Source organism: Rana temporaria, chromosome 2 (genome assembly GCF_905171775.1).
Source record: "Rana temporaria chromosome 2, aRanTem1.1, whole genome shotgun sequence".
NCBI classification, from domain to species: Eukaryota; Metazoa; Chordata; class Amphibia; order Anura; family Ranidae; genus Rana; species Rana temporaria.
Genome location: NC_053490.1, coordinates 79,728,665 through 79,800,753, shown reverse-complemented (window position 1 = coordinate 79,800,753; position 72,089 = coordinate 79,728,665).

The following is a 72,089-nucleotide window of genomic DNA, read 5'->3' as shown; positions in this document are numbered from 1 at the left end:
TTGTGAGATACTGTATATACAATATATGAAAAATTTTGTATATCCATCGCGCTGGATATCGCCGCTGTGAGGCTGTGCTTCTCGCACTTAGGATGAGCGGCAGAGCTCGGCGCTGGCTCCCACGACGGGGGTCGTGGGGCGGCCAATGTCGCACTGCCTGACCACGATTATGTACAATATCATGGTCAGGTACTGTAGAACGGGATTTTATGTTTTGAACTTTCATATGAATTTTGCAACACTTGTTTTATGTTTGTTTGTGGTTGAGTATTGTTTAGTGAATTGACTTATAGCGCTGTACTTGTGAGATTTCTGATTTGTCACTGTTCTTATATATTGACAGATTGCTATAGGTATATTTAGTATAGCTGCTAAGGTGTTCTTATATATTTTCTTTATATTTTCAGTGTGGTTTACATATATTCATAGGGCAGAGGGGCTATTGATTGTTTTGTTTAGAAAAAAAACATTAAGTTTGGACAGCATTGTCTCCAGCATGTTTTCATAAGCATTATGTACTTGAATCGTGGCAGAAAAATTTGTATATATAACAAAACTTTGAAATCGCATACTACACTGTACTAGGTAACCTTCAATTTATGATCTATCAATCTATGATCTATGGTAAATAGCAAAGTACAGGAAGTCAAGGCAAAGTTTTATTATAATGCTCTGAATTTGAGAAAGGCAAAATGTAGGGTATCACTATAAACACGTCATCACTATTCTTTGCACTGTCCTTTGAAGAAGGCTGCGTTTTTATTGCGTTTCCGAGATGCAATCCAGATACTATGATAAATCTTCTGAATCAAAGAATAAATAACAACATTTTGTCTGAAACTGACATAAGAGGAAGGTTAAGACAGCACTATTTAACTAACAGATGATATGTAGCCTGCTTCTTCCTGCCATTTCATTCCACATTTCTTGGCATTTTTTATTGGCTTGCATGAAGGAACACATCACCCTCACACCCACCTAGAAATTGTGTGTAAGAGTGCCAGAGGCGCCACCAGTCTCTTATTCTTAGAAAGTGTATAGGGAACTGTGTCTTTCTTTCTGTTGCTTGTTCTACAGGCAGTGGCATAGCTGTTTGCTTTAACCCCCAGGCAACTTTCCTCCCTAGCACTTGGAATTGTGTACTTGTGGCCAGCAGCCCGGGTTGTAAACATAACAGTAACCGCCTTTATTATAATACCACTAAAATTAGCCTCCTTGAAGTGGATGTCAAAAGCACACTTTATTTAAATTGTTGTTAGAATACAACCATTGTTGGGTTTGTGCTGCAATTCAGAGCTCCATTTTAGTGAGAGACTGACCATCAATGTAAACTGCTTTTAATACACGTGCCATGTAGACCACCAGTGTTTGAAGTGTATGTTCATGCAAAACTTATCATTTTGGGTCTAGAGTAAGGAAGGAAGAGAACCCCTGTTGAGTTTGTAGTACGATCCAGGACTGCCTGCCAAGGGTATAATGACTTTACCAGACACTTCCTGCTTGAAACATGTGATGGTAAGGGGAATTCTTTCCAACTCCAAAAGCAGTAAAAAAACAAAAGGGGTTTTAATTCTTCCCATACTATTCCCAAAGATTTACACTTTCATCCCTTAAAGTGTTGCTAAACCCAGGAAACCCTGCATTCACTGGGCCAGATTCAGAAAGATCAGCGGATCTTTCTGCTGGCGTAACGTATATCATTTTCGTTACGCCGCCGCAAGTTTTTCAGGCAAGTGCTGTATTCACAAAGCACTTGCCTGTAAAGTTGAGCCGGCGTAGCGTAAATAACCCGGCGGAATTCAAATTCCGCGGGTAGGGGGCGTGTAACATTTAAATCAAGCACGTCCCAGCGCCGAACGAACTATGCATGCGCCGGCCGCGACTGAATCCCAGTGTGCATGCTCCAAATCACGTCACTCTTTGTCAATGAAAGCGACGTGAGCGTAACTTACGCCCAGCTCAATTGTTAATCGACTTACGCAAACGACGTAAAAAAAAAAATTGGCGTGGGAACGACGGCCATACCTAACATTAGCTACGCCTCATATAGCAGGGGTAACTATACGCCGAAAAAAGCCGAACGTAAACAACGTAAAAAAATGCGCCGGTGGAACGTACGTTTCTGAATCGCCGTATCTACCTAATTTGCATATTCCTTGCGGAAATATACGGAAGCGCCACCTAGCGGCCAGCCTGAAATTGCAGCCTAAGATACGACGGTGTAAGACACTTACACCTGGCATATCTATGCGTAACTGATTCTCTGATTCTCCGTCGTATCTCATATCTGAATCCGGGGCCACTATATCTAGTCCAGGGGCGGATCCAGGGGGGGCAATGGGGCAATTGCACCCCCCAAGAAAATATTACTGACTCTGGGGCTGAGCTCTCTCCGGGTAACCATAGCCAAGGTCGGAACAACTCACAGCTATTCTCAGCATGAATGACTACTCAGAAACCTCGGACTGCACTCTCCGCCCCCCTGTACCTCACCCAGCAGTTTTCAGCCTCTCTCCTGCAGGCTGCTGCTTGAGTGGGAGGGATGGGGGATGTGCCTTTTTTTCCCAGGTCACACTCGTCTGGAAGAGAGAGCTGTGTGATCAACTGCAGTGCTGAGCAGAGGGAGCAGAGGGAGCCAAGTGAACGTTCCTGGAGGTGAGCTCTGCTGCTAGCACTACATTGTGGATTTGATTACAGGCACCTCTATGCTGAGTCTGCTGAGTTACTGCAGCTTAGCATAGAGGTGCTGTTAGCTGGCAAATGTGATCTTATTCATCTTCTATTCATGTAGATTTGTGAGCAATTTAACTAATTAAAGTATTATGACTGCCCCCTGGTGTATGCCCTCCTGACCCCCCCCCCCAGTGTAAGCTCTCCTGATCCCCCCAGTGTAAGCTCTCCTGATCCCCCCCAGTGTAAGCTCTCCTGCCCCCCCCAAGTGTAAGCTCTCCTGATCCCCCCCAGTGTAAGCTCTCCTGATCCCCCTCAGTGTAAGCTCTCCTGATCCCCCCTAGTGTAAGCTCTTCTGACCCCCCCCCCCCAGTGTAAGCTCTCCTGATCCCCCCAGTGTAAGTTCTCCTGTTCCCCCCAGTGTAATCTCTCCTGATCCCCCCCAATGTAAGCTCTCCTGATCCCCCCCAGTGTAAGCTCAACTGATCCCCCCCCAGTGTAAGCTCTCCTGATCCCCCCAGGTGTAAGCTCTCCTGCTCCCCCCCAGTGTATGCCCTCTTGATCCCTACCCCAGTGTAGGCTCTCCTGACCCCCCCAGTGTATGCCCTCCTGATCCCCCACCCCAGTGTAGGCTCTCCTGATCCCCCCGGTGAATGCCCTCCTGAGTCCCACGATCGTCTCACGGAGACAAAGAACGTGGAAATGCTGATGTAAACAAGCATTTCCCCGCCCTGCCTAGTGACAGGACACTGATCACAGTTCCCTGTAATCCGGAACAGTGATCAGTGTCGTGTCACACGTAGCCTATCCCCCCGACAATTAGAACGCATCCCTAGGACACACTTAACCCCTTCACTGCCAATCCAATTTTTACAGTAATCAGTGCATTTTTATAGCACTGAACGCTGTATAAATGACAATGGTCCCAAAATGGCATCAAAAGTGTCCGATGTGTCCGCCATAATGTCGCAGTCATGATAAAAATTGCTGATCGCTGCTATTACTAGTAAAACATTATTAATAAAAATGCCATAAAACTATCCCCTATTTTGCAGATGCTATAACTTTTACACAAACCAATCAATAAACGCTTATTACGATTTTCTCTACCAAAAATATGTAGAAGAATACACATCGGCCTAAACTGAGGGAAAAAAAACGTTTTTTATATATATTTTTGGGGAATATTTATTATAGCAAAAAGTTAAAAACATTGGCCCGGATTCACAGAGAGCGGGCGCACATTACGCCGCCGTAGCGCAAATAATATATGCTACGCCGATGCAGCACAGAGAGGCAAGCATGGAATTTAGGAAGCCAGTGCTCCCAACGCTGCATCGGCATGGCGTAGGTTTCAAAGGCGCAGGCCGGCGTAGGTGGAAGTGGGCTTGACCCATGCAAACCCATGCAAATGAGGTGTGACCCCATGCAAATGATGGTCCGAGCGCCAGACAAGTACGTTTACCGAACTGCGCATGCGCCGTGACGTGGACGCATCCCCCTGCGCATGCTCACAACCACGTTGGAACAACTGCCAAAGATACACCGGAGCAATGCATACGCCATGAACGTAACCTACACCCAGCCAGACACACGTCCAACGTAAAATACGCCGGCTTGGCCGGCTTGTGTTCCCTGGTGCAGACTTTTGCATGTCTGCTGCTGAGTTACACCTCCTTTATGGGGCTTAACTTTACGCCGGATGTACAACTTACGCGCACCTCTCGTAGCCTGCGTCGGGCACACGCATCTTCGTGCATCGCCGTAGTTCCCTCATTTACATATTTGAATGACTAATCAATGGGAGCGGCACCATGCTCCCAGCCTAAATGTGCGCCCACTCTACGCCGGCGTAAGCAACATACGTCGGCGGGGTGTATCCTGGTTTTAGGCACATCTCTGTTTGTGGGTCCAGCGCACAGATACGACGGCGCACATTTGCACTTACGTCAGCGTAACTTGCTATACGTCGGCGTAAGTGCTTTGTGAATCCGTGCCATTGAATTTTTTTCAAAATGTATGCTCTTTTTTTGTTTATAGTGCAAAAAAATAAAAACCGTGAACAAATACCACCTAAAGAAAGCTCTATTTGTGGGGAAAAAAGGATGTTGATTTAATTGCCAGTTAAATCGACGCAGTGCCGAATCGCAAAAAGTGCTCTGGTCTTTGGGCAGCCAAATGCTCCGGGGCTGAAGGGGTTATACTATCTAAAACTTTAAGAGAAAAAAATGTTTTAGATGTATTCTTTATGTTGGGTTTTGTCACAGTCATTCTTGCTCTCTGACACCATTCTTCAAACTCTAAAACAATGTATGAAAAGTGACAGCACACATAGAATGTAATATTAAAAGCTATTAAATGTTTTCATCATGTACTGTCACTTCATGCTCTATACTTTTATTTAATACTATTGTTGAGAAGGAAATCCTGTCAAAGTATTCTTCTTGCAAGTCCAAACATGGTACCTGGAATATTCAACATCTGGACAGCCTATAAACTCATTTTAGAGAAGACTAATTAGACTAAGGTGGTTATTTAAGAAAGGAAAATCCACTTTGCACTACAAGTGCAAACTACAAGTGCAAAGTGCACTTGAAAGTGCAGTCGCTGTAGATCAGGATATGCAAGGAAAATAAAAAACAGCATTTTAGCTTGCACATGATTGGAGGATAAAACCAGCAGAGCTTCCCCTCATTTCAAATCTACCCCTCAGATTTACAGCGACTGCACTTCCAAGTGCACTTTCAATGCAATTTCAAGTGCACTTTGCACTTGTAGTTTGCACTTGTAGTGCAAAGTGGATTTGCCTCTCATAAATAACCCCCTAAGTGTTTAATTAGCTTCCCTCTAAAATAGTCTAAGATCATAGGCGTGTGCACAGGGTGTGCCAGATGTGCCTGGGCACACCCTAATCATCCTGTGCTGGGCAGATTCCCTCTGCTGCTTGGTTGCGAGAAAGAGACTGGGAAATCTCTGTTTCCAGTCCCTTTCTTTGTTTCAAAAGTGAGACATCAGGGGCCTGTTTAGACCCCTGATATTCCACCAAAGCCCCAAATGGGGCACCTAAAAAAATAGTAAAAAACAATAATAAAAATTATTGTATAAACATATTATAAAAATGAATGCAATTGTAAAAATTTAATAATAAAAAATCTAAAAAAATTAACTACTGGCATCAACCTCTGCCCTACTGACATTGTCCACTGCTCTACCGACGCTGTCCATTGCCCTATATATTTATACACACACACACATGTGTTTGAGCTTTGGGGTGCTCACCCTAATGCAATAGGCTGCGCACACCTATGTCTAAGATTTACTAGGAAATTCAATTCTGCAGGTGCTACAACCTGTAAAAAATAAAATCACAAAGACAAAATTGTCTAACAAATGATGTAGATATAAACAGGAAGTATTTACTAAGAAAAAAATGTAATTCACGCAGTTTTCCACTAAAACTTAGCCAAGCCTCTCATGAGAGCTTTTTATTTCCTCCACACTGTCAGATCAGAGCATCTCCTTCCAAACATTCCTGTATGTGACAGCATTGGCTTTTCCCACTGGCTTCCACATTGGGACGATGATCATCCAAATACAGTCCTGATCAAAAGTTTAGGACCACTTGAAAAATGGCAAAACATCATATTTTCCATTGTTGGATCTTAACAAGGTTCCAAGTAGAGCTTCGACATGCAACAAGAAGAAATTGAAGAGAGTGAGATAAAACATTTTTTGAGCATTCAATTAATTGAAAATAACGAATAAACTGAAACTGGCTGTTTTTCAGCTGATCAAATGTTTAGGACCACATGCCTTTAAAAGGCCAAATCTGTGCAAAGATGTGGATTCATTGTCATTTTCTGTCAGGTAGTCACACGTTGTGATGGCAAAGGCAAAAAAACTCTCCCTTTTTGAACGTGGTCGGGTTGCTGAACTGCATAAGCAGGGTCTCTCATCAAGATACTGGATGATCCTCAACCCAAATTAACCTCCCTGGCGGTATGATTATTTCAGAAAAAACATGATGAAAGCGGTACCATTATTTGCAAGGAAATTTGGCGTTTTATACTGTAGGCCTGTAATTCTTAGGAATAACTCACTTAAATCTGACCAAACAAGATTCTAATAGGCATCCCGGGTATGGCATTTTTTTAAAAACAAAATTATAAATTATAATATAATAAATAATTATAAATAATTATATCAAATAATAATATAATTCTAATAAAAATTATTCAATAATGTAATCAACTCAAAATCACTGAAATTTGCTCAGTTGCAGAATTGTCGCTGTCATTACTTTTATTTTTTTTATGACGAATTTCCCCACAAATCGCTATCGCACAATTCTGCAAGTGATTATAATTTATTATCGCTGTTTTCTAGCTGCTCTAAAACCATTTTTGACATAAAGGGACACTTTTGGTTGCTATGGACAATCTACAGTTTGCAGGGAGATAGAACAGTTTTTATTATATAAAAGAACATGTAGGACACTGGGCAGACCACTAGGGACAAGGGGGTGTGTATTTTTTACATACAGTACTGTAATCTATAAGATTACAGTATACTGTACGTATAGTGTTTGTTTACTTTTTTGAATTTGGCGCCGATCTCCGCTCCCGTGCGTCATAACATTGCAGGGAACGGAGATCGACGGCACAGGAGGACACTGTGTGAATCGAGCGAGGTCCCGCTCGCTCACACAGCGCGGTGGCATCGCTGGATCCAGGAGAAGGTAAGCCAGCGCGCGCTGCAGGCTCTGCACAGCTTCCCCCGAGCGTTACTCGGGGTTACCGATTTTAGAAAAAAAAATCAACCCCGAGTCACGCTCGGGGATACCGCCAGGAGGGTTAAGGCCCTTACTGGTGCTGACTGCAGCCCCATAACCATCAGACGGCATCTGAGACTGAAGGGCTTCAAAAACAAAAATCGTCTTCAAAAACCTTGTCTCCTTGCACGCCACAGAACTACTCGTTTGGACTTTGCAAGAGAGCACCAAACATGGGACATTCAAAGGTGGAAGAAAGTTATATTCTCTGATGAGAAAAAATGTAACCTTGATGGTCCTGATGGTTTCCAACGTTACTGGCATGACAAGCAGATCCCACCTGAGATGTTTTCTACACGCCACAGTGGAGGGGGCGCCATAATGGTCTGGGGTGCTTTTTCCGTCAGTGGAACAATGGAGCTTCAGGAAGTGCAGGGGCGTCAAACGGCTGCTGGCTATGTCCAGATGTTGCAAAGAGCATTCCTCATGACTGAGGGCCCTCGTCTGTGTGGTAACGACTTGGTTTTTCAACAGGACAACGCTACAGTACACAATGCCCGCAGGACAAAGGACTTCTTCCAGGAGAATAACATCACTCTTTTGGCCCATCCTGCGTGTTCCCCTGATCTAAATCCAATTGAGAACCTTTGGGGATGGATGGCAAGGGAAGTTTACAAAAATGGACAACAGTTCCACACAGTAGATGGCCTTCGTGTGGCTGTCTTCACCACTCACCTCATGGAAACGCTTGCATCAAGCATGCCGAAACAAATTTTTGAAGTGATCAACAATAACGGCGGAGCTACTCATTACTGAGTTCATGTTTGGAAGTTGGATTTCTGTTTTGGGGGGTTTAGTTTTTTTTGGAGGTGTGGTCCTAAACTTTTGATCAGCTGAAAAACAGCCTGTTTCAGTTTATTCGTTATTTTCAATTAATTGAATGCTCAAAAAATGTTTTGTCTCACTCTCATTTCTTCTTGTTGCATGTTGAAGCTCTACTTGGAACCTTGTTAAGATCCAACAATGTAAAATATGATTTTTTACCACTTTTCAAGTGGTCTTAAACTTTTGATCAGGACTGTATGATATAATGATTATCAGCTATAGTGTTTTATATGACCAAGCCCTTACTAGGTAAAACATTATAGCTGTTTTTCATTTAATGAAAATCTGTGTTTAAAATCTATGTTATATAAAGCACAACTCCTGGTTTGATGCAAATCTATCTACTCCTAGAACCCCCCCCCCCCCTCCCCGCTGCATTAAAAAAAAAATCTAAATACATATAATGTGTCTATATTAATAATAATTATAATAATAATAATAATAATAATAATAATAATAATAATAATAATAATAATATATTTTAATATATGTCTATATTTAAAACTTAACTTTTTAGTTTTAGATAGGCTAGGCTGAGGTTATAGAAATGCTATCCACTGCTCCATTGTTGGGTTTCTTGATGACCTGTCACCTGTGCCATTTCTTGAACCTCCTGACTTGTAGCGGAGAGATGAGGGTAGCGATAGCCTCCTGTCAGGAGCAGTGACAAAGGAGCAAAGGAATGGCTTGCTAGGTGCTGTGTGTTTCAAAGAGCCCCAGCCAGGAGTACGCATTCAAACGTATCTTCTTAGCAGCCTGATAGCAGTATGAGGACCAACAAGGAAACAAAAAAAGGCAAAGAAAAGGCAACTTTTTTAAGGAAGCATACTATGTGCACCTCGACTTCCTTTAATGAAATAATAAAACAAAAAACAGGTTTAGTATCACTTTCAAGCCTTTTCCATTGTTTCTGCATTTTGTGTGCCATTGTGGAAATTTCCTGTCCCATAGACTAAGCTAATCTGCTAAATGAGAGGAAATCACCTCTTGCAAAGTTGTCACCAGAACAACTTCCCATTGGAAAGTTCACCTTGTGCTCCAGTGACTGTAAAAAATTAGAATTCCCATTGCTGTATGTCAAGATGACATTGGTCACCAACATGAATAAAGTGGGTAAATCTCTTGAGCAGGGACAGTTTAAGCCTTCCACACTTTTTCTTATGCAAAAAAAAAAAGGTTTTGCTATAGATACACATTAAAGTGCGTGAGCACTTTCATGTAGTGGCTGCTGCATATATTTGTGGTTAGTTGTGGTTTTGCGCATTGGTTCCCCCCCTTTTATACATTAAATGCTAATGTCTTAAAGCGGAGTTCCACCCAAAAGTGGAACTTCCACTTAAACCACTTCTCGCCCCCTTAGGCCCCATGCACACAAGACGCTGGTAAACGCGTGTTCAGAGGCATTTGGACAGCTTTTTAAACTGCCCCTGAACACATTCAATGTTATCCTATGTGTCCATGCACACAGTCACGTTTTTCTGCGTTTTTCGTCAGTTGCGTTTATGCTCGTTTTTTCAGAAGCAAACAAATGGGTTCAGACGCGTTTCAGATGCAAAACACCGCTAAACGCTTAGGCCCCGTACTCACGACCAAACATGTCTGCTGAAACTGGTCCGCAGACCAGTTTCAGCAGACATGTTTGGCCGTGTGTTGGCCCGAGCGGACCATTTTGGGACGGATCGGACAGGTTTCCAGCGGACAACTGTTTCCCGGACTTGTTTTAAAACAGTCCGCTGGAAACCTGTCCGCCCGGACATGTACGGTCGTCTGTACAGACCTACCGTACATGTCCTGCCGCCCGCATCCCTCGCATGCGTCGAATGACTTCGACGCATGCGTGGAAGCATTTTTAAGGCGGCCCGCCCACGTCGCCGCGTCATTGTCGCGGCGACACCGCGTCATCGACGCGGCGACACCGCGGACACGCCCCGCGTAATGTTTACGCGCGGGCTTCTGTTCGATGGTGTGTATAGCCATCGAACAGAAGTCCCCGGGCAGTCCCCGGCCAGACATGTCCGATGGAAACGGTCTGCAGACCGTTTTCATCGGACATGTCCTGCCGTGAGTACAAGGCCTTATAGGCGTTTTTAAAGGTGACCTATTTTTTTACATTAGAAATCTCAAAAATAATGGCAAATTATGAAAAACCATTAAACCATTAAAAAACATTAAAAAAATGTAATTGCTTGCATTGCACTGTGGACAATCCACAACTTGTGGCAGGTGACGTGGCCAGGTGACGTGGCCAGTGGACAATCCACAACTTGTGGCAGGTGACATGGCCAGGTGACGTGGCAAGTGGACAATTCACAACTTGTGGTAGGTGCTGTGGCCAGGTGATGTGGCAGGTGATGTGGCCAGTGGACAATCCACAACTTGTGGGGGGTGACATGGCCAGGTGACGTGGCAGGTGACGTGGCCAGGTCATGTGGCAAGTGACGTGGCCAGGTGACATGGCAAGTGGACAATCCACAACTTGTGGCAGGTGACGTGGCCAGGTGACATGGCAGGTGACGTGGCCAGTGAACAATCCACAACTTGTGGCAGGTGGCGTGGCCAGGTGATGAGGCAGATGACGTGGCAAGTGGACAATTCACAACTTGTGGCAGGTGACGTGGCAAGTGGACAATCCGCAGCTTGGGGCAGGTGATGTGGCAAGTGACACGCTAAATACAAGTACACTGCTGCTCTCTCAGCTGCTACTCACTCTGGTCTCACAAAATGGCTGAAATGGTTAAATAATACTGTTTTTTGAGCTTAGGGAGGGTCATATGATGTTTCTTAACTAAATGCTTATAAACGCAAACGCGGTAAAACGCAGCCAAATTCCCGGCAAAACGGGTGTTTTAAACGCCGTTTTTTGCGTTTGAAAACGTGTGTTTAGATGAGTTTGCATCTGCGTCTTGTGTGCATGGGGTCTTACATGCCACATTTGGCATGTCATTTTTTTTGGGGGGCAGTCGGGGCTTCGTTAGGAGTGGGACTTCCTGTCCCACTTCCTCCTTCTGCCCAGGTATTGCTTAGGCTATTCGTCATATCGCCTTAGGCCATCCCTGTAGGCCATCGCCTGGGACACGTAATAGGTCCCAGGCGATCGCCTGTCCACTCCTAGAGCGCAGCGCGGCTTGCGCAGTGAGTGCCTGGCCGTGAAGCCGAAAGCTGTCACGGTCGGGTGCCCACAGTTAGAATGGAGGCGCCGGTGCAGAAGGGGGGAGAGGAGCGACGCTCCTGGCGGGCGCGACGCTGGACAGTGGAGCAGGTAAGTGTCTGTTTATTAAAAGCCAGCAGCTACATTCTTTTTTTGGTCCTCTTTTCCCATTGGTTTTAAATGAGTCCTTCCTTAATGTGTTAGCATTCTTGAAGACACGCCTCCGGGGGGAGTTACTTGACATTTTAAAGGAGGTGGAACACAGACAGTCTAGGCCTTCCAAACTTTTTCCAAAACAAAAAAAAAGTTTTTGCTATAGCTACACAATAAATTCTAATACCTTTGAGTAGGTGACGTCCTGTCTTTGGTCCTCTTTTCCCATTGGTATTGGGTGGGTCCTTAAAGCTTTAGCATTCTCCTATGAGACTAGGGAGTTACTTGAAGTTTTGGGCTCAAAGGAAGAAGGTTGAATGATATTGGGTGCAATTTAATCCAGACAGCCCTGGACAGAGGACAAGTTGCAAAAGCTGCATTTTTATGCAAAAAAGTATTGGCTATTGCTTTTCTTTAACCCCTTCCTGACCAGCCGCAGCAGAAATACTGAGGCAGGTTGGCTCCCCTGGGCAAACCATCGTAACTATACGTCGGTTTCCCTTTTAACCACTAGGAGGCATGCGTGTGCATGCGTGTCCACCCGCAGCACGACGCCGGAGCCAATGCGTGTGCCCGGCAGTCGCGATGACCGCCGGGCACCCGCAATCACTCCACACAGGGACAGAACGGAGATCTGACATGTAAACAGACAGATCTCCATGCTGTCAGGGGTGAGGAGAGCGATCTCTTGTTCATAAGTATGAACAACGATCGCTCTCCTTACCCAGGCAGTCCTATCCCCCCACACTAAGGCCCCTTTCAGACTGGGGCGGGAGCCGCGGTGGCGGTATAACGCGCTAAAAATAGCGGCGCTATACCGCCGGGATTGCCGCGGGAATCAGCCGCTAGCGATGCGGTATTAACCCCCGCTAGCGGCCGATAAAGGGTTAATACCGCCCGCCCTCGGGCTTTCACATTGAGTCTGCAGTGAAGGGGTTTTTCAGGCGGGATAGCAGCGCTATTTTTAGCGATGTACCGCCTGAAAAACTCCTCAAATGTGAAAGGGGCCTTAGAATCACTCCCTAGGTAACACAGTTAACCACTTGATCGCCCTCTGCTGTTAACCCCTTCCCTGCCAGTGACATTTACCCCTTCCCGATCAGTGCTCTGATTGCTGTATAAATGCCAATATTCCCAAAAAAATTTGTCAAAAGTGTCCGATCTGTCCACCATAATGTTGCAGTCCTGATAAAAAAAATCGCTGATCATCGCCATTACTAGTAAAAAAATAATACAAAAAATTCCATAAATCTTTCCCCTAACTTTTGCGCAAACCAATCACTATACGCTTATTGCTATTTTTATTACCAAAAATATGTAGAAGAATACATATCAGCGAAAAATTGCTTTTTTTAAACAAAATTGGGGATATTTATTATAACAAAAAGTACAAAATATATTTTTTTTCAAAATTGTCGCTCTTTTTTTGTTTATAGTGCAAACAACTTTTTACCGCAGAGGTGATCAAATACCACCAAAAGATAGCTCTATTTGTGGAAAAAAAGGACAATTTTGTTTGGGTACAACGTCCCACGACCCTGCAATTGTCAGTTATATATCAGACAGGAGGCTCATATCTTATGCATTATCTTCCTTTAATAATGCGCACAGCAGAAATACAACTTTCAGTGAATTTCAATAATAAAAGAACTTTTTATAAACAAACTACAAGTCCCAGCAGTCCTCTGGGTATGCCGACCAATCACACGGCAGACCAGGTAGTATATAAGGGACTGTCTCTTTAAACACCTCCTCTTTCTTTCTGCTCACAGCATGAAATCAGATGAGTATTTTATTCTCAGATATATTTGTCTTGTGATTTGAGAAAGATTCTTTTCATATTGTTATGGGACTTCGTTTGGGATTTATTCCCATTATAGTTCCCAGTGTATTATTATTTGTATTATTTGTATAATATTCTTTTTTGCAGATTATAACATGTCTTATTTTATAGTCTGATGGTACCAGGTAATGTTACATGATTTGGTACCTGTAGCTGCCGCTTTAGCGACAGCGTTTTTTTGCCTACAGGATTCGGTTTCTCTGAGGTGGATTCGATTGTCAGGCGGCGCCATTTTACAGACCTTGGCGCCTTCCTGTCACTTGCTCAGTCACCGCGCGCTCTCCCTCAGAGCGTCCCGTCTCTGAGGGGGCGTCGCGAAGCATTCCCGCGCTCCTCCAAGCAACACGTCACACGCTGCGGGGGGCGGGCTCGGCGAACCTCGGCGCCGTCCTATCACATCGCAGGAAGCGTAATCTCGCGAGATTACGCTCTCCTGAGCGGGGACACGCCTACCGTTCGCCGCTGCTCCAGTGTGGAGAAGCGGCTGTACGGGTAGGACGTCCCTGAGGGCCTTAAGCATTATCAATTATATTCTATAGATAGGGACCAGATCAAGCGGGCATATATTTATATATACATATACTTTGGGAAACTCCAAGTGTCACGGTATTCAGTGATCAGGAGGTAGAATATCTTCCCACCTGCTTATCCCTTTGGCCCTAAATTTATATTAGCTCTGTTAACAGATTGTACTCTCAGTTAGAATTAACATGGCTGATGAAGAGCATAATGAATCCCCTGTCACCCCTAATGGAGGTGACCATTCTCTTCATAGCCCAATGTTCCTGACTGCTGCCCAGATCCAGGAACTTATTAATCAATCAGTACAAGTAGCCATGGCTTCAGCCCCTATGACACACTGGGCTACCCCGGTCATGCCTGGTCCCCCAGGCTGTGGTGAACCGCCCACAAAAAAGGGCAAGGCGACTCACAAGCGCAAACACGTTCCCACATGCGACTCCCCGGCAGGGGAAGTAAATAATGTGCCCCAGGCAGCACCCAACCCGGTCTGCCGACCCACTACCCTCCCAGACTCTCACCGACCCCTGAGCCTCGGGGAGCAGCAAACGCAGGGGCAAAGGTCCGCAAGACGGTCCAAACCTGATTCCTTTGTGGACACGTCTGATTCGTCCGCGGAATCTGAGGCGGCAGACGCCTACGAGTCTGATGGTGATGTTGATGATATTAATTATGAGGGTAGTGGGCATATGGCGCCCACTGACAACGCCACCCCTGTAACCCAGGGCGAAACAATTCTAGACGCTAGGGGAGAACCCTTCTTCGACCCAGAAGGGATTTCTCACCCACGCTCTGGAGAATGGGCCCCTCTTCCGGAGGTTGCCCAATATATCCAATACTGGGCCCGCAGGTCCGTGGATAAAAACAACCGCAACAAATTGAGAGCGGAGTGTCCTCGCCCATGCATCCCAAAAAAGGCGGTTTGCACCCCCGAGGTGGACCCGGTACTGCTCAGGTACCTTACTAAGCAGGGCAAATATTCTAAAAAAGGTATCGAACGATCCTTTCGCTCCATCCAGGATCGCATCCTCGACCTGTTTGGTCCTGTCACCAAAATTTTGAACATTGCTGAGCAAGCTTCCTCCTCGGATAATCCGGTGGACTTGGAGCAACTCAGAGGTTGGGCACAAAGAACGGTTTGCCTGTTAGGCAGCGCAAATACCATTTGCTCCACGGAGCGTCGCCGATCCATTTTAATGAGATTGGATCCTCAACTATCCCACCTCGCAGACTCAGAACCTGGCCCGTCAGCCGAAGGGATGCTCTTTGGAGATTCCCTGATCAAAGATATTAATAAAATGGTCGGACTATACACAAGTCTAGACAAGGCCCAATCTTCACTGAAGAAATCAGGGACCGCAAAATTTTTTCCTAGGGCCGGCAGAAACAGGGGCCGTTCTGCCGGTCGCTACTCCGCAAACAGGCAATACTATAGAGCTCCCGCTCAGTACAGCCAGGCTCCACAGTCATATCCGATCCCGGTGGCTCAACCAGCACCATTCTTTCCGCCACGCGGACGTCCCTGGAGGGGACGCGGAGGGAGAGGCTACCCCCGCTCAAGACCTGCTACCGGTGAGTGCCATACACCAGTATTCTTTTCACACCCTCCTAGGGGGAAGATTGAGACATTTTATCCACGCCTGGTCTGCGATTTCGGCAGACCCCTGGATACTCAACACGGTTACGGGATATCAGATAGAACTGTATTCCCTACCAGAACTGAATGTGATACCTCACCCCATCCGGTTCTCAAACCAAAACTCGATACTTATAGACCAAGAGCTCCTAGCTCTTCATTCCAAACAGGCCGTCATAGAGGTGGACCCTCTCTCCCCAGGGTTTCTCAGCAACCTCTTTCTGGTCAGGAAAAAGGATGGCGGATTCCGCCCTGTTATAAATTTTAAAAATCCTCAACCAACACGTCGTTTATCGACACTTCAAAATGGAAGGGATTCATCATCTGAGGGACCTCCTGCGTCCCGGGGACTGGTTGGTAAAGGTGGACTTGAAGGACGCCTACCTCACAGTCCCCATTCATCCTTCCTCCCAACACCTTCTACGCTTCGCCTGGAGGGACAAGGTATGGCAATTCACCTGCCTTCCCTTCGGCCTATCCTCCGCCCCATGGTGCTTCACCAAATTGCTGAAACCAGTGGTGGCGGCCCTACGGAGCAGAGGTGTACGATTAATTATCTACCTGGACGACCTACTCATTATGGCTCGGTCGATTCACCTGGCAAACATACATGCCTCCTGGACGGTCAGTTTACTCCAGGAACTAGGCTTTGTCATAAACCGCGAAAAGTCCATCCTGACCCCATCTCAAGAGATGGAATTTTTGGGATTCTTAGTGGACACCAATCACGCTGTCCTTCGCTTGCCCAAGACCAAACTGGCCACTATCCGCAAAGAGATTCGTTCCGTATTGTACAAACGACGAGTGTCCCTACGCGGATTAGCACGAATAGTAGGACTCTTATCTGCCTCTGTACAGGCCATCTTTCCGGCACCCCTTCATTATCGAGCCCTGCAGAGGCTCAAAGCGCTTCACCTACGCCAGGGCCTTCGTTACTCAGACGAGATACCACTGGATGCGGAGGCGGTAGTAGAGTTACGCTGGTGGTTAAAACACGCCATCGATTGGAATGGGAAAACCATTTTCAGTTCCAATCCGGATTACATTATAGAATCGGATGCGAGCCGACACGGCTGGGGTGCTCGCTGCGGACCTTCCACCACAGGAGGGACCTGGTCCGCAGAGGAGTCTATACTACACATCAATGCGTTGGAACTCACGGCGGCCTTTTTCGCCCTCAGGAGTCTCCTGCCGAACGTATCCAATTGCTGTGTCTTACTACGCATGGACAACGTGACCGCAGTCCAATATGTCAACCGCCTAGGCGGCTCCAGATCCAGAACCCTGGCAATTCTAGCAAAGGAGTTTTGGCACTTCTGTCTGGAACGCAACATCGTTCCCCTAGCAGAATACATCCCAGGCACCTCGAATTTGGTGGCGGACTGGAATTCTCGGTATCTCACCGATTCCAGCGACTGGCGACTGGACCGTTTGGTATTCCTATCCCTGCTTCGACTGTGGGGTCCCTTTTCCATGGACCTCTTTGCCTCACGCCTCAACCGGCAACTCCCGCATTTTTTCAGCTGGAGACCGGACCCCGAGGCCCAAGCGATAGACGCCCTTCGCCAGATTTGGCCACAAGGGACGCATTATGCGTTTCCTCCCTTCTCTATGATCCTCAGGGTTCTCCTACATGTGGCAAACCTGGGAGCCTCAGTCGTGTTGATCACTCCCTGGTGGCCAGCACAACCGTGGTTCCCCCTGCTCCTGGGAATGACTGTCGATCTCCCCAGGCTGGTTCCCCCGGGTTCCACATCTCCTGTCCAACCCAACAGGGGAACCCCATCCCCTGCTAGTGGGTCACGATCTTCATCTCCTCGCTTGGTTGGTCTCGGGGTCCCAGACTCGAGTAGCAACCTTTCACGAACGGCTAGGGACCTCCTCGCCCTGGCCTGGGCCCCCGGGACTAGATCGGCGTACCGATCAGCCTGGGGAACCTGGGTACGTTGGTGTGATCAACGGCAAATTGATCCCGTTCACGCACCTGTAACAGTGGTAGTTAACTATCTGGCGGATTCATATGAATCCGGGAGATCGTATAGCTCCATCAACGTATATCGATCAGCCATTTCGGCGTACCATTGCCCGGTAGACTCCCTTCCGGTTGGTAAACATCCTTTGGTGTGCCGCCTCTTACGAGGTATTAGGTTCCAACGTCCACCACATCCCAGATATCAGAACACTTGGGACGTGGCATTAGTGTTGAACATGTTTTCTACATGGGAGGACAATGACGCTCTCTCGCTAAAACTACTATCCTTTAAACTTACTGTTCTTTTATGTCTAATCTCCATCAAGCGAGTATCTGATGTCAAAGCCCTAGACATTTCTAGGCGCCAATTTTCACCCCGGGGCGTTCAGTTCTCGGTTGTACGTCGTACAAAAACAAGAATACAATCGGTCTTCTATCCGTCTTTTCCATCACACCCACGCTTATGTGTGGTTCGCTGTTTACAGGCTTATGAGTTACAAACAGCGGCGTTACGATCCCCGTCGTTGTCACAACTTCTCATCTCCTACGTACGCCCACATCTTCCGGTGTCATCGGCCACGCTGGCCCGGTGGGTGAGATTCACCATGGACATGGCCGGGATTGACGTCTCTCTGTTCGGTGCCCATTCTTCAAGGGGTGCCATGGCTACCAAGGTAATCACCTCGGGTGGCTCACTTTCGGATCTTCTGATGGCGGCAGACTGGTCTTCTGAGACCACCTTTCGCCAATTTTACTTTAAGACCGGAGGACCACGTATCTATGACAGTTCTGTGATGATGTTATTATTATTATCTTGACTAGTCAAGTTTAACACTGTATGTATATCCATGTATGACTTTGAACTTGCATAAGATATGAGCCTCCTGTCTGATATATAAATTGAGATTTTCCTAGCTTGTGACGGAAAATATTAGTTATATGAAGACAGGAGGCGAGTATCTTCCCACCCGACCCAACCCTATCACGGTTTTATCTCATGTTTTTCCAGGCTACTGATGAACGAAATACACGAGCCATGGGCTGAGAAGTTCCGGAGTGTTCTCCGTGGTTGTCCCCGTTGGGACGTTTACCTGTTCGACTCGCCGGATCCGATTCCTGACGGACGGAAGACTAGTTGCGGTGGAAGTTTTGTTCGGTTTCAAGTCCTTACTGATTTCGCTCCAAGAAAGAGGAGGTGTTTAAAGAGACAGTCCCTTATATACTACCTGGTCTGCCGTGTGATTGGTCGGCATACCCAGAGGACTGCTGGGACTTGTAGTTTGTTTATAAAAAGTTCTTTTATTATTGAAATTCACTGAAAGTTGTATTTCTGCTGTGCGCATTATTAAAGGAAGATAATGCATAAGATACTCGCCTCCTGTCTTCATATAACTAATATTTTCCGTCACAAGCTAGGAAAATCTCAATTTAAAGCGACGCAGTGCTGTGTCACAAAAAATGGCCTGGTCATTGAGCAGCCAAATCTTCCGAGGCTGAAGTGGTTAAATGTATATTTACTGTTTCCATACCATATTCTTCACAGTCAGCCTTGTGATTATCACAGATTTTCCACACCGTACAGTAAGACGGATGATGTGCAGCAATTTAGCTTCTTATGTCACCTCTCCACATCCAATCTTCTCATTGGAAAGTAAATTAGCACCATCACCCCCTTTCAATGATCAATAAGTTCAACACCTTAGCAAGCAGCAATGCTAAACTGGGAAGGCAAAAATTACAAATCCTTTGATAGGTAAAACAGAAATACATCTGTAAAAATATTTCAAATGTGTTTTATTATAAATTTTAAAGTGATCAGATCCAATTAGCTCTTCACCTTCCTTTCATTACATGTTTCTCCAGCTAGGAATTTGTTTAGGGATGTGGTTAGAGACCCCATTGTTTTTTTTATTAAAGTGGTGTTAAAGGTTCTGCTTAAAAAAAAAAATTGTTATACTTACCTGCTCATGCCCCTCTTCTCGGGCCCCCCTGAAAACACTATTGGCTCCTCCCCCTTGACAACTGCTCGCAATAGCAAGCCACTTGTTATAAAGGGGACTGGTGCATGCTCGCTCCAGAGCCCTGTTCTATGAGTTCATAAGACACAGAGCCGCTGCTCTGCCAATGGCTCCCACTGCTGTCTCAGCCAATGAGGAGAGGGAGTTCCAGGACAGAAACTCTTGTGCACATTGCTGGATCGAGACGGGGCCCAGGTAAGTATTGGGGGAGCTGTGGATGGGGAGCAGTACAGCACAGCCTTTATGACCACTTTAAGGTTAGAGGTGGTAATAAGGTCTGTCACGAGTATTAATAATAAAATAAACTGCTAGTGTGGAAGGTCAGGATTTGTACACTCTAAAGCACTGAAATCACAAGCAGAGGGGTAGATCCACAGAGCAAGTACGCCGGCGTATCGACTGATACGCCGGCATACTTTCAAATTTCCCACATCGTATCTTTAGTTTGAATCCTCAAACCAAGATACGACGGCATCTGGGTTCGATCCGACAGGCGTACGGCTTTGTACGCCTTCGGATCTAAGATGCAATACTTCGGCGTCTGCTGAGTGGTGTTCTCGTCGTTTTCCGCGTGGGGTATGCAAATTATCTATTTCCGACGATCCACGAACGTACGCGCGGCCGACGCATTCTCTTACGTCGTCTGTAGTCGGCTTTTTCCGGCGTATAGTTAAAGCTGGTATTTTGTGGCGTATGGATAGACTTGCCATGTTAAGTATGGGCGTCGTTCCCACGTCAATATTTTTTTTTTTTTTTTTTTTTTGCATAAGTCGTCCGTGAATCGGGATGGACGTAACTCACGTCTAAGTTAAAAAAATGACGTTCTAGCGACGTAATTTAGCGCAATGCACGGCGGGAAATTTCGGGACGACGCATGCGCAGTTCATTTAAATGAAACCCGCCCCCTAATCGCCGATTTGAATTCCGCCGCCAGAAATACACTACGCCGCCGTAACTTATGGCGCGAAATCGTTGAGGATTCAAATTTCCGCCAGGTAAGGTACGGCGGCGTAGCATATCTCTGATACGCTGAGCGGATGTAATTCTCTCTGGATCTGGCCCAGAGTTTTCAAGCCTGTCCAGTTCTCCACTGTGGACTATATCAACATCTCCCTCACATGTTATGGAGTCTAGAACCAGGGAACCCAGGCAAGGCAGGCAACACCGTAAGTTTGGAGCACACTGGATTTCTGGCAGATCACCAGGTATTTTTCAGTACTTTACTTTTTAAACTGACAAAACATGAGGAAGTGTGTGTGTGTGTGTGTGTGTGTGTGTGTGTTAACCATTGCTTTTGGGAATAACTGTAGTCCAGAGTGTTGTCACTAGAAAAGAAACAGAAGTCTTCCATTGAGGACTTGTCTTTGGAGATATTTCCTCTGATCTTTAAAACAGGAAATAAAGAATTTGGAAAGAAAAAATGTGTTTTTTTAAATTTGGACATAATTAAAATATGGTCAACTAATGAGAGCTCTCTTGTTTATGGGAAGGAGAAGTGCTGAAAGTGGAGAGAGTTATGAGAGTAGCGTAACGAAAAGCCAGAAATTCTCACCTATAGTAATACCGAGCATGCACTTTGTAGCATCTGCTTTTATGATAGATTTTTATTTTAGAAGATTAAAATTGTTCACCAATGTGTTTTAAAGTCAGTCTAATCTATTGAACATAATACCACTGTATTCTACAATACCAGGGTCCAACATTTTTTTAAATATGAGTAAAGCAAGAATTATGACATAAATTGTGTGGTATGCAAAGGTAAAATTGTATTGAGTCTATACTTTTAGGTACAATTATGGTAGGTAAAAAATATTTTGAGGTTACTCTAAAAATGCACTGGATTCAAATATTTACCTTGTGGTTGCCATAAAATGCAATATAGCATTTATTACCTGAATAGACAACAGGAAATTCAAAGAGCAAAATATTGCAAGACATTAGATGATTGGGCACATTTATTTTTACAAACACATAATAAAAGAAATATCACATTTTTAACCTTGGAAAGTCTTTAGATTGTGTTAAGAGTTAGTATTTATTTTGACATTTCTGTGAATGAAGGCCATTTGTTTCCTGAACCAAAATAGTATTACTAAAAAGGGACTTTATAATGGCTCAATTGATTTTTTTATGTGCGCAATTCAGCATATAATCATAAGTGACATTCATACAGACTACCTATTTTACTGGCTGTAACTGTTATACAATTTCAAAACTGCTAACTTTGCCAAATATTTTTTTTAATGTAAGTAGCTCTATGGGGCCAGTTTTTTCCAGTGTGTTACAGTAACGCATAAGAAAAAAAACATGTTTTACCATATAGTACAGCTTTGTGAACCTTCCTTATATTATGGAGCACTGTATTAAAAAACAAGTGCATGTCTTTTGCAGGTTAATGCACAGATAATGCATATTAAATATGTGTTCATTACTACAAAGCACTGATGTGAGCAGGCCCTAACAGCTACAGCTATACAATAAGGCATGCAAGTACATACCTTCCTGGACATCTTTTTCTGCCAGGAGAGTATTTAACTCTTAGGTAAATTCTTTCATGGTCATTATTTGTCTACAATACTAGAAGAGCTTTAGCACCTAGACTCATCTGCTACTGATCACCTGTATGTTTATTTTTTGGGTCGTATGAAGTGCCCTGCCCTAGTTAGGCAAAATTTTGTTTTTGGCTCTGCTGTACTCAATGGAAAAGTGATCTTTTTTTTTGTCTGGTCACATTTTACAAAAGCTTAGTGGTTGATTACTCCTGCCTGTCTCTGGAAGAAGCTTCCAGAGAATAGAGTAGGGTTGTCAGCCACTGAAGCTACAAATATATATCTGCTTTCAGTCAATCCCTGGGAGGGGCACCCAGAAAGTGGCTTAGGGAGAACATACATATTTGGGAGGTTTGCCGAGGGTGTTCTTGTCCTGGGGCTGCTGCCCCTATGATGCAGCCTGTGTACTGGAGTTGCTGTTTGGGCCTCAACATGTGCTTGGCTGAGGGCCTGAAGGAGATCTGTTTGAGAAACATTTGTTGGCGGGTGTCACCTGTGGAGACAAGCCTGGAGAAGGAATTTTTCTTCCTTACTTGAGAGTGTTGCATGAAGGCTATTTGGTAGTCAGCTGTCAAACAGATGACTGCCATCTGAGTTTGGTCATCTGAGTTTCCATTATTTCTTATGGGGAAACTCGTTTTGATATACAAGTGCTTTGGATTACAAGCATGTTTCCGGAACGAAATTATGCTCGCAATCCAAGGTTTTACTGTACATGTGAATTTTGGAGGTTTCCTTGTAATCTGGCACTTTACAATAAATTGCTAATTGTGCACAAACCTGGATGTGCAAAAACAGCGCTAGCTAGTAACATATAAGGTGAAAATAAACAATGTGAACTACATTGGTGCTAGTGCAAACAAAACTAATGTAGATACAAATTAAATGATGTGAACCAAAAAAGGAATTTAGGTATAGGTATAGTTGAACAGTCCTTGAAACAACATACGTGAGCATATGACCAAAATGTGTCCAAATGTGACAAAGTCCCAAAAAACGCTTTCAAGTACTCCAATGAAAAGAAAATCTTTCTACATAGATCATATGGTGACAATTAAGTGTGGATGTATATTTAACATATATTGTAGATCCCCCTGCCTTATGACAAGAGGGATCATAAAGTGCTTGTGGGGTCCCCCTGACCTCCTCGGGTCTTTTAGGCAAATCCTCCAGTACCCCCCTCCTCAAGGTAGAGCGTAACTTCAAGAAGGGATGTCACCAGCGGTAAAAGAAGGAAAAACAGTGGACGTATTCCTCACAGTGTAAAACCATATAGGTAGTTTTACTAAAAGCCTCCATGGGCTGCAGGATAAAACAGGTAAAAACGGGCTAAAACCCCCCAAATGCGAACAACCACAAACACAATGGGGGTTGTGGAAAGCCGCGTAACCCACACCAGAGTCAGCGTCCGTTCCACAAAGACGTGACGTAGCACAATGTGCATTTCGTCATCAAGCGTGACGTCATATACATATATATATATATATATATATATATATATATATATATATATATATATTTCTGAATGAACGAGTCAAAACTTTCAAGACTTCTTTATGCATTTCTGGCTCAGTTTATTTTGGAGGAAAGATGACGCCACATTAATTTTTTTTTATTACACTGGTTATAACTGCAAGTCTCACATATTTCATTCCTGTGAGGCTCACAAATTATACAAAAACTGCTTCAGAATTAGTCGTTCCATATAATTTTGTTTTTTTTGGTATTTGATTGGGCTGATTAACTAAAGAAGTTAAGAATGTTCCCTTCATAAATTGTATGAATATTTCTTCAATTATCCAGTCATGTGAAAAGCAAACTCCTGTTTAGTTATTTCATCTGCACATTACTGGATATTTAGAGTAAACAGGAATTTGCTTTTCACGTCATTGGTTAATTTATTGTGCAAAAATGTTTAATTCTGTATCTTCATAACACCTACCTATTGCTTTGTTATTATTCCCTTTCGTACTGAAGAACCTTTTTCCATGTCCTTTCTACTACTATATTATTATCAACTGAATTAATAATAATAAATTAAAAAGGGCATCAAGAACAGAAACTATGGCAAGAAGTGCTCCATGACTAATTTTTCTGGGGTACCACAACTACCACTGCAGTTTCTACCAACAACTGTTTGACTTTCAGTTCTCTCCTCGTTTTCATTGCATCCCTTTGCTAAGTCAATGTTACGTATGTCGAGAGTTTTCATATATTTTCTTGTCCTCCTAAGGCCTCATGCACACTCAGGCCCAGATTCACGTAGGGAGGCGTAAATTTAAGCGGGCGTAGTGTATCGTATTTACGCTATGCCGCCGCAACTTAGAGAGGCAAGTGCAGTATTCACAAAGCACTTGCGTCTAAAGTTACGGCGGCGTATTGTAAATGTGCCGGCGTAAGCGTGCCTAAATGAAATGAGGAAGAGGTGGGCGTGTTTTATGCATACTAATCATGACCCCACGTAAATGACGTTTCGAACGAACGGCGCATGCGCGCGCATGCGCGCGCATGCTCAGTATCACGTCGAATTTTGAAAGTAAATTACGCCCGATCAATGCTTAGTCGACATGAACGTAACCTACGCACAGCCCCATTCACGGACGACTTACGCAAACGACGTAAAATACGACGCTGTTCATACGTTTCCGACGTCCATACCTAACATGACTTACCCCTGCTTTATGAGGGGTAACTTTACTCCGGCGTATGTCTTTTACGTCAACGACGTATCTTTATACGCCGGGCGCGCGTACGTCCGTGAATCGGCGTATCTAGCTAATTAGCATATTTGACGCAGAAATATACGGAAGCGCCACCTAGCGGCCAGCGTAAATATTCGCCCTAAGATACGACGGCGTAGGAGACTTACGCCGCTCGTATCTAGGCAACTGTGAGGCGTATCTGTTTCTATGAATCAGGCGCCGAGTTGCGATGGCCCGCACTCAGAGTTACGACGGCGTATCTCCAGATACTCCTTTGTGAATCCGGGCCTCAGTGTTTGCCCAGCTTCCTAATGCTTTTTCTCCTGCAGTTTGCAAATTCGCTTATTCACGCTTTTAGATGTGTCAAGTGTTTGTGCTTTCATTCATTCCAGTGACCGGAATACTGTATTAGCATATTCTGCCCATTGAAATGAATGAATGAATTGTACATCACCATTCCTTAAAAAAGGTGGATGCATTTTTATTTTTTCAGGCTTTTTTCCTTTATTTCGACTTGATGATGGTAACAAACTTTCTGCCCTGAGGTGACAACACTGATGAAGGAGCTGCGTTTTCATTCTATGACAGGAAATGTTTGGAGATGACAGATGTTTTGGAGATAAGCCATGAATGAAAAAGATGCCAGTCAATTGCATTTTTAGAACTTTACTGAAGAACTTTATGGAAGTGATGAAAATAAAAGTTCAGAACAGCAACTTTCAGGACATGGCATAGGCACATCTTAGGCCATTTCTCAGCACTCTTTGTGAAGCATCCACTCCTTCCTACCCCTACTTTTCTCTATGGTTATCAACACCTCTTTAGTTATTCCCCAGCCAGGGAATATACTGTATGAGACTACATATATGACCATTAGGTCCTTACTAGTGCCACAGGGACTAACACAGTCAGAAGCTGTTTCTACTCACTCCGCCACTACTACTTTATTGCTTCTGCAGGATGCCACCTAGTGGATGAATAGGGGAGCACACTACCACCCTCTAACAAACGATAACTGTTAAACAGATATAACAAAACACTTTTCTTGTACAAAAGATTGTATTAATATTCAGTTAAACAAACAGAGCCACAAAGTGGATAGTTACAATACATAATAAATGGGTATAAATCAGGTAGACATACATATAGGAGGCTTAACGCCTCACAGCACACAGAATTATAAAGGATGTAATCAAAATAATTCTGTGTTCATGCCGCAATATAGCTTATGAAACCAGCCAACCACATGGTTGGATATGATTAAAAAAATACTCCAAGTAATAAGCCAAGGTTTAATATTATAAACAGAATCAGAAAAGAAATGCAAATAACGTAACCATCCAAATCTGGTGGCCAGATAAACAAGTAGACCAAAAGGAGATAATAAGTCCAAGCAAAAAAGAAGAGACAGAAAATGAGAGGGGAAAAAAGAAGGGAGGGGGGAAGAAGAGTCCTGCGGGGACCGTGCCGGAAGATCACTAAATCGAAAGAAGAGTGTTATCAAATCGAGAGGATTGGCTAGGTCCACTGATAGGGGGGACCACCAGTGTCCTCAGTGTGTCTCACCCAGGTTTCTCTCCCTCTCCCTCCCACCGGCTTTTAGCTGCTGAGTGAAAGGCATGGAGGGAAAATGAACCTGGCCAGCCGCCGCTGAGCTCCTTCCCCTGCCCCGAGAGGGGGTTGTGCTAGGAGGAGGGATTTGTGGGAATGTGTACTAGGAGAGGGATTGAATAAAGAATATTTGTGCTGGGAGGGAAGATGTGGGTGATTGTGTACCAGGAGCCGATGAGGAAATTCGGGGCTAATAGGAGGGATTGGGGGAATTCTGTACTAGATGGTGGAATTGAAGTGGCATTTGTGTCCATTAATAATTTATGTATTTTTTTGTGAAAATATTGTATAGAATACTGTTAGGTGTGTGTGTGGGGGGGCCCGTCAGGTAGGCTGTACGGGGCCCCATGATTCCTAACAGCGGCCCTGGGGTTGGCCATGGGCAATCCAGGGTTGCCAAACCCAAAGACATTTTTCATGGGTGTCAGAAACTATGGCTAACAATTTTTCATTAACCATAATATCAGTCAGGCGGTTTTTGCCAGTCTCAAAACTAAGTACAGGGATTTCCAAGCTTTCACGATAGTTAACTTAGTTGCAGTAAAAAGATGTAGCGCCAGCTGTCATTCCCGGTAAAGCAATTCAGCAATCGGTTTGCAGAAATGGGCCTTGTATGGATCTTTTTTAAGGTCAGTATGGAGTAACAAGGTGGATAAGACCACCAGATATGCATCATTGTACCCACCTGTGAACATCCTCAGAAGCAGAGTGTAGAATAGGCTGGAATGAAAAGAGTCAGCCTAGCTGGCGTATAATAACATCTATACAATACCTAATAAGCATTCTCAAATAGAAGTACTTTCTTAGAACTTTTAGAAAGCGCTAGGTTCATGATCTGCCAGTCCTCTGGGTTCAATCGCTTCCCCAATTCACTTTTCCATTGGAGATGAGGCCGCAAAAGCTGGCCTTCTAGAAGAAATTATTGAAGAATAAATAAATGAAATAGGGCCAGGACCTACAAAGACTCTCAAATGGGGTTAAAGCATAGGGGGTACGCAGGGACAGCAGGAGCTGTTGAATATAATGACAAAGTTGTAGGTACTGTACCTGTAATATTCCTGTAGTGGAACATCATGAGAGGATCTAAGGCCATCAAATGTCAGGATCCTAATGGGAGTGAAAAGGGTGTGAGAAGGGAGTTAGGCCGCGTACACACGGTCGGTCCATTAGATGAGAATGGTCCGACGGACCATTTTCATCGGTTCACCGCTGAAGTGGCATGATGGTCTGATGTGCGTACACACCATCAGTTCAAAAACAGATCGGGTCAGAACGTGGTGACGTAAAACACAAGACGTGCTGAAAAAAACGATGTTCAATGCTTCCAAGCATGCGTCGACTTGATTCTGAACATGTGCGGGTTTTGAACCGATGCTTTTATGTACTAACCATCGGTTTGGACTGATGGTCAGCCGTCCATCGGTTCGATTTTAAAGCAAGTTCTATAATTTTTGTCCGAAGGACAACAGACCGATGGGCCGTACACACGGTCAGTGGTAGATATGGGGATAATGAACCAAATCCCACAAGCGGATAGAGTGTAGTAAACAAGGTCCTAGTGTAGTTGGGCTCTGAATAGGGGGAAGCCAAGGTAGGGATGATATAGGTAAAGGATAGGAGTCTACAAGATCAATAGTGGTAGCTGCCAGGTAATATACTTGTAGGGTTTTCCAACTGAAAGGCCACCATTGATCTTGTGAGCATACAGGACCTGTTCATTAATTTGGGGCCGTGTGGACTCCCAAATAAATTTCAAAACCTTGCATTTATGTATGTGTAAGATATGTAAAGGGATCGGCATGCAGAAAAAGTAAAGCATGTTTGGGAGGTAGGACATACGAACATAACAAAACACTTTTAAGTGTATATTTAACAGACCAAATGAATGAAGTTCATTGCTAGGGTTTGCACACACTTCAACTTTAACTGCCAACAACTCTGTTTGCTATGAAAGCTGCACTACTAGGGGCTACTAGATGAGATGAAGACACACTTGCATTCACAGTGTTGTGGACATTTTATGAAGATGTATTTAATATGTATTGTCATAGTGTCTGCCAGTGTTAGCACTCCTGTGGCCCACTCTAAAGAGCTGACTAGGGCAGACTGACACTGGCTGAGTCCCGTCTGGTAGTCAAAAGCTTCTTGGGGATGGAGAGAGGTGTGTGCAGAGTGGGGATATGTTCGCCAGCGAAGGGCCCCTGTGCAATGCACAGAACAAACGTCTGGGGGGGATTATAGGCAGATGTACGCTCATGTCACCCCGGTGTGCCTGATCAAACACATTTTGGGGCTGCCATGGCGTGCCCCTGCAGATAATCTCCCAGCCACAGGAATGGTAGTATAATCCGGGTATGCATTGTTCTCTGAACAATGCAGAAAAAGGATTCCTACAAAAGGTAAAATGGGAGCTTTTGAATTGTTATGGTCAGGGAGAACGTCCATGTTTGAAAGCCATGCGGCTTCCTTTGTCTACTTTAAGAGCAAAACTTCCAGGTACAGGGGACAGTAAAAAATACACGCTGTCCCTGCCCAGGCACACCTAAAACCCTCCCCTAGCCATTATTCATTGGTTGTTTGTATAAACTCATCCTGTTGGAAGGATTTCCTGTGTAGACATTCATATCCTGTGAGGTAATTTCCTGTGATATAATTTCCCATGGAGGAAGCGATTGGCTGTCATTGCTTTTGTTGTGTTTGAATAAATACCAAGTGCTGGGCTGGGTAGAGGCCAGAAGAGCATGATGCTGAGAATGTAAGCTGTGGTCATGTCTGTTTACTTGTGGATATGCGGGAAAAAGAGTGATAGGTAAGATGCATTATACCATTAGACTGAATGTGTGCTTATTAGGACAGGAGATATGGTTTACGCACAGTGTAGAGCCATATTTCCATGTCAACGGGAAGGAATAAGGAGTACCATGGCCCAAAGTCACGTTCTGAAAATTATCTTCACGCCATTCAGTTGAAATTAATTTGCTTGCTGTTTACTTTCTTGTGACAAGTACAGAAGCTTTGGCTCTTCTTGCTGCTTGTGTTACTGACACCAAAATATTTTTTTGGGATTTAGTTGGCACTGCATGGTCATTAGTCAGATATAAATTGACACTCTTTTTTGATGATGCCATATTAATAAAAAAAAAAAAAAATCACAATTATTTATTACGTTTGGAGCATCTGAATTTAATTAATAGATAAAAAAATTGAGATAACAAAGAACATTGTAAGAGCTGTACTCTGGCCAAAAGTAACAGTTAACAATTTAATCATTGATACTTTTGATTTTAGCTGAAAAGAAAATCTTTTTATATAAATGTCTATATTATGACCTTTCAATATTATTAGAATTTGTCTGCATCATATTTAAATTTGCCTGACACACTGCAAAAAAAAATACTGTATTTTGTGTGGTATAAACATCAGTCAACAAACACACTAGTCTTTTATTTGTGAAGATATTGTATAAAAGTTTTAAAAACAGCTGGCAATCAATAAAGGGAATTCAAGTACACGCAGTGCAAACTGAGAAAGAATGTCAAACTGTTTTGCTGGAAAATGGAAAAAGTGTGTGAATCTCTGCATTAGATGACTCAAATCCTATTTCCTAGTTCCCTTTACTTATCATCGCTAAACTGCTGAGGATGGAATTTGTTTTGGAATTTACCACATGCCTTATAAAATTTATTGATTTAACTCGGTCTCAAAATACTTAAGAGGAAAAATAAAGTACAATCACAGTATGGCCTTAAGCTAAAACCCTTGCCTGCATGTAAAGGTAGTACATAAGGTCGCTACATAATAAATATATTTTATGCCTCGGCACGGCGCACGTATGTAATCACCTGTGTGAACGAGGCCTTAAAAATTTAGATAGAAACAATTGTTTTAGTTTTGGATAGTACAGGGAATTTTGAGAATCCCTCTCAAGGTTTTTTTTTCGCTGTCTATGTCCCCACTCAAGAGATTTGATCTCTCTAGTTGTGACTATTGTCACTTTCATAGGAAGATAATAGAAAATTCAAAATTTTGACTTGACACAAAAGCACAAATGAAGGGAAAATCTTCCAATATGGACACCTGTTCTTGCGATAATTGTCCCAGAGTAAATTTCCCTCTCATAGGAAAGTACTGTATTTATTGGCGTATAACACTCACTTTTTTACCCTGAAAATAGAGGGTAAACTGTGCCTGCGTGTTATACGCAGGGGGCTGTGGATTTTTTTTTCCTGAAACTTCCCTCTTAAAGTTAGGGTGCGTGTTATACGCCTGTGTGTGTTTATACGCCGATAAATACGGTAATTTAGACATGTGCACACTGAAATATCTCATGTTGGAATTTCGTTTTCGTCCGAAAAATACATTTATTTAGTTACTCGTATTTATTTATTTAGTTTCGTTAAAAAATGCATTTGTCCGAAAATCCAAATGAATTAAGGTTGAATCTGTCTTATCCTAGGTGTAATGCATACTGATTAATCCAAATGGATTTAAAGAAGATTGGCTAGGTATCAATGTCCATTATTTAGTGAATCTGTTCGTATGTCTCTATATCCTCTTGAATGTATCTTCGTTATTTTTGTATGCATCCTAACAGTACTGTATGACTTTATTGTTTCAATAAAACCTACTTTTGATTCAAAAAAGGTTGAATCTGTCATTGAAGGCTTATGGTGTCTGTCGAATGTTCTACGAAGATTCGAGGGAGCAGTTAAACTGTACGACGCCGCAATCGTACATTTCCGGTCGAATGTTCCGCCTACAAGCTATCCTACTAGAATTCAAATGTTGTATGAAGATAATTTTGTGAAGATATTGTATAAAAGTTTTATACAACTGACTTATAAACAGCTGGCAATCGCTAAGGAGAATTCAAGTACATGCAGTGCAAACTGAGAAAGATTGTCAAACTGTTTTGCTGAAAAATGGAAAAAGTGTGTGAATCTCTGCATTAGATGACTCAAATCCTATTTACTAGTTCCCTTTACTTATCGTCGCTAAACTGCTGAGGATGGAATTTTAAGCCAGGGGAGGACCTAGTTTCGTTAAAAAATGCATTCGTCCGAAAACCAAATTAATTAAGGTTGAAGCTGTCAAGGCTTATGGTGTCTGTCGAATGTTCTAAGAAGATTTGACTGAGCAGCTAAACTGTACGACGCCCCAATCGTACATTTCCGGTCGAATGTTCCGCCTATAAGCTATCCTACAAGAATTCTAATTTTGGATGACACTAGTAGTAATTATTTTTATAAATTATTATTACTAGTCAACCAACATTCAAATTCTTCTATAGCCTATGGGCGGAGCATTTGCCCGGAAATGTACGATTGCGGTGTCGTACAGTTTAGCTGCTTGTCTAATCTTCTTAGAACTTTCGACAGACACCATAAGCCTTCAATGACATATTCAACGTTTGCATGTTTTTCGCTGCTTCGACAAATCTCTGTCGTTCATGTCGAATGGTCTACCCCAATACTGTCTCTATGATGTTGAATATTTTCTCTCTATGTTGAATCTTTCCTCTCTATGTAGAATAATCTTGGACTAATAGAGTTAGGTTAGGCACATTCGACCACAGGTTCGATAGATACAGATTTCTATTGTCAGCGTCATGTCGAATCTCCTATCTATATTGAACTGTTGTAGCAACGAAAACGAAAATAAAGCATTTTTTTATGTCGGATCTTTTGGATTCTGCACGTTCGTTTTTGTTTGTTAAAACGATAACAAATATACCAGAAATTCGGACGAAAATGCATTCGGTCGAAAACTAATGTACGTGTCTAGAAAGTATTGCTCTCACCTGCTGAACCTCAGAACAGGCAGTGAAGGAACATCTCACTAATGGGACATACATGGAAAGAATACTGGCAGAATTATTAACTATTCCTTTCTCTAGTCAAAACTAAAATAAAAATAAAAAATAAAAAATGTAATGGTCACATAGCGTTTCATATGTTAAATCTGAATTTTAAAGCTGCTTTTTCTTCTGATAGTCGTATGTCACATTAACGACATGCTGTGATTCTGTGGCGGTTTTGAACTTTTAATGATATATTTTTCAGTGTTACATAAAAGTACCTCTTCAAGATGTCTGTTACAGACATCTTAATAGTCGGTTACTAAGAACATGAGAAAGCAGAATGGATACACTTTGTCTTCGTATTTATATAGGGCATGGACAGTATCTGAGTTTCGTTTCTAAGAACACATTGCTTTCGGGCAGGTACATATTAGCATATCACAAAATGCATGCCAAGACAATGGATCCCCACAGCTGGTGCAGTTTGATTGTATTTAAAGTTTTAACCCTAGAGAGTTACATTTTTAAAAATTTGAGATGCACTCAAGGCTTATTTGTTCTGCTTTATACAGAGTCCAGACAAATAATATAATTTTTCACTTTAAAGCATCACTTCACTTCTGAATACATTTTATGTTATAAATTCTATCTAATACAAAACAGTTTTCAGTTACATAACTGATATCCTTTTTTCTGCCTCTAAAAGGTTTCCCTATTTGACCACATTTGTTGGCCTAATTCCCTTTGTAGCAGTTGGTTGCTACTAGTAACTATCATCCACCATATCACCCTGCTGCCAGACCTTCATCTATCACCTCAGAGACAATGAAGTAATTTGGGTTGTTTTGTTTTTGTTTATTGGGGGATATAACTTGGATGGGGTAAGGAGGATATGGGATGCCCATAGAACATGTTGCTTTGCCATCATATTTAGTGAACATACTGTAGATGAGTTGGTTTAGCCTTGAAGAACTGATGTACTTCTAACATTTACAGTCTTTCCCCCTGCATCAATACCTTGCAGACTATTGCCCCCAGGACTTCTCTCCTTCTGCACAAAACTTCCACTGGAAAATTATTAGATTCCATCCCATCATATTCATTATGACTGAAAGGGACCACTCTGAAAAATCCCAGTTGCTGGCTGTAATTGGTTGTATTTGGTGGTACTTCACTGTGTAGTTACTAGGCTCGAGGCCTGCAGTACCCCTTCCCGGGGGGCCTAGTAGTTTAACAGCTTGTACTTGGTGATGGACTACTGATCCCAGAAAGCCCAACCTGCAAATCCTGCGCCCGCGACATCGATTTGACACACTTCTCCACAGTCTCTCCTCTGATCCAGGACTCCTTATCATCCATTACCGTGTATGAACAAAGTTCCCTCACAGACTCCCTGGCATGCCTCAGCACCCAGCACCCCACTGTGGTAGACTCACCGACCTTTTCCTGCCCCGAGTACATGATGAAGGAATTTATCTGAACATACGTTCCAACAGCCTCCAGCCCCTCTACTGGGCTCCTCCTGCCGGGCCTCACACCCCCGCCCCCAGTACTCCATTCTCCACTTCCCCCAGTGGCATGTTACCTCAGCTTATATAGGAGGCCTGCCAATACCAAGTGGGGATTGGTCAGGGCTCCCACATGAGCTGCCTGCCACTCCAGTCCCAGGCCCTGCCTCCTTCTCTAGAACATTCTCCCAAGAGACAGGGGAGGTGCTTTAGAACTAGAGCACAGGTGGTCACACCCACTGCTACACTAACCACTCCCTGCCCCCAGATCAAAACAAACAGGCCCAGCCTGAAGCATAGGCATGCCTAAATTTTCCAGCGCTGACAATTTTAACTAGAAAAATCCTATTCAAGGACCTACCTATGGTAGAGGGTGCTACACTTTTTCCAATTGACAGTATGTCTGATTCTTTATAGTGTACTGTATGGCGGTTCGCTAATGTAACCACACTTTTCCATTTTATTCTATCCTCTAAAATGGGGTATTGAATTAAAATTTGTGGAGTGCCGAACAGTAAAATTTTCTTCCCGCAGAGATCCGAATCGCATATTTGTGCGATATCCCAGATCCTTTCTATCACAGTCCCCTCATTTTATATCCCAATCAGTGTCCTCAGTCCTCCGCACATCAGTTTCTCCTTTACATTAGTATCCACTGTCTCCTTCACATAAAGCCCCCCAAACACACACACAGGACTGCCCACTCATCCCACAGCAACACTTGTCTCCTTTTACATCTCCTTGCTCACAGCACTGGCCTGCTTCAAATCCCCTACCCCTGCAGCATTGCCCCCCATTTGCATTACATCTCCCCCCCCCACAGCACTGCCTTACCTTCAGATCTACCTACCTACCAGCACTGCTTCCTTTACATCCCGCCACTTAAAATAAAGAAAACTATTTGTGTGCTATGGCTAGTATAATGGTAGAAAATTTAGCTGGTAGCACAATACAGTACAAAATATATCAATATAGAGAGATAAATGTGCAGAGCTTCTTTAACATTAAATGTGAGATAATATACATTAAATGAGACTTGTGTGTTTTAACTGCATAAGCAACCTTCACTTGCAGCGATCAAAATAAGTGCAAAAAATAAAAAATGCAATGAATTCAGGGAATAATAAAACCGTGTAGTTAGGATGTAAGAGTCCCTAAAATGAATTAGTATGGATGTCAGTTCATAGGGGAAAGAGGTTCTTATAGCGATTCAACTCAGAAGTGTCAGCAGGAAGGGTCCAAGACCATCCAGAGATCCCAGATGGAAAAAGCACACCACCCTTGTGCAGCAGTTGGAGGTTTACCACTAAATAGTGGTCAAACCCACATTAGATCCGTATAAGATCCACAAAGTTCTCTGATCACGTAGTCTCAATATGTGTATCCTGGATCCCTATTTCTTCCTCAGGAGCAACGGTTCATGACCAAATCTCATATAGCAGCTGGCATAAAAACAAACAAAGCAGTCCCCATAGTTAAGTTCAGTTTGCCCAATATTGCATTTATTAAAACAGTGTACCACCCCTCCCCCCACAGCACTGCTCCCCTTTCACATTCCCCTCCTCATATCAAAATAATGTGCTCTGCCCCTTCACATCTGCCACCACCTTCAGATCACCCCCACACCCACACACACAGCACTGCCGTCTTCATGTCACCCCTGCCTTTCCATCAACAACTATGTCCTTTTGCCTACCTTACACAGAGTGGGGAGCACTGGATGAAGGGCAGGGACGGGGGGCTGCCAAGGTTACCTTTTTCTATTAACAAGCTGGGGATTGGTTGCTAGTGTCCTGGCAATGTATTACCTGCTAGTTAATAGAAAAAGTTAACTCATGCAGCTCCCGTCCAACCCTCCATCCAGTGCGGCTATGCCTCCTGGCTCTCTCATTGCTATCCCCTGCCCCCCCCCCCCGTTCTCCATGCTGCCTTCAGAATGACAGCGATGGACAGGAGGAAGAAAGGCTCCTAAATTATGCAACCGCAGGTCCAGATGGGTTGGCCTGCACGTGTCCCGCTGTCCATCATTTAGTGATTTTGTGAAACTTTCTATTATAGTCAGTCCTGAGCGCAGCGGTGTGAGTCATTGGGGTGCGTTTATTGTGATCACACTTTTTTCTATACATCATTTAGTGATGCCTGCTCTAGAATAATTGGTTTACAGTTACTTAGTGCCGGTTCACACAGGGGCGACTTTAAAGTCACCCGACTCTGAAGTTGCCCTTAAAGCACGACTTCAACGCAGCTTCTGTATAGAAGTCAATGCAAGCCGATCCGAAGTCGCCCCAAAGTAGTACAGGAACCTTTTTCTAAATGCCGGTTCACACAGGGGTGATCTGTCAGGCGACTTGTCAGCCTGACAAGTAGTGCTCCATTCAGCACAATGGAACCGTCGCTCTGACTTGAGTCGCTCCTATTAGAACGGTTCCATTGTACTGAATGGAGCGCGACTTGTCAGGCTGACAAGTCACCTGACAGATCACCCCTGTGTTAACTGGCACATAGAATTCTGAGGCTCAACTAGATGGACTTGTGTCTTTTTTTCAACCTGACTAACTATGTAATTTTGTTTAAAGTGGTAGTTATTTTTACTTACAGGTAAGCCTATAATAAGGCTTACCTGTAGGTAAAATGAATATCTCCTAAATGTGCACTGTTTAGAGGATATTCACCCTGCATGCAGCCACTGACGTAACCGGTGAATGCGCTCTGAAGGTCCAGCATACCATGCCAGACCTTCAAAGCTTCTTGCCGGAGCCGATGGCTCATGGGCGCATTCGCGGGAGTGACAATATCGTGGCTCTGGCCACTCACAGCGCCGGAGCCCGTGAACCCTGAAAAAAGGCCAGGGGAAGATGTTAGCCCCCTTAGTGGTGATCAGGCACCACTGGAAAGGCTTCCCTCTAAGGTAAGTATTATTCTGCAGCAGTTTACTAATGCTTTATTGCAAACACTTAAATACACTTGCAAAAGTATTTGTCTTGTGGCTTTTCCAAAAGATCTCTTAGCTGTTGTGCAAGAATAAGGATGACTCAAACTTACCTACATGTGGTTTGAGGTGGGTTTAACAAACGTTATTGAAGTTGGGGTGCTGAACCTAAACCCCAATCAAGACCTGCTGGCCCTATGGTGCAGTGGAAAAAACCTTGTGCTCCACACACTCAAAAGTATTGCGATGATATTAAATCTCAGGAGAAGTTCCCTCTAACCATACTCAACAGTAGACATGTGCACACTGAAATATTTAGTTCCGAAATGTAATTTTCGTCCGAAAAATACATTTATTTAGTTACTCCCAAAATTCATTTTTATTTATTTTGTTTAGTTAAAAAATGCATTTGTCCGAAAATATGAATTAATTAACCACTTGCCCACCAGGTAAATTCTGGCACTTCTCTCCTTCATGTGAAAATCACAATTTTTTTGCTAGAAAATTTATCAGAACCCCCAAACATTATATATTTTTTTTTAGCAGACATCCTAGGGAATAAAATGGCAGTCATTGCAATACTTTTTGTCACACCGTATTTGCGCAGCGGTCTTACAAGCGCACTTTTTTTGGATAAAAATCACTTTTTTGAATTAAAAAATAAGACAACAATACATTTTGCCCAATTTTTTTATATATTGTGAAAGATAATGTTACGCCGAGTAAAATGATACCCAACATGTCACGCTTAAAAATTGCGCCCGCTCGTGGCATGGCGTCAAACTTTTACCCTTAAAAATCTCGATAGGCGACGTTTAAAAAATTCTACAGGTTGCATTTTTTGAGTTGCAGAGTAGGTCTAGGGCTAGAATTATTGCTCTCACTCTAACGATCGCGGCGATACCTCACTTGTGTGGTTTGAATACCGTTTTCATATGCGGGCGCTACTCGCGTATGCGTTTGCTTCTGCGCGCGAGCTCGTCGGGACGGGGCGCTTTAAAAAATTTTTTTTTGGTTTTCTTATTTTTTTTTATTTAGTTTTATAATTTTTTACACTGAAAAAATAAAAATAAAAAAAATTGATCACTTTTATTCCTATTACAAGGAATGTAAACATCCCTTGTAATAGAAAAAAGCATGACAGGTCCTCTTAAATATGAGATCTGGGGTCAAAAAGACCTCAGATCTCATAATTAGACTTAAATGCAAAAAAAAAAAAAAAAAAAAAAAAAAAATGTCATTTTTTCAAATGACAAAAAAAAAAATGTCTCTTTAAGAGGCTGGGCGGGACTGACGTTTTGACGTCACTTCCGCCCAGCAGAGCTATGAGGACGGGTGAAGGAGATTTCTCCCTCAGTCCCGTCCCCGCTCAGCTGCCGGACACATCGGATCCCCTCCGCCGCTACCGACGGCTCCGGTAAGCGGCGGAGAGCGCGGGAGAGCGGCGGGAGGGGGGGGGGCCCTCTCCCGCCACCGATAACGGCGATCTCGCGGCGAATCCGCCGCGGAGACCGCCGTTATCGTGTACACCACCGCCCCCTGAAAAGATGAATATCTCGGTTGTGGCAGCAGCTGCTGCCGTTATCGAGATATTCAACTTTAAAAAGGAGGACGTCTTTTTGACATGGGGCGGTGGTCAAGAGGTTAAGGTCGAATCTGTCATTGAAGGCTAATGCCGCATACACGCGATCATTTTTCGGCATTAAAAAAAACGTTGTTTTTCAGCATGTCCAAAAAACAAAGTTTTTCCAACTTCATCATTAAAAACGACGTTGCCCACACATCATCGTTTAAAAAAAATGATGAACAAAGCGCGATGACGTATAACACGTACAACGCCACTCTAAAGGGGAAGTTCTATTCGCCTTTGGGCTGCTTTAGCTGATTCCGTGTTAGTAAAAGACGATTTCGCGCTTTTCTGTCTGTTACAGCGTGATGAATGTGCTTACTCCATTATAAACGGTAGTTTTACCAGAACTAGCGCTCCCATCTCATAACGTTCTTTTGATCATGCGCAAGTTTAAAACGTTGTTTTAGCCCACACACGATCATTTTTTACAACCCGAAAAACGAAATTTTTTAAAACGACGTTAAAAAATGCAGCATGTTCGAAAATGATTTTTGTCGTTTTTCAGAAGGCAAAAAATGATGTGTAGCCCACACGCGATCATTTTAAATGACGTTTTTAAAAACGTCGTTTTATTTCATGCTGAAAAATGATTGTGTGTACGCGGCATTATGGTGTCTGTTGAATGTTCTTTTTTTTTTAACACTTCAGACTCCAACCTCATAGAGTGTGCGTTTATACGCTCATGTTCTGTTTGCCAGCCCTTAGCGTCTCTAATTTTGGTTTCGCATCATTAGTGTATTTCTTTTCCTTTGTTACTTTTCTCTTTGAGATATATATCTTCTTTTTTTTTTTTTGAGTATGTTAATCGTTCATATTTTATTATATATATATACAATGTGAGATTTGTCAATTTTTCCCCTTTATCCTTCTTTCTCCCTCCCGTTCTCCCACCCCTTCCCCCCTCCCTCTCCCCCCCCCCTTCCCACCCTCCCTCTCCCCCCCCTTCCCACCCTCCCTCTCCCCCCCTCCCTCCCCCTATCTCACCTCAAATAATCTCGGATGCCACCTAATTTCTTCTTCTCTCTCTTTTATTTTGGAGGGTCTTGACTCTCCTCTCTAAGTTTTTCAGCGTAACTCCAAGATCTCTTAAAGGCCCTCCAATTATCCCACTTCTTAGTTTGTACAATGGTATTACCCTCCAGTCCTCTCAATTCTTCCATTCTGTAGGTCTCCTCCACCGAATCGATCAATTCCCAAACTGAAGGACAATTTACCTCCTGCCATTTTCTTGGTATTAGCCTCTTGGCCGCATTGAGTAAGTGTGGGACTAGGGTTTTCCTATATTTTTTAATTCCTTCCTCTCCCCCGTGAAACAATACCACCCAGGGGTCTAACTTAATTTTCCTCTTAGTGATCTCTTCTATACACCCCAGGATTTTTTTCCCAAATTCTTGGACTTTAGGGCACCTCCACCACAAGTGGGCCATGGTTCCTGAAAGCCCACATCCCCTCCAGCAGTCTCCTGTTTGAGCATCGTTAAATTTAGATCATTTATCCGGGGTCATGTACCACCCGGTCATGCATTTGTAGCTCATCTCCACTGTGCGACTGTCTACCGCCGAGGAGTGTACCAGTGTCAGCATTTTGTCTATTGTGACCCTGTCCCGTTGCGACCCAAGTTCCCTCTCCCATTTTTTTACGAATGGAGGGACAGTCGGCTCGTCCATTTTCAGCAGGATCTTGTATAATTTTGAGATAGTTCCCTTGACTCTCTCCGTTATACATAATTTTTCCAGTTCAGACAACTGCTCCTCTGACCTCAGTGGATGCGGCAGTTTTTGGATAAAATGATCTAGCTGACGGTACCTCCATTCGTTAATTTCTATGTGATTTTTTTTCTCCTTTAACTCTTGTAGTGTTACTAAGTGCCCGTCTTTAATTATGTCTCTTAATTGCATAGTGTCCTTTTTTATGCAATTTCCTCCAATCTGTGTTTTACATCTGTTGAATGTTCTAATGCCACATACACACGATCGGTCAAACCGATGAGAACGGTCTGATGGACCGTTTTTATCTGACCAAACTGATCGTGTGTAGGCCCCATCGTTTATTTATCCATAGGTTTAAAAAAAGCAATCTTGTTTTAAATTGAACCGATGGATACCTAACCGATAGAAAAAAAACTATCGTTTGTAGGGACGTCCATCGGTTAAAAATCCACGCATGCTCAGAATCAAGTCGACGCATGCTTGGAAGCATTGAACTTTGTTTTTTTCAGCACGTCGTTGTTTTTTATGTCACGGCGTTCTGACACGATCGGTTTTTTAACTGATGGTCTGTAGGCACGACTGACCATCAGTAAGCTTCATCGGTTAACCGATGAAAACGGTCCATCAGACCGTTTTCATCGGATGGACTGATCGTGTGTACAGGGCATAAGAAGATTTGACGGAGAAGCTAAACTGTACGATGCCACAATTGTACATTTCTGGTCGAATGTTCCGCCTACAAGCTATAGAAGAATTCTAATGTATGATAATAGTAATAATTATATTTATAAATTATTATTTGTAGTCAACCAACATTCTTCTATAGCCTATGGGCTGAGCATTTGACCGGAAATGTACGATTGCGACGTCGTACAGTTTAGCTGCTTGTCGAATCTTCTTAGAACTTTCGACAGACACCATAAGCCTTCAACGACAGATTCGATGTTTGTATGTTTTTCACTGCTTCCTTGAATCTTTGTTGTTCATGTCGAATGGTCTACCCCAACACTGTCTCTATAATGTCTAATATTTTCTTTCTATGTCGTATCTTTCCTCTCTATGTAGAATAATCTTGGACAAATAGAGTTAAAGTGGTTGTAAACCCTTACAGACCACTTTAACCTACATGTAAGCCTAGATTAAGGCATACTTATAGGTCCAAGAAATATTCCCTTAACCTACACGGTTAAGGAGATATTTTCCAAAAAATGGGCACTGATGTCTATGGCGCATGCCGCATTGAGCGTGTCGTTAGTGAAGGTGATCGTGCATGTGCAGGAGTGACATCTGGCGCTGTGACTGGCTGGAGCAGCGATACCTGGAACTCACTCCGGGAGAGATGGCGGCGGTGGTGATCGAGGACCGCTTCGGGGGCTTCGATCTCAGGTAAGTAATTCATAATGAGCTAGTATGCTATGCAAACTAGCTCATTATGCCTTTCTCTTGAAGTGTTTTTTTTTCCGGATTTTTTTAAGAGGGTTTACTTGCTCTTTAAGGTTAGGCATATTCGATCGCAGATTCGATAGACACAGATTGCTATTGTCAGCATCATGTCAAATCTCCTATCTATATCGAACTGTTGTAGCAACGAAAACAAAAATAAAGCATGGATTGGATTTCGAAAATACCCGAAATTTGGACGAAAACGAATGCACGTGTCTACTCAATAGTACTGTGTCGACTGTCAAGTCCTTCAGGCTTCTGGAATCTATACTTTCCCAGGACTTGAAGTAGAAATCCAAGATTGACACAATCTTCAATAAAAGCCAAGCAAAGGATGTACAGTACTTGGTGCATCTGTTCAGGAAGTTTATCCTGCCTCAAGATCTACTGATACAATTTTACACTGCAGTTATTGCATCTGTTCATTGCACTTCAATCACTCTTTGGTTAGATTTAGCCTCCGAACAGGATAGCAACAGACTACAGTGGACAATTAGGTCTTCCCAAAATCTAGTAATACAGCTTCTAAATGTTTCACCTACTGCTGCAGACACCCATTTAGTTTGGCTGTTTGCCAGACCTCTAAACAAGTAAAAAACTAACCAAACTTGCAGCTCATCACCAGCCAGGACAAATAGACCTAAGAACAGTTTCTTCCCCAAGTTATCACACCCATGAACACTTGAATCCTCTCTCGTACAATTGGCAATTACATCTCCCAGTGAGACATTGTCAGTTTTTATAGAATTGGCATATGTACAGTATATAGAAACTATGTTGTGTGTGGGTGCACAAATAAGCATAAGTGTTTATTTGCAAGTACACAGAGAGACACTTTAAACTTTTAAACCCTAAACTGAAAACAAATTCTTTCTATGCCTGTACATACTTCAACAATAAATCTGATTTTGATTCCAAGGAATAAGTCCACGAAATATCAATCTTTATTTACTGTCAGGAGCTTTTATTGATTTTGATCAATTGGATTCATAACCCACATTTGTCTTATTTAGAAATGTCGAATTCACTGATAATTTTTGTCACTGTTGTATAGCCACATTGAGTTCTGAGGTTTATGTTGGCACAATGAATTGATTTGTAGGTCTGAATTGAAGACAGATAATGAGTGTCCTTGAGAAGTTTGTTTTTAGTGCAAAGGATTTCTATTTTGTGTCTATCCTGAGCTGATTTTTTAAAAACAATATTGCACTGGTATTGGTTCTCTAGCGGCCTGCTCTGTTGAACAGGCGCTGCTGTAAATTTAGTGGGGTCTGGGCTGTTATTTGGCTCAGACAAATATGATTATGGGCAATTTAGCCTCTGTTTCAGCTAGGGTTGTCCCAATACCGATACTAGTATCGGTATCGGGACCGATACAGAGCATTTGCACGAGTACTTGTACTCGCGCAAATGCTCCTGATGCCTGATCCGATACCTGGGAGAGAGAGGCAGCGTGTAATGCCTGTGTCCCTGTATAATGCTCAGACGGCGGCCATCCAGTGTACAAAAGCCATGCCTCCTCCTCGTCCTTGTCTGTGATACTCTCAGCAAGTGAGTCAGTGTTCTGCCTATCACGGACATCCTCTCATCCTCATCCCATGGACGAGGATGAGGAGGATGTCCGTGATAGGTGGAACACTAACTCACTGCTGGGAAACTGAGTTCCCCTATCACAGACAAGGACGAACAGGAGGCCAGGCTTTTTTACACTGGATGGCCACCGTCTGAGCATTATACAGGGACACAGGCATTACACGCTGCCTCTCTCTCCCAGGTATCGGATCAGGCAATCGCCTTATTAATGTAGTGAAACAATCTGTAACTCACAGTCCATGTTCTCTCACACACCAAGTATAATTCCATTTTTTGAATATTACATATCAGTAGAGCACAACTGCTTGTATTAAGTATGCTAACAACAAGTGCACTTGATTCATCACAGATGTCACATTTCCTTTGAGAGTGTGCAGATGGGGCATTAGATGAGTGCTGCTAAGTACAATGTTTTTAAACCTCTTTGTATTCTAAGAACTCCAACCAGCCAAACATTTGTCATGCTAGGTGTTGGACCACAATATTACTTCCCTTTTCTCTGTCCTGCTATTAGGGCTGCAGACTGGCAGGTATCTTTTATCAAAGGACTTCTAAACTGAGACAACAGATTTAAGGGCTTAATTGATCAACCAGCATCCACCTAATCCTTTTAATATCCAAAGGAAGCCCAACAGATTCCTTTTACAAGTTTGTCTCTGAATTTAATCCAGGTTATAAAGCCAGAACATTACCACATATAACTGTAGGCTGCAAAGTGCCATTTTCACATCCTTTAGAATCAGTGGGAGTGGTCGCCCCGCTGTGCATGCTGGGGAGGGGTACTTAAGGAACAGACACGCCTCATGGCCTGCCTGGCCTGGTAGTCAGACTGGGGCCTGCCTTTTTCAGAGGTGATTCTGTGCTGTCCGTCCTGCGGGAGAAAGCCACTTGATGAAGGAAGCCAGGGGAGGACCTATCCTGGAGAGGACCATGCAAGAGGCTGGTATCTTGGAAGAAAGCCTGGAAACTTCATCGAAGGATGCACCATACTCTGAGAGTCTCGACGGTGGTCGCCTGTCAGATCTAAGTTCTACAAAAGTTAATCTGGAGAGATCCATGTGCTGAATCCTGTGGCAGGGGATTCTGGACCAAAAGTATCTCCTCATAAAGGAAGGTCTGTGGCAGAGACTGTACTTTATTCCATGCGCCATCCCGGCTGCTAGGCCAGTGAGAGGGACGTATCCGGGTGAGCAATACCCGCTCTGGCTAGAGTGGCAACGAGAACTGTTTGCTGGAAGCAGGAGTGTTTTCTAGTTGTGACTATACACCTGAACTTTCTACCAAGTTCTACAAATAAATCCCAGAAAAAGAAGTGTACTGTGTGGAGTTCTTCAAACTCTCATTTCACCCTGGACAGCAAGAAGATAACGTGCCACCCAAAATTACTCAGCAGCTCCTTTGGGGGTAGTGCTACAGTTCTGATCCTAAATATAAATATATATATATATATATATATATATATATATATATATATATATATATATATATATACATATGTATATGTTGCATCCTCTATCTTAGGTAGGTGCTAAGTGTAGGGTTTTTGTGTAAACTGTCAGTGCAGGTAAATGTAAGCAGGCCTATGCTGCAAGTTTGTTTTGATCTGGGGGCAGGGGAGTGGTTTAGTGTAGCAGTAGATGACTGACATGTACTTTAGCTCTTGGGCGCCTCCCCTGTTTCCAGTGACAATGTTCTGGAAAAGGGGCAGGGCAGAGAGCTGGAGTGACATGGGGTACACGTGAGAAGCTCTGACCAATCCCCAACTAGGATTGGAAGGGGGCAAGCCTCCTACGTATACCCATGGTCAGCCTGCTGGCGGAGGAGTTGTCAGCTGGGTGAACTGAAGGGTGGAGTGTTAGACTGTTGTGCCTAAGGGAACCTCTATCTGTGGGGGTGGTGTACCTCAGGCGGAGGAGCTCAGGAGCCCCTTTTATTCTTCTCAAGTAAACAGTTGCTGCCATAAAGGGGTACTGCAGGCATCGGACTACATAGGGTCGTCAAGTAAATTAACTGGGACTTATTCAATGTGAGGCCTAGTCAAGTTCTGATGGCGCGACAGGATTACTAAGTCTGTGACAGAAAGTAGTGTTCTGAGGTAAATATCTTTCAAGTAGTTTGCTGGAGGAAGAAGAGTTCTGACGTAAAAGGCTGTCAAGTTTAGGGTCAGCTATCTTGTCCTTTTTTTAAAGTGTGACAGTTACTATATTATTCAAAGTACCAGTTTTTCCTATGGCATCCCATGTCCCTTTTCCTCCAACCAAGTTCAATCCCCTACTAAAATAACAATTAACAAGAAAGAGACTGTTCATTGACTAAAGGAGTTTGTCTAATGGATGTCTGGCAGCAGGGTGATATGTGTTGGTGTTGTAACTCATAGCAACCCATTGCTATATACATGTAGCACTAGCCCCGGAGGAGCTGCTGGATATTTGGGCAGCATATTACCTCTTGGCTCCTCCGAATTCCTAGGGTTGAATGATCCGTATTGCATATAGTAGAAGTAAAGGAATGGAAAAGGAAAATAAACCGCGCTAATGATCAGTGAATGATAAATGATGAAATTGTGACAAAATGAGTATGTGTATCATACAGAAATCTAATAAATAGTGAAAACACAATCCACAGTGAATAAAAGAAAATACTTGATGAGTGTCTTTTAGACACAAAAAGCCCCTGTCAACTAAACACAGAAGGGCTACCAGGATTCCAGAAATTGTGACAGATAAATGTTCATATAATAAAGTCCAAGAAAAAGAAAAAAGAGTGACATCCACCCAGGTGCAGTCCGATCTCAAGGGATCAAGGGATGATGGTTAACACTGGTGTAACATGCAGTTGAAGGCCTCCACCACACACATACGCAAGTCTGCTTACCAGATGGAAATGGTCCCTGTATTAGAGGAGACCAAAAACAGCATGTAGCAAATAGCAATCGACAAAAGGCTGGGCTTGGAGGGAGGGGAAGGCGATTCAGCTCAAATCATCAGACAGTATCTCCAGTGGAAATGGTCACATATGTATAAAAGAGAGATGCCTCGATAGTGTAAAATCACTTAAACGTTTATTTGTACAAAATGATTAAGAAATGCACTCACATTTTGCAGCATAAAAAAGGCCTTAAACCTGCAGCTCTGGCCAGCGGCATGCAGGTAACCCATGTAGTTCCGAGTAGTCCAATGGGGTGATGGCAGTGTGCCACTCGGTACGCCCTGACTAGTTTTGTGGCAAAAAGCACTTCCTCTCAGGCAAGATTGAAACAATGAAGTCGGAATCCACCCACATGCCTGGAGTGGCACCAGGCTCATCCTCTCAGCGAGCCGCTCCTGCCCCCTCCACAGCTTAGCGCTCCAGTGAGCGCGGACGGGGCCGAGCAGGGAGCTGATGACTGACAATCACCAACTCTCTGTTCACAGAGCTGTGAGAACCGAGCAATCAGCAATGTTTGGTGGCTCAGTTCTAGGGTTAGAGCCGGGGGGGACAGATGCTGCATCCACCTAGGTAAGTATGATTCTGAAAAAATAAAAAAATATACTTCTCTTTTATAATGGACCCTTCCCCCTGTCAGTAAAATTCACAAGAGCATGCAGCAAATTAGTTTAATTTTGTATGCCACATGCTCAATGTGGAGCACATGACATCATGCGTCTCATCTCACACATGTGCCATACAAATATTTCAGCCAACTGTTTAAAAGGAAATAGACCTTCTCCAAGTCTTTTTTTGTTCTTCCCATCAAGATAGTGCAGTATGGCACATGTGCAAGATGAGGCACATGAAGTCACTAACAGCTGGCTTCTTCCCTTTCTCCCAGCCTAACCATGTTGACATGTGCCTCATTGTGAGCATGTGCCATAAATTAAATTCTATTTAATGGCTGTGCAGATTAGTGACCAGCAGGGACCTGAACACTGAGACTTGGGAAACTTGGGGAGCAAGCCCAAATTAAAGGGTCACTAAAGGAAAAAAAATGTTTTAGCTGAAATGACTGTTTACAGGGTATAGAGACATAATAGTTAACTGATTCCTTTTAAAAATGATTAAAAATAGATAAAAAAACAATCATATAATGTGCCTGCAGTTTAGTTGCGTTTTTTGCTGTTGTTTCCTGGTTCTCTGATGTACAGAGAGCCAATAGAGGGCAGTGAGCCAATAGAGGGCAGTGATACTTTGTCTAAAACTCCTCAGCACCAATCCAGTTTCGTTTTACACACAGTAATCACACCTCCTTGATTAGTCACCACAGAGAGAAATCTCCCAGTACTGTGGTGATCAGGAAACAGACAACCAGGAACAGAACAGGAACCAGTGTCCAGAACAGAGAGGATTTACAGCCACATCAAAGCAAAAACGAACAATGAGGACATGAAACCAGGACTGCAGTAAGGTAAAGGAAGCTATTTAGCTAAAAAAAAAATCCTTTAGTGACCCTTTAACCTCTGTGGCTGTGGGTACTTATCCTCAAGGATCACAATAGAAACTCTGGAGTTGGGTTTATATCACGTACCTGATAGCAGAGCCTGATGAGAAAGGACTCTCTTACACCTCTGACTTGTGGCCCCCAATAGTGTAGACAGGAGGCGCAGAAGTGCAGAGGGGCACAAGTGCCTGTAAGGCCCCGTACACACGTCTGAGAAACTCATCGTTTTGCTCGTCGAGTTCTGTGTGAAGCCGCCGAGGTTCTCGGCGAGCCAACTTTCCTCATTAAACAACGAGGAAATAGAGAACATGTTCTCTATTTGGCTCGACGAGGAACTCGTCGGCTTCTTCGGCCGAAAGTGTACACACGGCCGGGTTTCTCGGCAGAATTCAGCTCCGATCGAGTTTCTGGCTGAATTCTGCCGAGAAACTCGGTCGTGTGTACGGGGCCTCAAGTCTTGCTAGCAGCAGGGCAGGAGAAGTCATCAGATGGCTCCAACAAGCAGGTGAGCAGGCAGGCAGCTGGAGGATGGCAGACTGAAGCAGGCTGGTACTGGTGAAAGCAGGCAGGTGAGGTATGCACTGGCAGCAGAATGAAGAATGGACCGATGTAAGTATGCAATACATATAATTCCTTGAGTTCAGCTTTAAAGCTCCTGCACAGAGGCAAAGTACATGAGCTATTTGATGCTGGATTACTGCACAGATCTGGAAGACATACACAAAGGGCACTAGGAATAAAGTAGGCATACACACGGCACCTGTATTTAGACAATATTTCTTAGCCTGGAATTCAGCTCTAATTGAGATAAGAGATGGGAATAAATGCAGCTGTCCGATTTTGTGCTCAGTTTATATAGTGTAGCAATGCAGAACTGATATCATTACCATTTTATTCATCCTGTTCACTAATGCAATATATACTGATCATCGTTTAACCTGCAGATCTGCTCTCCTGAGTCCACTACTTTAAATCTGGAAAATCAATTCACCATAGACGTGCACAGCCTATTGCATTAGGGCAGTGGTTCTCAACCTTACTAGATAACTTGAAAAAATTTCCCAAGTTGAGGGGACCCCTAACAGTAAAATTATTTATTATTATTATTTATTATTATTTTAATTTAATTATAATTTGCGACACTGACCCACGGCATTTAGCGCTCCCTGAGTCCCTTCCACTTGTATTAAAACCCCTTCTGGTGCATTTCAGGATGTGCTAATCTCTCTTTGTTCTCCTTTTCTTTCTCTTTTATCTCTCGCTGTCCTAACTTTTATTTTTATTTTCCCCATCCCTCTCTCTAGCCATCTTTTTTGTTCTTATTCTTTCTCTCATTTTTCTTTGTTCCACCCTCTCTTTTCCTCTCCCTTCCATGTATTCTCCATTTTTTTCCTTATCTTCCTTGGTGGGGGTGATGGGATGAGTGGCAGTGCTGGTAGGGAGTTGGGATCAGTGGACACTTAGGTGTTCTTGATCAAGGTCATCTGCTGATCTGAGAATTGTAGTGGGGACTTATAATGGCAACTATAATCACAGGTAGGGTTACTCACTGTGTCTCTGGCTTTGTGGTGTCTTGTAGCAGTGACACCTATGCCGAAATCGGGAGGTAAAGTCTCCTCCGGTCTTTCCCACTTCACATTTTTCACCAGTCAGCTGATCTCTAGTCTCTGCCCTCGGGCCATCCTGTGAACTCAATGGGCAGCTGCGGGCTTCAGGAACAGCCCTGCTGGGTGGCTATGAAAAGGCTGGGAGAGCAGCGCAGGCTTAATGAACAGCCCAGGATTTGGTGACCCCTGGCAAATCGTCATTCGACCCCAAAACTCAAACATACATGCGTGTGTATATATATATATATATATATATATATATATATATATATATACACACATTATATTCTCAAAAATATTGGGACACCTGCATTTACACACATACATGAACTTTATGGCATCCCAATCTTAGTCTGTAGGGTTCAATATTGCATTGGCCCACCCTTTGCAGCTATAACAACTTCAACTCTTCTGGGAAGGCTGTCCACAAGGTTTAGGAGTGTGTCTATGGGAATGTTTGACCATTCTTTCAGAAGAGCATTTGTGAGGTCAGGCACTAATGTGGACAAGAAGGCCTAGCTTGTAGTCTTCACTCTAATTCATCCCAAATGTGTTCTATAGGGTTGAGGTCAGGACTCTGTGCAGGCCAGTCAAATTCCTCCACCCCAAACTTGCTCATCTGTATCTTTTTGGACCTTGCTTTGTGCACTGGTCCAAATCATTTGGTGGAGGAGGGATAATGGTGTAGGGTCGTTTTTGCACTGATTGGCACTGATATACTGCACTGGTTGGCAGCACTAATTGGCAGCATTGGAGGGAACTAATTTACCACACTGATAGGCAGCACTGATAGGCGGCACTGATGATGGGCCCTGATTGGCACTTATAGATGATACCTGCAGCACCGATTGGCACTGATAGGCAGCACCGATTGGCACTGGTAGCATTGATGGGCACTAATTGGCAGCAATGATATATGGCATTGATTGGCACTGATAAACTGCACTGATAGGCAGCACTGGTTGGCACAGATAGACCGCACTGGTTGGCATTGATAGGCTGCACTGATTGGCAGCACTTATATGTAGCATTGATGGGCACTAATTGGCAGCACTGATGGGCACTGATAGGTGTCCCCAATAGGCAGCACTGACTGGCAGCACTGATTGGTCCTGATAGACAGCGCTAATCTGCACTGATAGACAGCACTGATGGGCACTAATTGGCAGCACTGATTGGCAACTTTGATAGGCTGCACTGATTGGCAGCGTTAATGGGAACTGATAGGCTGCACTGATGGGCCCTGATTGGCACTGATAGGTGGCACTGATAAGCAGCACTGACAGGGGAGAGGGGGAGTTTCACATGAAGCAGACAGTGAGGCTTGCCAAAGCGCTTTGTTTGTGAAGCTGTCAGGAAATTAAACTGCTTGCAGGGAGACCAGTTGTCCAAGCTCAGCTGTGATGTCGGGGATGGGCGGAGCCACGGGGACCAAGCAGCTATAAAACACCAGCCAATGATTGGGCTGCTTAAAAAAGGGGGCAGAGCCACATAACAGTAGCTGCCCACCCAGACCCAATCCCATTGGCTGGTATTTGATAGCTGATTGGTCCTGCCCACCCCAGACATAATTGCTGAGTTGTGACAGATGGTCTATCTCCCTGCAAGCAGTTACATTATCTGACAGTTTCACACACTGAGCGGCTCTTGCAAGCCTCACTATCTGCTGAATTGTAAACTGTTTCACAGGCAGCACGGGTTACGAACTTCCTGAGGGCAACATTTCAGAGCAGATCTCAGTAGACTGCACGGGGTGATTAGGGTGTGCCCAGGCACATCCGGCACACCCCATATGCACGCCTATGCAATTCACTATTTCAATGACAGCTTTAACTATGGCTAGCCAATTTTGTAATGACAGTGTTTTCTGCTGCTCTAAAATTAGTTATCTGCATGCTTTTATCTGCTTTACAGCGTATAAAAACAAAGAGGTTTATTCACTAATTAAATAGTACGTTTCATGTTCAGAGCAACCAACAGTCCCAAATTAGCCATTTGCTTTTATTGCAATTAATTTACTATGAAAGCAATACATTCAATAAATAGTGAGCTCTGGAAAAATCTAATTATCTGTTTTTAGTGTACAATAAACTTTTATTATGTCCCCACATCTTACTGTCCGCCTTTTGAATATCTTTTTCCATTTACATTGTTTTTTGTCACCTGGCTGCCCTGCTAGCAATGGTCTGTAGTTACCTGTAGTCTTTTTTTTTTTCTGATTGACTCTTAAAGTGGTACTAAAGTCAATTTTTTTTTTTGCCTTAATGCGTTTTCACTCCATGCCCTACTCCCCCTCCTTCCACCTAATCCCTAAACACCTACCTGACGCCATGCCACCACTCCAGCACAGGTCCCCTCATGTTCTGCTTTCACAGTAGGAATTAAAGGCAGCAGAGAACTGGGCTCCAGCTGCCATCACTCAAACTCCTCTGGGAAGGAAGTGGAGGCATGGCTTGTCAGCTATGTTTGTGTCTTTGGATGCACACAGCTCGACTTGGGACCCACTGGAAGTGCACATGCATGGGTGCCACCTTGGTACCCAGGTTGCTACAAGAGGCACTCAAAGGAGGGAAGAGCCAACAGCACCGGTGAGAACTGCCAGATCAGGGGGGAAAATAACTTTCTGAGTAGTATCATTGCACAGAGCAGGTAAGTATAACATCCTTTCTATTAAAAAAAAAAAAAAGCATGTATTTTCTATCTGTATATAGAATAAAGAGACTTCATGGAAACATTCCCATTGGTATCCTCCCTAGAAGAGCTTCCAATCTAATGTTCCTACAACAGTCACACGTACACACTCTAGGGTCCATTTAGTCAGATGTCAATAATCTATCTGTATGGGTTTTGAAGACCCAGCAAACACAGCTCTGAAATACAAATGGCAGAACATTTTGGATTCACTAGAACAAGTAGTTGAGCTGCTTCTCACCAATGGTAATGCAGACAGCAAAAAGAACCCAGTAGAGATTGCACGCCTTCTTTAAAGGGGTTGTAAAGGTAAAAAATGTCCCTAAATAGCTTCCTTTACCTTAGTGCAGTCCTCCTTCACATACCCCATCCTTCGATTTTGCTTTTAAATGTCCTTATTTCTTCTGAGAAATCCTCACTTCCTGTTCTTCTGTCTGTAACTAAACACAGTAATGCGACACTTTCTCCCTGGTGTGGAGAAAGCCTCTTGAGGGGGCGAGCAGGAGGGTCAGGACACTCTCTACTTTGCAGATAGAGAAAGGAGCTGTGTGTTAGTGGGCATCCTGACACTCCTGCTCGCCCCCTCCCCCCTCAAGAGGCTTTCTCCACACCAGGGAGAAAGCCTTGCATTACTGTGTGGAGTTACAGACAGAAGAACAGGAAGTGAGGATTTCTCAGAAGAAATAAGGACATTTAAAAGCAAAATCGAAGGATGAGGTAAGTGAAGGAGGACTGCACTAAGGTAAAAGAAGCTATTTAGGGGAAAAAATGTCTACCTTTACAACCCCTTTACTCTCTAACGTAAAATAAGTTTGGACTGGAGCTCTAATTAAAGTTACAATTGTCTAAAAAGAAGGACTGATAAGCTAAGGTAGCAATCATAGACTTAGGCACTTGACTGAGTTAGATACAGCACACTTCCAAACAAGTAATAACTCACCATAATGTCTACAGTATAACATATCTACAGCAATGGGGATGATTTACTAAAGACAAATATGTTTTTCACTTTTGTTGCCTTAGCTTAGTGGATGAGGAAAAGCTCTGCTGACTTCCACCATCCAATCATGTACAAGCATCAATATTTTCCTCTCATGTGATTGGGTGTTTTTTGCAAAGTGAAATTTCACCACATTCACTAAGCCAGTGTTTCTCAATTCCAGTCCTCAAGGCGTCCCAACAGGTCATGTTTTCAGGCTTTCCATTATTTTGCACAGGTGATTTGATCAGTTTCACTGCCTTGGTAATTATCACAGCTGTTCATCTGAGGGGAATCCTGAAAACATGACCTGTTGGGGCGCCTTGAGGACTGGAGTTGAGAAACACTGCACTAAGCTAAGAAAACAATCCTTTTGCAAAGTAAATATTCCCTTGAATAGTGAACAGCCTATTTGCCTTTAGTAACCCCACAGGTGTGCTCGGGTTCTGTATTCCAAAAATGATGCCTATCACAATAGTTATAATTCACCTGTTTTTGAGAGTCAGATTTAGCATATTCTAAAAAGTGCACCATATCATGGTGTCATGCTGTTAACATATCACCTGAACCCCACAATAGTTCTACTGACTCAGTTTTAACGTTGGTAGCTTTTGCATGCATTTTACATCTGGAAGCATAGCTGACTTATTTCAGCTTCAACCCCCAAAATAACCTTCACACAGACAATAGTATAATGTGTGGTGTGTAATATATTCAGATTTTCTGAGTTGATTTAACAGAGACTGAAAAAAAAGTTTGTCAGTTTGAATGTACTAATTTGCGACCCTATCCGCTTTAAAAAAAATAATTAAAGTCCCCTGGAATAGAAGAACATTTATACCCACCTCATCAGAGGCCCAAGTCCCCTATCTTCCCTCCATTCCAGCATGTCAGCCGCCATAAAACTCTTCAGAATTTCTTACTTCCAGAGATGTCAGATGCCTGAATGTTGAGTCCTGAAGCCATATAAGGGTGAAGCCCCATACACACTATCAGTTTTCCTGCTGGTTTTCTCTTCAGGTTTACCAAAACCATGTAGTACAAGGACCTGCCTGATTGCATTCAAATTGAAATGCTTAAAGTTTGACCTCATATTAGATGGTTTTGGTAAACCTGAAGAGAAAACCATCAGGAAAACTGATAGTGTGTATGGGGCTTTAGAAGAAGGAGTCACAGCAAGCAGTGGGGATACTTCCAGAAATGCCAAATAACTTATATTCCTATTGTTTGTGTTGGAATGGTTGCCATGTACTGGATATTTATATCATTCCTGAATATCACCCATGTGTCCACCTGTTATGAGCTTGAAAAGTTATAAACATTTGGGACCCACCTTTCTGGAGGGTGATATCCCTTAGGTTTGTGCTTTGAAAATTTCTGTTTTGGGAGGTCTTTCCCTCTGGGAGATTTTTACTCAATTTATATTGGATCACTGAGAATTTTTCAGGTATTTATTCCCTAAGGAAGGACCTGATTTTGTAGAAGTGGTGAACGGCTGGTTGAGAATCCACACATGAACCTTCTCTGCCCTAAAAAGTATTACTAGAAAAAAATACTACTAGAAAATGAGTAACTAAGGCGCTAAATTCTACTGCATATATTATCCAGCATAGACTGGAGAGGACACACATCTGAATATGTGCAGAAGCCCGATCTGTATCTGTGTATCTGTGAGTTACAGGGTATCCTGAGTTCCCTTACCCCTCTTCCTATATTTTTACAATTTTTATTGAATAAATCCTTTACGAAGTTTTGCGAAGTGACTAATGAAAAGGTTATTTCCGGAAACAGCCTGAAAAGACCCAGTCCCGGTCAGATAATGTGTCTGGGAACTTTGCTAAGCAAATGGACTGTGAGAACCCTAATTTGGTATATTATACCATCTGAATACCATATCCCGTGGTTACTTGGTATATAGTGCTACATGTGCACAATGATTCATCCTTACAAAAGGTGTGTTTTTCTGGAAACAGCCATAGATGCAATAAATTGGATATTTTAAAGCACCACACTAAAATGCAGAGGTTTTAGACCTCTTTCACACTGACGCGTTTTTACAGCGTTTTAGCGTTAAAAATAGCGCTCTTAAAATGCTCATAAAACGCTCTCCATGCATCTCAATGGACCTATTCACACTGAGTCCTGCAAGCAGCATCTTTGGAGCAGCTTTTGAGCGCTGAAAAAAACCGCTCCAAAAACGCCCTTCTCTATTGAAATGAATTAAAAGCGCTGTAAAAACGCCTTACCCTTTCACACCAATGCACTGCAAAAACGCCCTAAAACGTTTGGGTCTTAGTGGTGCTTTACCAGCACATTGGGATTGCAGATGAGGCTTCGCTCGAATAACGCTCGAATAATGCTGTAATAACGCTGTAATAACGCTTGAAAAACGCTCGAATAACGCTGTAATAACGCTCGAAAAACACCCCAGTGTGAAAGGGGCCTTAATGTAGCCTAATGGCAGAAGTTGGTGATGGTTAGTAATGAGCCAAACACACCTGGATTCAATTTGAACAGGGTTCAGAGAACATGAGAAACATTTGGGAGCCAAATCTAAACCCTGCTGAAGACAATAGAAGCTGAATGTTAAATATAAATTCTGACTATTTTTTAAGCTAATGGACACCCATATAGCAAGCAATTGTGCTGCAAGTTTGGAAATGGTTTGCTAAGCTATTGCTAGACTTGCCAGGCTTCCCCAGTTTGTTGCACAATTGCAGCAAGTCCACATTGCATGACTCCAGATCAACTTTTTTTTTTATCAAAACTTGTTTATTGATACATTGCTCAAGTTATACAGGCAGTCATTGCAGTAAATAAAACATAACAAATGTGGAAGAACCACACCATTACAGGATTCAGGGATCCAGAATATCTGAACAATAGCAGGACACAATGCGAATATGAAATTTCTATATTCCCCCTAACCCCAAACCCCATCCAGCACTTATGACCCAGCAAAACATAGTAGTATTAGTCATTTTGTCTATCAACAGATCATTTCTGTTCTAGTGCATATTTATCAAACACAGCTAAAACAGTGTGACCCATTCCTCCCTCTCCCCCCCCCCCCCAACGCTAGCAGGAGTTCATTACATAAGGAGTCTGTCCATTACCAGTTGTGGCGGTGCAAGACTAGTATCCTCCAGCCATGGCTGCCAGATGAGGTCAAATTTACCCACAGCCTTTCTATGTTTATAGGCCAGACACTCCCTGAGTAGTAAAGAATTAACATAGCTTATCTATTGTATTGTTTCCCTGTGGGGACCGTAGATGCCATCCAGTGCCTTGCTATGAATTTCCTGGCTAGATACATCAACCTAGTAATCATACAAAACATTCCTCTTGGGTACATTTCAATATCAATGGCACCAAGCAAGTACACCAGGGGGTCCAGAGGAACAGGTACTTGAGCAAGTCTAGTAATACATTGGGAAGTTTCTGACCAGTACCAATGAAGCTTTGGGCACCTCCACAGTAGATGTATAAAGTCACCCTGATGTGCCTTACATTTTGGGCATAAGGGGGAGTCTCCAGATTTCCATTTATGGAGTTGTAGTTCTGTAGGCTCTGTGTAAAATAAATAGTTGTGACAGTTTATGTGAAGCTGAGACAGATGCTGCGGGAATAGATTCTAGGGCCATATCCCACTGGTCCCCGTCTATATCCCCAATGTCCCCCACCGACTCCAGATCAACTTTCTTTGGAAACATTCTGCAAATCTGCTGCAGGGTCTGGTTCAGTTATGTTGTACAGTATATGCAAACGATTTATTAAAAGGGACCTTGCCAGACTCAATGAGACAGGCACATATAACTCTTATATATATATAAAAAAAACGAAGGATCCAAAATGATGCATTAATATCATATAGGCCGATAGCATTATTGAACATAGATTTTAAGATACTGACAAAAATATTAACACTGAGATTACAGCCTTTATTAGAAACTATTATAGACACAGATCCGACAGGATTTATGCCACTGAGACTGACGGATATTAATCTATGTTGATTGTATACAAATATACATACCCATAATGTATATGAGGGATCTAGGACGATGGCCTAGATATAGAGAAGGCCTTTGACACTATCGAATGGCCTTTACTATGGGAAATACTTAGACAGATGGGCTTTCCATTAATACTTATTAACTGGATCCAAACTATATATAATAAACCCATGTCAGCAGTCAAATTGGGAGGAAGACTCTCAACTTTTTTTCAGCTATATAGAGGAACGAGACAAGGTTGTCCTCTGTCTCCAGCTCTTTTTGCGATAGTGATAGAGCCGGTGGCAGAGGCACTTGGGATTGACGCGGGTCCATCACTAGAGGGAGAACTAGAACTACTAAATACTTTTTCAGTATTTACAGGGCTTAAAGTAAAGCACAAGAAACAGCGGATGTAAATATACCATTAAAATGGGTAACAGAATTTAAATATCTTGATAGAATAATATCTCGATGGGTTGAAGAATTTTAAATGTTGAATTTAGACCCAGTAACACAGTAGTTTATTAAAAAACTAAGGGTCTGTGAGGCACTACCCCTATCTTTGCTGGGACGTATACATTTAATAAAAATTAAGATTCTTCCCAAACTTCTATACTTATTTAGAAACTCCCCACAATGGTTGCCAAAAAGTTTTCTTTCACAGCTGCATGGCATTTTCTCTACTTTTATATGGAAAAATGAAAAATAAACCTGCTAGAATTAAACTACCCACATTGATAAGACCAATGATACAGGGGGGGCTGGCTTTCCCAGACCTGTATGGATATTATCTAGTGGCGCAGTTAGTAGTAAGGGGATGGTTGAACCCGAGTAAATGTAACTCTGCTACAATGCTGGAGGCCTCAGCAGTGGGCTCAGTGGAAGAACTCCAAGCATTGTCATTTTGTGGGTTAAAATCCAGGTATGAACTGACCCCCTCGATGAGAACAACAGTTATGATATGCAGAGTGGGGGTAGCAAAGGAGAGACACTTGGAAACTAGTGTATCTCCAAATACTCCATTATGGAGGAATCCAGGGCTTTCACACTTGGACTCCATGTTGGATCCTGGAGCATGGACTAAATTTGGGGTTAAAAAAATATCCCAGGTAATAAATTAAGATAAAATCATTTCATTTGCAGAAATAAAGCAAGGCTGGAATATACCGGAGAGTTATATATTCCAATATAGGCAGCTTATACATCTGCTCAGTTTCCTGAGGGTACTCCAGAATTAATAGAATCAGATTAAGAACAAACGGTCAGGAAAAAATGTGAAAAATTCAATTTCAGTTTTTTATACACATTTATTAAAAACAACACCATCAGATATGAGTAGACTGTGGGAATGTTGGAGAAGAGATGTCCCAGAATTCGTGGAGGAGAATTGGAAGGAGATCTGGAGAACTCCATACCAGATATTAGTGTCACTCCGAGATAGGTTGATACAATTCAAGATAACGCATAGGAGTTACTATACACCGTACAAATTGCACAGGATATTCCCAAAATTGCTGGGCATGTTCTGACATCCCTGGAAATTGTATTCATATATTTTGGTCCTGTCCGAAGATAGTGATATTCTGGAGGGAGGTGTTGAGAATAAATGCTATTACAACAACAGTTTAATTTGATTAAAAGGCGGAGATCTGTCTATTAGGATTAATAGGAAAGGACAACGTCTCTATAGGTGGAGGCTCCCTCATTGGTTCATTGGAAAAATTTAGTAAACAGTAACATACCACTATATAGAGAGACATACTGTAATAGAGGATATGAGGAAAAATATGAAAGAGTATGGGCATGTTGGATAAGGAATCCTATAATGGCCTAAGGACAGAGATGGTATATAGAGAGGTCAAACCACACCAATAGAATAATGGTGTAAGGGAAAGAATAAATGTATGTTTTGTATCTGTTTCTATTATGAAAAAATGTTGTGCAATAGTCATCCCACTACAGGGGTCACTGTGGCAGAATTTTCAATCTGTAGACTTGCAGAGCTCTTGCTGTAGACTCACCACTGCAACTTTTGTCTTGCTTGAGACTTGCCATGCAAATTTGCTACAAATTCAAAAAGTGTCAACTAGAACTTGCGCTTCAGGTGCTCTTCAAGTGTACAAATTGCCAGTGAAAATGTGCAGCAATTTAACAGACGTACAATTCAACACTGCCACAAATTTGTGGCAAGTTATCCTTGCTATCTGGGCAAGTGACTATCAGGCAAATGACAGGTGGCTAGGCACTGCCCTGGGGGGATATGTAGCAAAAAAAATATGTATGGTGGGGAGCAGAAATGTTAGTAATCTTACAGTGAAACATTAGGAATTGAAAGATTATATTGAATAACATGCCTGAGGGATGTCCTGACCATGCCTGTGATGCATGCCTGCAATATTTTCAACCTTCTACAGCTCACCTCTTGTGGTGGTGATGTGGGGTAGGGTTGGGGAAGGAGGACATAGAGGAAAAAGACTTTCTTCACCTATTTAGCTCCCAGATAATAATTACTTTCTTGCGGGTTCAATAAAAAGGACTCAAATTAACAATTCAATTTCAGCCTATAAAAAATATAAATGTCAGCAGCTACAAATACCGTAGCTTCTGACTTTTATTATAAGGACACCTACCTGTCCAGGGATCCCGTGATGTCAGCCCCTTAAGCCGATCTGTCCATCGGCTCCGGGTTCACTAAGGGAAACAGGAAGTGAAGCCTTGTGGCTTCACAGCCTGTTTCCAACTGTGTATTTGCGCTGTGCATCTGAATGGTCCTACTGTCTTCTGAATGGTCCCACTGTCTTTTGGGGCCTTTGTGCCTCTTCCAGAAGGCAGAGGGGGAGGAGGGGCCATACATTTCGTAGATTGCCCCATAACAATTGTGATGATCTTACAATTGATCTTGGAAGTGGAAGCAGGTACCTGGTTTTGACAGGTATCGGCTCCCCCTTCCTCCCCACGAAAGGTGCCAAATGTGGCAGCGGAGGGGGGAGGAAGCAAACAAGTGGAGCTTTCCCTTTTGGATGGAGTTCCACTTTAAGCTCCAGACAGATATAAAGGAGACAAATAAATACAGTTTTGTATTTGTTAAAATATTGTTAAAAGAGAAGTATGGGTTTAAAAAATAAAACATTTTTACTCACCTATGTAGATGCAGCATGACTCCAATGCTGCAGTTGTCCCCTTTCAACTCTACACTGAGAACTGAGCAATCAAAGATCATTCAGTTCTTGGGTCCACTCTGAGCAGAGAGCAGTGACTGTCAGTCACCGGTTCTGTGCTCTGCCCCTCCAGCACTCACTGGAGCGCTAGACTGGAGAGGGGTGGTACGCTGAGAGGCTGACACAACTGTCATTCCGGCATTTAGGTGGATCCTAACATTACTGTGAGGATCCCTGAAGAGCCTGGTCTGGCACTGTGGCATCAGTCAACAGCAGGCTGTAGCTCGCTGTCAGCTGTATCTGGATCAAAGGAGTGCAACAGAGAGCTTTAGCCATACTTCTCCTTTAAATGTATATATTTTTTAATTTAAGTAGTGTAAGTATCTGTTTTTTCTCGTTCCAATTTTTTTTATTTTTGGAATAACAAATAATAACATATATCTGACTTTCAGAATACAATTCTATATTACAGAAAATACAGGAATATAAGTTACTCTGTTTATGACTGGTATAGATTTATTCATTATGAGGAAGTCCTTTACTTGCAAGATATTATAATAAACTTTCCATGAAATAATAAAATATTTGATTGTCTTATATAGATATATTGGTCCAGATCCACAAAGAACTTACGGCGGCGTATCTATTGATACGCCGCGTAAGTTCTACGATGCGCCGCGTAAGTTCTACGATGCGCCGTCGTATCTTTGTTATGTATCCACAAAACAAGATACGCCTGAATGTGGGCCAGATCCGACTGATGTACATCTTAGTACGCCGTGGCCGCTAGGTGGCGCTTCCGTTGATTTCGGCGTAGAGTATGCAAATTAGCTAGATACGCCGATTCTCAAACGTACGTCCGCCCGGCGCATTTTTTTACGTCGTTTACGTAAGGCTTTTTTCGGCGTAACGTTACCCCTGCCTCTTTGAGGTGTACGCAATGTTAGGTATGGACGTCGGGACAGCGTCGAATTTTCCATCGTTTACGTCGTTTGCGTGAATCGTTCGCGAATAGGGCTTTGTGCAAGTTACGTTCACGTCGAAAGCATTGACTATTTGCGACGTGATTTCCCGCATGCGCACTGGGATACGTCCACGGACGGCGCATGCGCCGTTCGTAAAAAGCGTCAATTACGTGGGGTCATACCAGATTGCCATACAACACGCCCACTCCAAGCCTACTTTGAATTACGCGGGCTTACGCCGGCAGATTTACGTTACGCCGGCTCGCATATGGTAGCAAGTTTTTGAGGATACCCTAGAAGCCACTCTGATTTACGGCGGCGTAGCCCATATGAGATGCGCTACGCCCGCCTAAATATACGCCCGTTTTTGTGGATCTGGCCTATTGTTTTCATTTGAAAAGTTGAAAATCTCGGACAGTTGGAGATAATATGGACATATTAAAGTCAATGTTTAATATCTATCTATAATATAAACTATAATTGCAATTATCTAAAATGTACCTGTTAGTAATAAATATTCTGTGTATTCCATAGCTCTTATAAAATAAAAAAAATAAAAATAATAAATAAAATAAAAGTAAAGTAAAATAGTAAGAGGAAAAAGAGTTGTGAGGGAAGGGAGGACATCAGGATTCCGGAGGCAAACATTAATTATAGACTGGTGATGAAAAGTATGTGTGAGCGTGACGGTCACCATGACAAGCGTACTCGATTGTCAATGTTATCTGGTATGCATTGTATGATCCATGGTCTCCATAACTTGTCAAATTTTTCCAGATTATCTTTCTCTAGAGCATCCATTTTAGCATGTATATGTGATTGATTCATTCTGAGCTTGCTTTCTGCAATGTTTAAAATAAGTGTTTTCCATGCTTTAGCTTTAGCCTGTTTTGCAGCTGTCGAGAATGTAAGGAATAGTTTAAATTGTACATGTGTGAGAAAGTCTGGTTTTGAATTCAGAAGAGCTGTTATCGGGTCCGGTATGATAGATCTATCAAACATTTTTGAGACTATTAGAAAGACATTTTGCCAGAATGCATGTACAATTGGGCAGTTCCACCAAATGTATACCATATTTATGTACCTTTTTCAAGACAGCCACGAAAACAGAGGTCTCTGAATTGTCTTTAGAAGATGTAGCTACTCTAGCAAGAACCAAGCACCACCTTGAAAGTACCTTATATGATGTTTCAACTGCCATTATGTTAGTTGAAGAAGATTTAGTATTCCACCATATAGTAAACCATGCCGGAAGATCAATATTGCATTCAAGATCTTTTTCCCATTTAACGACAAATACTGGTATATTTATATCTGATTAAGTAATCAGTTGGGAGTAAATTATTGAGATGTGACTCTTAGTATGTAAGTCTTTTAACCACTTGAGACCAGTAGGACGTCAAATGACGTCCTCGACTTTGTGTGGTGATATCTGAATGATGCCTGCAGCTACAGGCATCATTCAGATATCGCCGTCTTCAGCCGGCGATTCTGTGCACCAGAAGAACGATCAAAGTGGCGGTTCCGCCGCTCGATCGTTCTTCTAGGCAGCGGGAGGGGACATCCCCCCTCCCGCCACCATCCGGTGCTTCTCCGGGCTCTCCCGTGCCATCGGGGGCCCGGAGAGCGAATCGCCCGGCACTCGTTAGTGTACCATAGAGATGACTGGTGACCAGACGGTCACAGTCATCTCTATGACCGTCGGAGGAAGTAAACAAAGCCGCAATCGCGGCTGTCGGCATGTAATCGGTGATTTTTTTTCACCGATTTCATGCTTGTAAGCCTGTAGGAGAGATGTCTTATTGACCCCACATCTCTCCATAAAGAGGACCTGTCACAGTTATTCCTATTACAAGGGATGTGTACATTCCTTGTAATAGGAATAAAAGTGATAAAAAGAAAAAATGTCAAAAAAAGTGTAAAAATAAAAAAATGAAGTAAAAAAAAAAAAAATTTAAAAACGCCCCTGTCCCGGTCGCTCGCGTGCAGAAGCGAACGCGCATGCAAGTCCCGCCCACATATGTAAACACCGTTCAAACCCCACATGTGAGGTATCATCGCGTGCGTTAGAGCGTGTGCAACAATTCTAGCACTAGACCTCCTCTGTAACTCAAAAATAGTAACCTGTAAAAAAAATTTAAAGCGCTGCCTATGGAGATTTTTAAGTACCGAAGTTTGGCGCCATTCCATGAGTGTGCGCAATTTTAAAGCGTGACATGTTAGGTATCTATTTACTCGGCGTAACATCGTCTTTCACATTATACAAAAAAATTGGGCTAACTTTACTGTTTTCTTGTTTTTTAATTCATGAAACAGTTTTTTCCCTAAAAAAAGGCGTTTGAAAAATTATTGCGCAAATACTGTGCGAGAAAAAAAGTTGCAATGACCGCCATTTTATTCCCTAGGGTGTCTGCTAAAAAAATATATATAATGTTTGGGGGTTCTGATTAATTTTCTAGCAAACAATTGTGATTTTTACATGAAGGAGAGAAGTGCCAAAATAGGCCCGGTAACGAAGTGGTTAAGCAAATTCTTTCAAATTGGGAGAGGTTGTTTATGGTATCATTAGTGTTGATGAGAGGAGTATAAAAGTTTTTGATTTGGAGGTAACGGAATATTTCAGATTGAGGGAGTCCAAAAGATTCAAATAAAAGGCCGGGTTTTTATGAAAACAGAGAAGCAGGTTATATGTAGATTGTAGACCGTGTGAGGTTTTATACCTGTCTCAGATAGATAAAGAGTGTTTGGTAACTGGATTTTTTAACGTCTTACGATCTATAGATCTTAACCATTGGATACTATTTATAGGAGGAGGATCACAATCCATTGCTTCAATTAATACCCACAAAGGAATCTCTATAGTAGAGTGGTATTTTGATAATTGCGCCAATTGAGCAGCCTTATAATAAATCAGAAAATCTCGAAATCCCAAGCCTCCAATCAATTTAGGGAGTTATAAAGACTTCCTAGGTAACCAAGGTTTGATTTTCCCCAAGTAAATTGTATTGTTTTTTGTTGTAAAATTATTAAAAAGTAGGCATGTATATGAATCGGGAGGACTCTGAATAAATATAAAACTTTAGGAAGCATGGTCATTTTTATTATATTGATTTTCCTGAACCAAGAAATTGGTAGGGATGACCAATTAGATAACAAACTGGTAGTCGGTTTCAATAAAGCTGGATAGTTAGCAGCAAATAGATCTGAGGGACTGGCAGTAAAGCCTCGTACACACGGCCGAGGAACTCGACGTGCCAAACACATCGAGTTCCTCGGCCAGTTCAGCACTGAAGCCGCCGAGGAGCTCGGCGGGACGAGAGCTCCCATAGAACAACGAGGAAATAGAGAACATGTTCTCTATTTCCTCGTCGAGCTCCTCGTCGGCTTCCTCGGCTGAAAGTGTACACACGACCAGTTTCCTCGGCAGAATTCAGCCAGAAACTCGGTCGGAAGCTGAATTCTGCCGAGGAAACTGGTCGTGTGTACGGGGCCTGAGTTGATCACCCAAATATGGAAGGCTATGGTCAGCCCATTTAAAGGGTAGTGAATCTTGTATTATTCGTTTTTCCTTTTCAGTTAATGAGATGTTCAATGCCACTGATTTTTGGACATTGACTCTAAGACCTGAAATGAGTGAAAATTTGTGTAGTGTAACCATAAGGTTAAGGGCGGAAACTTGTGGTGAGAACAAAAAAAGGAGGATGTCATCCGCAAATAAGCATAGTTTGTGGTGACATCCACCCAATTGTGCCAAAGGTTCTATAAGTAGTGCAAACAGGATTGGTGAGAGTGGACATCCTTGACATGTACCCCTCTGTATACCAAACTTCTGATTTGTAGCCTGCATAATGCAGAGATCCATTGCAAAAAATGTGGTCCAAAGCCCCATTTATTGAGGGTAAAGTGCATATATAAGACCATGAAACCGTATCAAATGCTTTCTTAATGTCAAGAGAGAGAAAACAGGTGGGTATACAACGTATTTTAGCAGTATGGGACAAAAGGGTTTCATGTCTAATGTTATCACTAGCCTGTCGAATATGGATGAAACCAACTTGATCCCAGTGTATAAATTTACCTATAATTTCGTTTAATCTATTGGCAAGGAGTTTGGCCAAAATTTTTACATCCAAATTTAATAAAGAAATAGGGCGGTAATATGACCAAATAGTGTCATCTGTATTAAGTTTGGTAAGCATACTGTAATCGGCGCTTCTCGCCGAACACTGCGTTCCACGCTGGAGTGCATACGGCGACCGTGCGTTAATGATGTCATCGCCCCGCACCGCGTGCGTTTCAGCCTGGAACGCGGAAGTGCCGAGTGTAATTACGCTCTATTCGGCACTACCTTTGCACTATAAACAGAACAGCATGTAGTATACATGCTGTTCTATTATTATCAGCCGTAGCCGGGCCACGCTACAAACTAATAATACCATCAATCCCCAAGCTGCAGATCATGCCTCGCTGGGCTTCTAACACTACCTAGCTTATGCCTTCATTGGATCCATACTGCCATTGCTGGGGAGTACTACACTACGGAATCCCATTGTTGCTAAGAGACTACAACACTCATCTGCAAACGGATAAGTAGCAATTACTTCTATTGTACAGCTCTAGAATTACCTGCTTCATACATTAGAAGTGATGGGGTGAGTATTACCGCGCTACCAAGAAAGTGGGGGAAAAGGGAAAGGGAAGCGGTATGGCTGTGGCACTGAAAGGTGTATCAGACCAGAAACAAATTAAGAAAAAAGGGTAGTGCTGTGCTGTGAATAGGGAATGGAATAAACGTTCAGCGGAAGTGAAGAAAATCCTTATATATGAAAAAATATAGTCTGCCTACTAATCATAATGACAATAGTAGGGAAGGATAATAATATACCATAAAAAATAAGTAACATCAAAATTAAACGTGCTACAGTGCAGCTAAAACTAGCTGACAAAAGTGTGGAGTAATACAAAGTGACAGTGCTGGTATCATATAGTGAGATACAGTAATACATAATGTACTAATACACAATAGGGTGTACAGCGTGCATAGCACAACACACAGAAGTGACTGAAATAAACTGAGTTAAATGTCCATGCAACAAATAACTAATAGGCATAACAAAGGAAGAAATGCAAAATAAGAGTGCTGGTGTAGATGCCAAGATAACGTGAAGAAAAGTGGGTTTCCGGTGTTCTCTTCAGAGTAAATGAGGATGTCCCCTTACCTTACTGCTGTAAGGTAACAGCATATAAACCCAGGTACACTTTTCTGGTCGTATCCACATAGGGTATAATCCAAATGGACTGTAATTGAAAAGATAGATCCCTCTCGGTTGTCACGTCCGAACAATGACAGTGACTCGCACCCAGGGAGATAAAGTGCCAATAGTGCAGTATTGTTTTAAAAAAGGTTTATTAAACAAAATTATACACTAGGGTACTCACATTGCTGTGATAAATTCAGACATGTAAAAAAGTGCGTTCGCCGACGTCACCTCCGGTACCTCTTGGTGGGCTCTTTGAAACAAAGAGTCCACCAAGAGGTACCGGAGGTGACGTCGGCGAACGCACTTTTTTACATGCCTGAATTTATCACAGCAATGTGAGTACCCTATTTGGGTTTATATGCTGTTACCTTACAGCAGTAAGGTAAGGGGACATCCTCACTTACTCTGAAGAGAACACCGGAAACCCACTTTGCTTCACGTTATCTTGGCATCTACACCAGCACTCTTATTTTGAATTTCTTCCTTTGTAATGCTTATTAGTTATTTGTTGCATGGACATTTAACTCAGTTTATTTCAGTCACTGCTGTGTGTTGTGCTATGCACGCTGTATACCCTATTGTGTATTAGTACATTATTTACTACTGTATCTCACTATATGATACCAGCACTGTCACTTTGTATTTCTCCACACTTTTGTCAGCTAGTTTTAGCTGCACTGTAGCACGTTTAATTTTGATGTTACTTATTTTTTATGGTATATTATTATCATTCCCTACTATTGTCATTATGATTAGTAGTCAGACTATATTTTTTCATATATAAGGATTTGCTTCACTTCCTCTGCACGTTTATTGGACATGTGCATTCATTTTCGTCCGAATGCATTTTCGTCCGAATGCATTTTCGTCCGCAATTCAGGTATTTTCGTTATCGTTTTAACAAACGTTAACGAAAGCGCAGAAAACGAAAACCCAGAGATCCGTAATAAAAAATGCGCTATTTTCGTTTTCGTTGTGAATAACAACAATTCGATATAGAAGGCGATTCGACATGACACTGACTGAATAGCAATCTGTCTATCGAACCTGATATTCTACTACACACATATGGTACTTTTCGACATTATAGAGAAAAGATTCGACATTATAGAGAAAAGAAAAGATTCAACATTATAGAGAAAAGATTCGACATAGAGAAAAGATTTGACATTATAGACAAAAGATTCGACATTATAGAGAAAAGATTCGACATTATAGAATAGATTCGACATTATAGAATAGATTCGACATTACAGAGAATAGATTTCGACATTTTAGAGAAAATAGATTCGACATTATAGAGAATAGATTAGACATTATAGAGAGAATAGATTCAACATCCACATTATAGAGAGATTATAGATTCAAGTAGTCATACAGCATTAAGAATCCTTGTAGGCGGAATGTACGATTCGGCGTAAAATTTAGATGTTCCGTTGAATATTCTTTAACCATTCGACAGAAACCAAGTATATCTGGATTTTCGGAAGAAAGCTATTCCCAACGAAAAACAAAATAAATCAAAACGATTTTCGGGAGTAACTAAATAAATTTATTTTTATGACGAAAACGAAATTACGAAACAAAATATTTCAGTGTGCACATGTCTAACGTTTATCCCATTCACTATTCACAGCGCAGCACTACCCTTTTTTTTTCATCTGCTTCATATATTGCTTCTACCTAGTATTATATTTAAATATGGCTTACTGAATACTAACCTACTGCTTGGGATTAATTACTGTGTCTTCAGGTGTTCGATGTGGAATATCTTAAAGGGACATACACTCTCAACTCAGCTGAGCTATACTTGCCTCTCTTATCCAAATATTACTTGCTTACAGTATTCTTACTTCCTACATGCTTGACATACGTTGTTTAAAGAAATTGGGCACAGGCCCTAAATTTTTGAACATGTTCACTTTAACTTTTTCATGCTAAGGGTAGAAGGTATTTTATATACCTGCTCCCTTAGTGGCCTAATGCATTCCTTTATGTAAGGTTATATGATGTAGAGAACCCCAAAACTTCTGTTCTTAGATTGGAGTGACGTCTGGTGTCCCATACTGATAATCCCCTACATAGAGAAGTGCATTGGAATCTTCACATGCATTGTAATCTTTTCATGCTAGGGGTTGGAGGCATGTTGTAATACCTCCACCCTTAGTAGTTCAACTCATTGCTATATGTGAGAGAGATGATGTAGTGAATCCCCAAACTCCTGTTCTCAGATTGGAGTGAGGCCTGGGGTCCAATACTGAAATCTCACATAACATAGAGAGGTGCATTGAAATCTTTTGCTAACCGCAGTTGTTGTTCACTCCCGTTCACCATAGTTTGTGACACATACATATAATCAGAGTTTCCTTCCTAAAGGAGTGACCTCCTAAAAGGGATTTGAAGGTGCTTGTTAAAACCGGCGATAAAGTTTCCGTAAAGAGCCCAAAAAAACATCAGGACCAGGTCTCTTATTTAATTTTAGATTCCTAATAACATTGGTCACCTCATCAGCCAATACTGATTCCTCCATCATTTGCAATTTTGTTTTGGATATTGAAGGAAAATAAATATGAGCGAAAAAAACATTCGCTTTAGAGGGATCCAACTCATTGTTGGATGAATATAAAGTAGATAAATAAAAAATTTTGTAACATTTTCAAAGGATTATTAGAGTATATATCTCTGGATATTTGAAGATGAATAGGTTTGGTTGGATTATGACAAGATTTTAGTGCACGAGCTAATAGCATATTTGGTTTGTTTGCATTCATGTAGAAGTTATGTTGCGATCTTTTAATGGTTTTGTCTGCTGATGGTTTTGCTAATGGTTTTGTGCGCTTTGCCCACGATTCACGGAGCAGTTGCTCCGTAAATTGCGCGAGCAATATGCTAAGCAGCCAGGCGCAAGGCTGCCTAATGTAAATGATCCCGCCGGGGGCGGGAATCATTTAAATTAGGCGCGCTCCCGCGCCGAGCGAACAGCGCATGCTCCGTCGGGAAACTTTCCCGACGTGCATTGCGGCAAATGACGTCGCAAGGACGTCATTTGCTTGTAAGTGAACGTGAATGGCGTCCAGCGCCATTCACGGTTCACTTACGTAAACGACGTGAAATTTAAACGTCGCGAGCGGGAGGCGCAGCTATACTTTAGCATTGGCTGCGCCTGCTTTTAGCAGGAGCAACCTTATGCTAAAGGCGCCGTACGGAAACTCCGTACCTTGCGTACGCAGGGCCCGCGCAACTCTTGTGAATCGGTGGTAGTATGCAATTTGCATACTACACGCCGATCACAAAGGCCGCGCCCCCTAGCGGCCAACGCAAGAATGCAGCCTGGGATGTGAAGGCATAAGGAGGCTTATGTTTGTCACATCCTAGGCTGCATTCGGTGTAACGAGGTTCCTGAATCAGGAGCACTCGTTACACCGGAGCAAGTAAGCACTTGCGCCGCGCAACTATGGTTGCGCGGGCGCAAGTGCTTCTTGAATCTGGGCCAGTATGTTTTTCATCTGTTTGTTTAGCTGATTGGAGTTCAAGTTTACCAATAATAATCACACTAAAAGATGGTGGGCAAAAAAGCTGGAATAAAAAAAAAAAAAAAGAAAAGAAAAGTCATTTACATTTGCCTAGGTTGCTATGAGCTCTCATTACGACACTGGGTACAGGAACAAGTATGTTCAAGTACCAAATTATTTCTGAAGTGTCGCCAAGTGCAAAGCTTCTTTCTTGAAAAAGTTATGCCTTAAATATTTTTTTTCTGGCATCTGATTAGTTGTTTATCACTGTTAGTAGTAAACAGCCGATGATTGCTTTCTTTCCTCACATATCCTGCATGCTTGCCATCTGGATACCCAGCATTAAAATTACACGTGTTTCCCCAAATTTTGCATCAGGTGCTTCCTAATTATATATTTTAGACATCGCTGCTCTGTAAAACTGTGTGGTATTTTTTTATTTATTTTTTGTATTCTGGGACAAAATTTCAGGGATAATTTTTCAGTAGCAGCTTTTAGTTCTATTTTTTGGAACATTATCACATCTGCTGCACACATGTATTGATGGGTGATTTGGCATAAATCTGAATTAATATTCCAGTGAGTGCAGCTATTTATTGTCCCCTTGCATTTGGTTATAATATTTGTTGTCGAGATGAAATTTAGAGATCATCTTCTAAGTGCGTCTGAACAGGATTTGTGTACCGAGCAATGCAGCCTATCCTCTTTTGTACTTCAGAAGATGCTTAAGATAAAAATGTTTATTTTTTTTTTTTATAAAATCTCCAGTCTAATAAATAATTCCTTCTTGGGATGCTATTGCATAGAGCTGCATGATCCTGGAAAAAATGAGAATCACAATTTTTTTGCTTTGAATAAACCTTAAGATTCTCTCACGATTTTCGATGAATCATCATCTTTCACGATATACAAACAATTGGGCTAACTTTACCGCTTAGTTTTTTTTAATTAATTGAAGTGTATTTTTTCCCAAAATATTGCGTTTGAAAGACCACTGCGCAAATACAGCGTGACGTAAAATATTGCAACAACCGCTATTTTATTCTCTAGAGTCTCTGATAAAATATGTATATATATATATATATATATATATATATATATATATATATATATATATATATATATATATATATAATGTTTGTTTCTTAAAGCGGGGGTTCACCCTATTAATAAAAAAAAAAAAAAAAAATTCTTCTAGCATAAAATGAGGCATAGTAGCGCGAGCTACAGTATGCCTGTCTTTATTTTTTTAGTCCCGTACTCACAGTGTAATCGTAGAGACAAGATTCCGACCCCCCTCGGGGAATGGGTGTTCCTATGGAGAGGGAGCATGATTGACGGCCGGCTATGGCACGTCACGCTTCTCCGGAAATACCCGAAATAGGACTTGGCGCTTCACGGCGCCTGCGCATAGTCTGTGCGCAGGCGCCGTATAGTGCCGTGAAGAGCCGAGACCTGCTCCGGCTGTCTTCGGGGAGCGTGACGTGCCAGAGCCGGCCGTCAATCACCTTCCCTCTCCATAGGAACGCCCATTCCCCGTGGGGAGTCGGAATCTTGTGTCTACGATTACACTGTGAGTACGGGACTAAAAAAATAAAGACAGGCATACTGTAGCTCGCGCTACTATGCCTCATTTTATGCTAAAAAGATGTTAATAAGGGTGAACCACCGCTTTAAGTAATTTTCTAGCAGGAAACACAAATTTTAACTTGTAAGCAACAAGTGTCAGAAAAAGTCTTTAAGTGGTTAAACTAAACTCATTTACGGACTGAAGTTCATCCCTTTGACCTAAAAGAACAAAATGTTACAATGTTTCCAATTATCTCTAAGCAACATTGATAAACATTTGCTGGATGGTTGTTGTTTTTTTTTTTTGACAGCTGTGATTGAGTAGAGAACGGCTCTGCACTTGTTACATGAATGAATTAGGAAAATGCCAGATTAGGACCACGAGGGGGATTGATTCTTTAACAATTAATCGTGCAGCTCTATTATTGCACCATTATTGTATGAGGCTTGAATATTAAGCTTTAAGCCTCCCCTGTTATTATGATAACAATGGAAAATAGACACGTGCAGTTCGCTTCGTTCTGAATTGAAATTCTGTCAAATTTCCCGTTATTCGGAAATTTGGATGTATTCGATTTTCCGAACTGCGTTAGTAATACATTTTAACAAATCTGAAATAACGAATCAAAATTTCAGATTAAATTCAAATTTGAATAGTTTTCAAATCAAATTCAAATACTTGTTGAATAAAATTCAAATACTTGTTGAATAAAATTCAAATACTTTTCAAATCAAATTTGAATTTACGAAGAGAATAAAATATAATGGAAAATAGAGGATTAGAAAAAATATAATAAAATATAATAAAAAATACTAGAGTAAAACAGAACAGTGTACGAAATA